This window comes from Ictidomys tridecemlineatus, chromosome 2, assembly GCF_052094955.1.
Source record: "Ictidomys tridecemlineatus isolate mIctTri1 chromosome 2, mIctTri1.hap1, whole genome shotgun sequence".
Classification (NCBI taxonomy): Eukaryota; Metazoa; Chordata; class Mammalia; order Rodentia; family Sciuridae; genus Ictidomys; species Ictidomys tridecemlineatus.
In genome coordinates, this window is record NC_135478.1 from 56944873 (window position 1) to 57012193 (window position 67321).

At 42.1% G+C, this 67321-nt stretch overlaps 1 non-coding gene and 1 pseudogene across 1 annotated transcript; one reads left to right on the forward strand and one right to left on the reverse strand.

The window, feature by feature from the left end:
• Nucleotides 1-39199: 39199 nt before the first annotated feature.
• On the forward strand, nucleotides 39200-39303 carry LOC120892081 (U6 spliceosomal RNA). The gene has a single exon (XR_005736747.2). It is a non-coding gene; the product is annotated as a U6 spliceosomal RNA (small nuclear RNA).
• Nucleotides 39304-42973: 3670 nt separating this feature from the next.
• Nucleotides 42974-43750, reverse strand: LOC101970322 (casein kinase II subunit alpha' pseudogene; annotated as a pseudogene).
• Nucleotides 43751-67321: the final 23571 nt, after the last annotated feature.

A 67321-nucleotide genomic window follows, 5' to 3' on the forward strand; every position in this document is an offset into this window, starting at 1 on the left:
AGCTTAAACCTGCTTCCTGAAAGTCCCTCAGGTGTCCAGCCTCATCTGTCCTACATCATTATCATCTCATTTAATCCCCACAATCACCCTGGAAGTTTTTCTCACTGTTATCTCCATTTTACAGTTGGGAAAACAAAGTCATAAAGGTTAAAATTTGCCCTGGGCTGCAGAACTAGCAAGGAGTCAGCGCAAGATTTGAACCAGTCAACCCTGCCCACTAGGAATAAGATCCTCCTTAAAGGCTGTAGTTTGGCAGGAATTTTTCATATTGGTTCTTAAGGGCAGAATAAGGGACAATGATACTTTCTAGAAAGATCCATAGCTTGCAAGGCCTGCATGAATATATCAAATCTGTGTCATGTTTGAGGGTAATTGCTAAAGTGTCCTGAAAGTGATACATACATGAACTGGTCTGAGGTCTGTGGCTGGAGCAGTACTCAGCTGGGGTGTCTAGTCTGGTGAACCAGTGGCAGAATCACCTACGTTTTGGTTTGGTTACTTCATTAGTTTTTAGGGGGGCATGGAAATATTTCCAAACCTCATTTTCAGGGGGAGGTTGTGGCCTCACATATAATGAGGTAAAATTGATCACGTTCTCCATTTTGAAATATATAATTCAGGGACATGAGGTACATTTGTTGCCATATTTTTCATTTTTATGTTTTGTGGTGTTGGGAATTAGAACCCAGGACCTTGCATGTGTTAGACAAGTGCTTTCCCTACCACTAAGTTACACCTCCAGTCCTGTTGTTACTATTTTTTTTGTTTTTTGTTCTTTTTAGCTATACATGACAGTAGAGTTATTTTGACCTATCATACATACATGGAGTGTAACGTCCCACTCTTATAGTTGGACATGATGTGCAGTTTCACTGGTCGGGTGTTCATCCTTGAACATAGGAAAGTGATGTCCCGTTCATTCTTCTATCTTTCCTATTCCCACCCCCTCTCCTTTCCCTTCATTTCCCTTTGTCTAATTCAATAAACTTGTATTCTTCCTTCCTCTCCTTATTGTGAGTTAGCATCTGCATATCAGAGAGAACATTTGGCCTTTGGTGTCGGGATTAGCTTCTTTCGATTACCATGATAGCCTCCAGTTCCATCTATTTATCGGCAAATGCCATGATCTCATTTGTGGCTGAGTAATATTCCATTGTGTATATGTACCACATTTTTTAAAATCCGTTCATCTGCTGAAGGGCATGTAGCCTGGTTCCATAGCTTAGCTATTGTGAATTGAGCTGCTGTGAACATGTATGTGGCCGTGTCACTGTAGTATGCTGATTTTAAGTCCTTTGCTGTTGCCTTACTATTCATGTTAGTATTTGATCCCGGAGAGACAGTTACATGGGGATTAACATGTATGCTTTCTGCAGTCAGGTTGGCACTTGATTTCCACTTCTGCCTCTTAATTGGTGTATGATCTTGGGCAATTAATACTCCATTCTTCAGTTTCTTCATCTATAAAGTGGTAACAATAAAGTCCAACCAGGCAGTACTTTTTTATTAATATTTTTTTTTTGGCACTGGGAATTGAACCCAGGGGGTGCTTAACCACTGAGCCCCATCCCCAGCCCTTTTTATATTTTATTTAGAGACAGAGTCTCACTGAGTTGCTTAGGGCCTCTCTAAGTTGCTGAGACTGGCTTTGAATTTGCAATCCTCCTGCTTCAGCCTCTCAAGCCACTGGGATTACAGGTGTGTGCCACCATGCCAGGCCAGGCAGTACTATTGAGAGGATTAATTGATATAAGGTCAGCAGATTGCTCAGCATAATTTCTGGCGTGGAGTAAAAGCTTTCAATGTGTTATAAGGAACATCACTATTATGAGTTTATCTAGTGTTTCTGCAAGTAGGGGATTCTTAACCTGGCAAATGTGAACTCTGGGTGCTTCTTTTTTCAAAAATATTTTTAGTTGTAGATTGACCCATTATTTGTTTATTTATTTATTTATTATGTGGTGCTGAGGATGGAACCCAGTGCCTCACACATGCTGGGAAAGAGTTCTGCCACTGAGCCACAACCCCAGCCCCTTCTGGGTGATTCATTTTTTCCATTTTTAAAATTTGTTCTAATTAGCTATACATGACAGTAGAATGCATTTTGACACATCATACATAAATGGAGTATAACGTCTCATCCTTCTGGTTGTACATGATGTAGAGTTACTCGTGTGATCATGTATGTACATAGGGTAATAATGTCCGATTCATTCCAAAGTCCTTTCCAGCCCGATATACCCTCCTCTCTCTTCTCTCCCCTCTGTCTCATCCAAAGCGCCTCAATTTCTCCCCCTCCCTTATTGTGAATAAGCATCCTCATGTTAGAGAAAACTTTCGGCTTTTGGTTTTGGGGGATTGACTTATTTCACTTAGCATGATAGTTTCCAGTTCCATCCATTTACTGGTAAATGCTGAAATTTTATTGTTTTTATGACTGAGTAATATTCCATGTATATGAACCACATTTTCTTTATCCATTCATCTGTCGAAGGCTATTGAAGGGCACCTAGGTTGATTCTATAGCCTAGCTATTGTGAATTGAGCTGCTATAAACCTTCATGTGGCTGTGTCACTATAGTATGCTGATTTTAAATCCTTTGGGTATATGCCGAGGAGTGGGCTAACTGGGTCAAATGATGGTTCCATTCCCAGTTTTCTGAAGAATCTCCATACTGCTTTCCAGAGTGGTTGCACCAACTTACAGTTCCCCTGGGTGGTTCTTGATTCAGCCTGAGGGCGTCAGTACTCTCCTAAATAATATGCAAATTTATGCAGCCTCCCTCTGTGTTTGGAAACAGGGACACCAGCTGCTTTTTTCATTAGATTCTGAAAGAAGTGTTAAAAGTGCAAAGGCAAAAACAGAAAAGTCATCAGAGAAGTGCCTCTGCTGTCCAGAGCCCTTGGATCACTGCCCTGTTTCTGCCTTCCCTATGCAAAGGCTGTGGGTGAGCAGTCTAACGATGCTTGCTCTTTGCTCAGGGCCACCAAAGGCTCTGCACTGAAGGGGCTGTGGCCTGTGGTCTGCAGAGCTCCACCTACTTTGTCCCAAGTCCTTGTCACAGTGCAAGTGCAGGCTGAGTGTCCTGGTCACACAGTGCTCCCTGGGCTGCTGGGGGTGGGGAAACCAAGGAAAGAGACTCAGAGTTCAGAAGGCCTGGTTGCCCTGTGCCCTCAAGTGCCCATCTAGACGCTTGCTGCACACAGGGCCCTGAATATACCTTTAACAGTACTTTAATGTACCTGCACATTACCTGGGAATCCTGTGGAAAACGTGGAAGCTGAGTGTGATTCTGTAATCCCAGCTACTCAGGAGGCTGAGGCAGGAGGATCACAAATCCATGGGCAACAGAGTGAGACTCCACCTCGGAAAAAATAAATAAACAAAAAGTAGCCTCTCACTGGGTGTAGTGGTGCATGCCTGTTATCACAGCGGCTTGGGAGGCTAAGGCAGGGGGATTGCAGGTTTGAGGAACAGGCTCAGCAAATTAGCAAAGCTCTGAGCAACTCAGTGAGACCCTGTCTCTCAATAAAATATAAAAAGGGCTGGGGATGGGGCTCGTGGTAAGGTGCCCCTGGGTTCGATCTCTGGTACTGAAAAGAAAGAGAGAAAGGTGGTGGGGGAGGGGGAGGGAAGAAGAAAGGAAGGAAGGAAGGAGGGAGATTCTTTGATTCTAAGAGAATAAGGGTATCCACTGTGTAGTGAAATTCATTGGGCAGAAAATAACCCAAGTCTAACAATCTACAGGATGTACGCAGACACTCTCAGGGCCATTGTGTACACTTGCTTTAGGGGCAGGCCATTTTAATTGCTTCTAGCCTTTATCGCTAATGCCTGACAAGTGAAAACGCGTGAAAGCAGGAGTGAAGGCTCTGCGTCTTCCCAGAGGCAGACACAGAAAGGAGTGGAGAATCCCCGTCCCTCCCTTCCACTGACTTCATGCCAGGTGGGTACAGCTGTAACTCTGGCCACTCAGAGTCTCCACTGCATTTATGTGCAAACCGATTGCTTCACAGAGACAGCACAGCAGTGCCACTGGTCAGCGTGCTGTGTCTGGATGTCACAGTCGGTAATGAATCGCATCATCTCCACTTTCCCATGACCTCTGGGCAACTGTGGAAAGCTGAAGAACAATTCTGGGCACTTGATTTCCCTAACAAAGCCACGGAAGGCCCAGATTCAACTGGCCTCTTTGAAACTTGAAAGGAATCACCATTTGTCACCTTTTAATGGGGCAAACTGATTGCAGGGGGGGGGAGGGGGGCGGGCAGTGAATAACCACAGTGTGTTTCACTGGTTAAATGGGTAGCCTCTGTGAATGCAGATTCAAGAGTTGAAAAAGAAAGAAATGCAAACCCTTCTCGAGTTGCTTGAATTTGCTGGTAAATTTCCTATTTACAAAGAAAGTAAAATTCGCAAAGGCGGGATTTTGGAGGAAGAGCTTCGGAGACACAGAGAAAAGCAAACACTTTTCACAAGTTCTGAATGCAGTTAGCTTATTAAACATGACCCTGATGTTATAGCCTATGTTATGCTCTTATCCTGAAAGGGGCCCCAAAGCCGGAAAACGTACCCCATCTCCACCAAAATGTCAATGCTGTCTGAAAGTTGCCACGGAGATGAAGTAGCAAGTTATGATCACATGGGTGTCTGAAGCATTCTTAAATTATTTACTCCTCAAAAGAATACAATTGTTCTCTTTTGCTGGATGTGGTGGTACATGCCTGTAACCCAGAGACTCAGGAGGCTCTGAGGTAGGAGGATCACAAGTTCAAGGCCAGCCTCCGCAACTTAGTGAGACGCAGTCTGAAAATAAAAAATAAGAGACTCAGGAGGCTGAGGTAGGAGGACCACAAGTTCAAGGCCGGCCTCAGCAACTTATTGAGACCCTGTCTGGAAAAAAAAAAAACAAAAAAAAACAAGGGCTGGAGATGTAGATCAGTAGTAAAAAGTCCTTTCATTCAATCCTCAGTACCCAAAACAATCAAATAATTGTTCTCTTTTATCCTTAGGGATTATTTTCCAATAGACCCCAGTGAATTCCTGAAGCCACAAATATCACTGTACCTTATATATACTCTATTTCCCCCATGCATACACACTGAGGATAAACTTTCACTTAAAAGGAGCACTTTATAGCTTCAATTTGGCACATTCAAATTGCGATCCTTGCTACTCCTGTTCTCTGAGGCCATTTTTAAGTAAAGTAGGGTTACTTGAACACCAGCACTGTGCTGCTGCAGCAGTCAATCCAAATAATGTAGATAGCTACTGAGTGACAAGTGGGCAGGTAGTATGTACAGAGTGGTTCCACTGGCCAGAGGGACGATGCACATCCAGGCAGGACAGAGCGGGGACAACGGGGGATTCGTGACCTTACTTGGAATGGTGTGTAATTGAAAATGGACAAGTTGTTTCATCTTGAAATCTTGTTTAATATTTTTAGACTGTAGTTGGCTATGGTTAGATGACACCGTGTGAAAACAGACGGTTATTGGCTCCAGTGTTACAGTGAGGAATCGGAGGCATGAAGATTTTCAATAACTTGCTTAAAGTTACCCAGGTGGGTAGTGGCCTAACTTAAATTTGAGTAACTTGGCTCTAGCACATGCACTTCTGTTGATGCTGATGGATATTGATGATACTAACATATTAACAATGTGCTTCCAGTCTTGTAGATTCCACAGTATCAATTCCAGCCCCCCCATGATGTGGATCTCCTGGCTCTAATGTTCCAGGAGACATGCTTCAAGAGGCAAACAGTTGAAGTGGGTCCGTCCCAGTCCATCAAATAATAAGTGCCCGTTCCTTACTGTGACACAAAGGAGGAGAGATGGTGGTGACAGGAGAGTTACAGGAGAGTTTGAAATAAACAAAGGACAGGAGAGTTTGAAGTAAACATGTTGTGATGAAGAAAGGTGCCTAAGCTAGAAAATGTGTGAAATAAATAAGGATACAAGGTAAACATGTTTTGAGGTATTTTAGCACAAAACAAGTGTGATTGTCTAAGATAAGCAAAGATGTAAGCAAGGTGTGATGTAATAGAGACGATCTGTTAAGATAGGATAAGAAATAGAAGTTATGGAATAAACATGTTTTTGGTTTGAAGTGTTGTAAACAACTATAGTATTTAAAGGCCAGGAAGGCTAAGCTCTTTGGCCAGTTCAGACCCACTATGTGTGGGTCAACATCGAGTGAACTGCGTCCCGCCAGCCTCTGTTCCTGTGCCTCGTGTGATGTGATGCCCTTGGAGTGAATAAACCGAGCATTCGAAAAGGCATCTCGCGTGTGGCGGCTTCTTCCTTCAAGACACGGATCGTCGGCCGGGAGAGGTTACCTGGGGCAGGGGCGACCGTGACTTCAGGACCACCCGGAAGCGGTCGGGGGACCTCGCCGCCGTCCTTTGCTCGTGTCAGGTGGTGACCGAGGACTCGAGCAACATGCAGAATGTGGCCCCTTTCTTAATGTCATCTCCTCTGAAAGACACATTTGAGCTGGGCCTGGTGGCACATGCCTGTCATCTCAGTGGCTTGGCGGGCTGAGGCAGAAGGATCACAAATGAGAGGTCAGCTTCAGCCACTTTGTAAGGCCCTGTCTCTAAATGGAAAATAAAAAGGGCTGGGGATGTGCCTCGGTGGTTAAGGGCCCCTGGGTTTAATTCTTGGTACAAAAAAAAAAAAAAAGACACATTGAACTGAGGACCCTGGATCCCTGACAGTCTGCAAGACACTATAAAGGGAAGGTAGTCGTGCTGGTGGGGATTTTCCTGCCCCGCCCGTCTGCTACCTGCAGGCTGAACTTCTTTCAAAGCATCTAATCTTCTGTTCTCTCAAAACACACCTTGTTCTGAGGTCCTGAGGTAGGCAAGTAGCCAGTTATGCCACTAGGAGTCATCCTCTTGGGAATTCAGATCTTGAGCTGAATCCTACCAAGATAAACCCCCCTCATATAAACCAAAGCTGCACTGTGAGTTGGGGAAGCTACCGATTTGACCCTGCGGTGTGGATCTCCAGGTTCAAGAGCTACCCTTGCTTTGGGATCTCTGAGTCTTGCTTTCCAAGTGTTGCTTTGATTCCATGAAATCTGTCTTAACCCTTGATAAATTCTTTTCGGTCTTGATTTTCTGTTCCTTGTAACCATATCACCCTAATTTTGTACGCTCACATGATGCATCCAGTTATTTATTAGACCACTTAATACCGAGCTGCCTTTATTTCCAATCACTTTACAGAAGCATTCTGATGTGGTCACAAGGAAAGTGATTGGGTAAGATTCAAATAAACCTGTTGATGAAGATCAGTGTGGCCATCTTTTAAAAGAAATGCCATTAAGAATATATCCCAAATTTTCTCTGTGCTCATTTCATTAACTGAACTTAGCGCTGAAGTAGGATTCAGAAGACCTCACTGCTGCACCTAGTGATTACAAAGAGACGGTGTGACCTTAGGCAAGGTACTTACCCTCTCTGATCTTGTTTCATAGCTGTAAGATGAAGGGATGGGGGAGGTTCTTTTGAGTATTCTGCTCCTAAGCTAGTTTCTAATGTTCTAAGTGGAAAAGATATGCTTTAGAAACCACTGAGGAAAATGAGGAGATGTAACTCAAGAACTCCTTTTCAATTTTTATGAAAATAGAGTCATTTTTCTCATATGGATTGGTAAATAGAGTTAAATCCCAAGCTCACCCAAAGGTGAGCATGTTATGAAGGATCCAGTATCCTTTGTGCCTGTAATGATTGTACATTTAAGAGGAGAGTTCTAAAAAGGTCAGGATTATCAAATAGGTCTCCCATCTTTTAACTGAAACCTAGTTATAGACCAATCCCAAGGTCAGCAATACATGTAATTTAATTTTAAGTTAGTAATAAATGAATTTTCGAGTAATGTGGACCTTCCAAGGAAATTTATGTTGAAGCAAAATTTATCTTACAGTGTATTGGACTATTTTTTGGACAACTCTTCAAAATTCTATATTGCAAGATTCAGATCTAGCACCGACCGAAGAGAACAAAGAAAAACACATCTATCACTTAAAAGAGTCTGAATCTCAAAATGCATTTATCTTTTCACCTTATTTCCACATTGGATACTCCTCTGACCTCCAAAAGCCCACCTAAACCACAAGTTTTCCACAGTTGTTCCGGAGGATCTCCTACTGCTGCTGGTGCTTGATGTCAACTCTTTGGCAACATCATGAAATCATTTTCCTTGAGCTGAGCAAAATGGCCAATCCATATGGCAGAAGGCCAAATATCCAAAGGATTCCAATCAGTTCTATCTAGAGCTGAATTCATCCAACAGGATGGAAGAACACAATTGATGAAAAAAGTTTACTTTCCCAAGTATCATGGAAACTCACACATGTGAACTTACAAGGCATAAGAAATACCAAGACATTATTTTATTTTATTTTGTACTTATTAGTTATACTATAGTATTTTGACATATTATACATATATAGAGTATAACTTCTCATTCTTCTGGTTGCGCATGACGCAGAATTGGTCATGTCATCATATATGCACATAGGAAAGTAATATCTGATTCATTCCACTATCTTACATTAATGTTGCATTTGTTGCAAAAACAATTTCAGACCACAACTTTTTTTTTTCTTTTTCTTTCTGGTATCGGGGATTGAACCCAGGGGTGCTTAACCACTTGGCCATATCCCCAGCCCATTTTTATGTTTTACGTAGAGATAGGGTCTTGATGAGTTGCTGAGGGCCTTACTACGGCTGGCCTTGAACTTGCGATCTTCCTGACTCAGCCTCCTGTGCTGCAGGGGTTACAGGCGTGAGCTACTGCACCCAACAGAGCACATGCTTTCACAATCATAAATTCTTCTAATTTCATCATCAGGATTAAGATGAAATGAGTCAAGCATGGTGGCACATGCCTATAATCTCAGCGGCTCCAGAGGCTGAGGCAGGAGGATGACAGGTTCAAAGCCAGCCTCAGCAATTTAGAGAGGCCCTACGCAACTCTGCAAGACCATGTCTCTAGATAAAATATTAAAAAGAGCTGGGGATGTGGCTCAGTGGTTAAGTGACCCTGGGTTCAATCCTTGATACCAAAAAAAAAAAAATGAACTAAGATAACATGGTCAACCATTAGCACAATTTCAATGCTTTACAGATAGATGTCAGCTCTGGTCTCTGACATTAAATCAGGCACTGTTATAATTTTTACTTAAAGCACATCCTTTAGTCCTCACTGCCTTTGAAAACAGATGTGATTATTACTGCTATTTTCCTGATAAGGAAATTGAAGCTCAGAGTGGTAGGAATGCGATGCCCAAGGTCATATAGCTTGTAGTGATGGGCAGAGCTGCAGGTCACATCTAGGCTCAGTGCATTTTTTTTTCTTATACCAGAGACTGAACTCAGGGACACTTATCCACTGAGCCACACCCCAGCCCTATTTTGTATTTTACTTAGAGACAGGGTCTCACTGAGTTGCTTAGCTCCTCACTTTTGCTGAGGCTCTTTGAACTTGTGATCCTCCCGTCTCAGCATCCAGAGCCACTAGGGCATTAAAAAAATAAATAAATCTGTCATATTAACAAGTACAAGGTGAATATGAAAGATCAAGAAAGTGGATCGGGTTTTTTGAAAACATTGAATTATCAACTAAACATTATGCCAAAGGAAAAGGCATTTGCCCCCTTTCCGATGGCACTGTTAGGGATGACTAATCTGCTATGTGTGCTTGCATGACATCTGATGAGTTGACCATGAGCCACCAGCACAGCTCACAGTTGTGCATTTGACCTGAGGGTCTGAGGTCTCCCTGGTATGCTTTACCCGGGGACGGGTGGAGGTGTCATTATTCAGCCTGGCTGCTCATCATGGAGAGGAAGATGCTGGAGTTTCTGTGACCTAAGCAAAGACCTCCTTGGACAGCAGCCGCCATTGGCTTTGACCAGAGACAACACCCATAATAGGATCCATCTGTGCAGGCGCCTCAGGAGGGATCCCACATCCATCTCCAGAGAACATGACACAAGCCATTTGTCAGGCACGGTCACATGTGTTTGCTGTGACCACACTTTATCCTTTTAGTCCAAGCCATAATTCCTTGTTTTGAGAGCGCAACTGTGTGGTGCCAGGTGTTGATACTTTAGAAAGAAACAGCAATAGGAACAGCTGCGGTGGTAGATTGCAGTTTGTTTTCAGCCTCACTGGTGATAAGTCACTGTGCCAGATGAAATTAGAGTGTCAGACAGTCTTTGCATTTCTACAATAGTGTAGGGTTTGTAAAATGACCTTTCTCCAGGGGACTTCCTCTGGAATGGACCTTCATTCAGAGACAGACAGCTCCACAGAATGCTAGCTGAGGCCCTTACACCTCCTGAATGCCATCCAAGATCCTCTAGTTATTCCTGAACTTTCCACACTATCCCAGTCACTCCTCCATTGTGACTGGGACAGGTTGTTATTTATCAATTGTTCATCTTCCTGTCAATTCATATTCAGTGGGACATTCGCTTTTACTTTCCTTTGGGGGTGAACGTCATTCTGAGCCCCATAAGTGCTGGTATGATTGTTAATACCTTGCACAATGAGACTTTGTATGTTGTGACTTAACAAAGGCAAAAATAGTTTAATGAGAGTTCTGCAGATTTTTTGGCTTCTCAGGTAAAAGCAATGCACCACTAACAAAAATCAGGTCCCCACATTCTTTGATAGGTAGTAAAATCAGGACCTTACAACAAAGTAAAATTTCTATTGAGTACAGGATTAGTGAGGTGTTACTTTGCTATTTTAGAAAATGTGGTGTGAGGGTATTATGAGAGCTAGGCATCTCTTCCAGAAAAGAGAATGCAAATATGCTCAGGTTTTTCATGGGTCTGGTGAAAGCCTGCCCATGTATGTTCTGGACCAGTGTTGAGAAGACCTTCCTTGATCGAATGCTCATGTCTGCCTTATCCAACGTGGTGGCCACTGGCCATATGTGAGCTATCAAGTGTTTGAACTATGGCAGGTGCCAATGAGGAACGGAATTTTTAATTTAAAAAATTAAATTTTTAAAATTAATTTAACTTAAAGAACCACGTGCAGCTAAAAGCTACTGTGAACTTCAAGACAAGCTGAATCTCCAGGAAGGGTCCCAAGATTCAGAATGCAGACTGATAGACATTTGCTGATTGTGGGGTCATACACAAATTCTGTCCCTGCAAGGACCACAAACTGAACTTTGGGTACTTTGCCAGGTATGTTCCTGTTAATTGCCAAGGTAAAGTCCCCTGAGGGCTCAGTTTGCTATCTGGACCAATGAACTATGGCCTACAGTCATCTGTAAATAGCAACAAATCAGGAATGGGCATGGTTACATCCCTCATTTAGATCAAATCCACCAATCAGGATTGGGCAAGCTTGCTTCACTCATTTGCCTAAGTGGAACTGCATGGGTATCTGGGCAGGAAATTCCTTTATATAAGCCAGGGTCTCTCCTTATTCTAAGGTATTCAATTCATTTTGTACCAAAGGCTTTGTTTCTACAGTTTACAAACTGTTCATTTTGATAAAACCTTTCTTTTCTTTCTCTCCTCCTCCTCCTCCTCCTCCTCCCCTCCTCCTCCTCCTCCTCCCCTCCTCCTCCTCCTCTCCTCCTCCTCCTCCTCCTCTCCTCCTCCTCCTCCTCCTCCTCCTCCTCCCCCCCCTCCTCCTCCTCCTCCTCCTCCTCCTCCTCCTCCTTCTTCTTCTCCTCCTTCTCCTTCTCCTTGGTACAGGGGATTGAAATCAGGGGTACTTAACCACTGAGCCACATCCCCAGCCCTATTTTGTATTTTATTTAGAGACAGGGTCTCACTGGGTTGCTTAGGGCCTCACCATTGCTGAGGCTGGCTTTGAACTTGTGATCCTCTTGCCTCAGCCTCCTGAGCTGCTGAGATTATAGGTGTGCACCTATAACTATTTTGATTGCTTTATAGTGAGTCTAAAAATGGAGAAATGTGAGTTCTACAGCTGTATTATTCTTTTTCAAGATTGTTTCCACTATTCTGGATCCCTTTTGTCTCCATATAAATTTAGAACCAGTTCACTAATTTTCGTTTTAGAAAAGATTCAACTGAGAATTTTTTCTTTGGCACTGGAATTTTAGCCCAGGGGCACCCTACCACTGAGCTATATCCTCAGCCCTTTTGATTTTTTTTTTTTTAAATTTTGAGACAGGTCTCCTAAGTTGTTAAGGTTGATCTCAAATTTGCAATCCTCCTGCTTCAGCTTCCTGAGTCTCTAGGATTACAGGTGTGTGCCACCATATAAGGATTTTATGGTATTGAAAGATCAATTTGTGATCATAATTATCTTAGCCATAATAAGTCTACTGATCCATGTACATGGTTTTTCATCCTGGAATATACTCATTGGAACCTTCTCCAGCAATCCTATTCTATGTTTTTTTCTTTCCTATTCTCAATTTCTTCAGATTGTTAATTGAAATTTTCAAATTTTAACATTATAAGAGTAACTAATATAATAATACTATTTTCAAATTTTAACATTATAAGAGTAACTAATATAATAATACTATTTTTCACGACAGCTCAACTTATTTCTTCTTCGTTTATTCAACACACTTATTTTGTAAATTGAGGACCTCCTATATTCCCTGCATTTTGTTGATCATTCTGATTTTAGTAATTTGAGTTTTCCTTTTTTTTCCCTGGACTGTCTACCTAAAACTTTGTCAAGTTTTTTTTTGACCCTTAAACAACAGCAACAACAACAACAACAAAACTTCCCAACTTTTAGTTTCATTGATTTTGGGGGGGGGTGTTGTTTTCTATTTTCCATTTCATTAATATCTGCTTTAATCTTTATTACCATTTCCTTCCTTCTTCTTGCCCTAGGTTTAATTACTTCTTTTTCCAGGTCCCTAATATGGAAGTTCTTTCTTCTCTTTTTATATAGGCATTTACAGCTGTAATTTTCTTCTAAAGACAGTGGAATGAATGGGACATAACTTTCTTATGCTCATATATGAATACGTGACCAGTGAAACTCCACATCATGAACAATCACAAGAATGGGATCCTAATTAGAATAAGGTAGACTCCATGAATGTATAATATGGCAAAATACACTTTACTACTGTGTATATATAAGAAAGAACTTTTTTAAAAAAAAGAATATTAAAATATAAAAAAGAAAACTGCTCCAACTGCATTCTATCTGTGTGATATTTTTCATTTAATTTCTTTTCTTTAAAAATATTTTTGTGTTGCTTCATTTTTCATTCACTTTATTTCCCAGTTTTTTTTCCTTGTAATTTCTTCAAATCACTGGTTATTTAGTCATAAAGATCTTTTTAAAGTGTCATTTGTTTCAATAATTCAATTATGGAAGGGGAAAATACCAATTTCTCATCTTCTGTGTTTTGAGTTTTTAAAATAAATCATTTAGATTCCGCGAATAAATACACTTTCTGTATTTATCGTGTTAATTTTCACATTTGCCTCCTTGTTTCTGTTTCTAAGCTTTATTATGCACTCAAGACACCTGGGGACTTTGCTCTACGGCAGATTCTGTAGTCTGGTGTGGACCAGGAGATTCTGCATTGTTTACAGTTTCCCAGGTGATGTCCGATTTTACTGAGCAGGAAGGCTCTAGGCAGCTACTTGGAACATCCTTCTCAAATGGCCCTTTGCTCCAAACCCCAGTCCCTTGTCCCTCTAGTCAGGGGTATATCTGTTTATGTATATCTTTTTCTTACTTTTTATTTGTATCTGATTTTTATCCATTCTTCATACCCTCCCCCCCCCCCTTTTTTTTTTTTACTTTTTTGTAATTAACTATTTTGGTAGGGGGTACTGGGGATTGAACTCAGGAGAACTAAACCACTGAGTCCCAACCCCAACTCTTTTTTATTTTATTTTTTTTTTACTCTGAGACAGGGGCTTGCTAAGTTGCTGAGGCTGGCTTTGAACTCGCGATCCTCCTGTCTCAGTCTCCCAAACTCTCTGGGATTCCAGGTGTGTGCCACCACGCCCAGCAGAATTAACTATTTTTTAAAAAATTTTAAAATTTATTTCATTTCTATATGCATTATAGTTACACAAAATAGTGGGGGCTCATTTTGGCATATGTGTAAATGCAAATAGCATCATTTGCTCCATTTAGATCCCCAGTACTTCCTCTTTCCCTCCCTGCCTCCCTCCCCCCATCCCCTCCCTCTACTAATCTGCCTTCCATCTACTGAATGCAGGGAAGCATTGGAAGTCTCATTCGATTAAACGTTTCTTCAGATATTGTTTTCTCCCAAGGAACTCTTAAGGCAGAGGAGGGCAGTTTCTGTTCCCTTCAGGACTATATTCCCATTGTTGGACTTGCTATCTGAGAGCTGGGACTAGATAGATGCTTATTAGCTATCCACTGAATAAAAAAACAACCACTAACTTTTATTCTCATGTGTCCACTTACACCGCGTCAAGTGCTTGACAGCCACCATCTCATTTAACCGTGACACCAGCCCTAGGGAGAAGACCTCGTTCTGCATCTGGGAACTGAAATCTTCTCTGCGTTCACGATTAACTGGGTTTTGTTCCTGGTTCCTTTAGAAAATCGACTCGGGCTGACTTAGCTACACTGACTCAATCGCTAGGGAATCCAACACACACTGCCTTTTTATTTGTGTATATTACGGCAGCCCATCCAGAAAAAAAGAGAAACAGCGGAACCCATTTCCTCCCGCGCCTTCAGGAGGCAGTCAGACAGGGGAGTAGCCATACTGACCCCGTGACTCCAGCTCTTCCCTCCCTCCCTCCTCTTGGGTGGCCAGGGCCTTGGCTTCTGTCTCCGTCTTGTTACTCCAGCCCCATCTTCCACCAATCCTCTAAAATGTGGGTTAGATGATGTCACTGACCACAGCTTTTTTTTTTTCTTTCTTTTTTATGATTCACAGCTGTTTTCCAAGGTAATGACCAAAAACTCTCCAAGGGAGCTTGAAATCTTCAAAACAAATTGTCTAGCATCTCCAGCTTCCAACTCCTTCATACACACTGTACTTCTGGACTCCAGAACAGCTACTTATTCTCCCAATACGGCAAGCTTTGATTCCTTTGTGTCTTCCCTCGCTCTCTTCCACCGCCCTCAATGTCTCCTCTCCTGGGCCCACACACCCGGCTCCTCTGCACTCCACTAAGGAGTGGCTCTCGACTCCACCTAGTGCTCCAAGCTGCTTCTTCCAAGCTTCTGGAGAATAATCTGCCCTTCTCTGATAACAGAATTGCTGCATTTTACCACAGGGATCCATTTATGCATTTTCCTGGGTAGGGTATGACGTCCTCTAGGCCAAGAAATGTCCCACCTTATGATGTTTCAGTCTCAAGCACCAAACTTATGACTGCATCAATGAATGCAGAGGACTAAACACATTTAGTCAAAATAGAAGTAGGTTTGTGTCTAAAACACCGGCTATGAACCTTCCTTACAACCAGACTTCTTTCACATTCATTTCCCCAAGCTCTCCCTGTGTCTAATTTTTAACAGCAAATTCCACATCTGCTTTGAATTAGAGTTGTCTTTGTGCGTGGAATTGGGAGTTCCTCAGAAGGGCTGAAGTTACAGCACATTCATCTCTGTATCTCTCAGCTCACAGGAAAACCATTCCGTAAAAAGTTTGCAGACCTGAAATGAGCTTAACTAGATCCACAGGTTTCAGCCAAGTGATTATATAGCCTCCCATCACTCTGGGGGAGAAATTCTCTCCAGCACAGGAGTAGGAAGGAGATCTATTGCAGCGCTATTTGATGTTTCACACTCTCACATTCCTGTGGCAAGAAACATCTTTGACACAGATGGGTGTCCTGTCTACTCCGATTATATCAGTCAACACCAAATGCTGCCGTGCTATTAATGTGAAAAGAGGAGGTGTCATTTCAGAGTGCAGGAGTCCACAGAAGAAGTCTGTAAGGAGTCACGGAAGGACATATATTTTAACTCAAATCAGTGTTCATAGTCCCATCCTTTTTCTATTATTCTATCATAAATAAACTTGTGGATAAATAACAGAGTGTAGCTCTCTTAATGACTTTTACACATAGCAGCCTCAAACCCATTCTTTATCTTACCATTCTGTGTTGACTGCACACCATCTGGGTATGAAGAACTGCGGCACCAATGGGGTAGACTATTTAAGTCCAAACTCTCCAAGGGAACTTGAAATCTTACCTCAAGCAAATTATCAAGAGCAGATACAGATTGAAGTCAAGCAGATGCAGAAGGCAAAAACATTCTTGGGTACTTTAAAATAATATTTGCAATAATAAAATAATGCAAGAAAAAAAATCACCTGTAAGCAGCAAGTATTATACCTGTAACTGCTTTAGGCCACTTGAGTTTTGTTTTTTTTAATCTAACTTATTGTTGGATATTGCAAAATCAAAATGGCTTAGTTTTTTTTTTTTTTTTAACCCAGGGCGCTTAACCACTGAGCCACATCCCCAGCCCTTTTTATGTTTTATTTAGAGACAGGGTCTCACTGAGTTGCTTAGGGCCTCCCTGAGTTGTTGAGGCTGACTTTGAACTCGTGATCCTCCTACCTTAGCCTCCATACCCAGCTTCGATAATGATTTTAAAGGGTTACATATTATCAACATTTGTGGCTCTAAGATGGTGATTGAAATTAATACAACGATTCCTAGAATAAAGACAAATATGAATATGGCCACTGATTTCTTTACTCAGTTTACCATATTTATGCCTTTCTCTGTGGGCCTTCTTCCACTGGCCTGGTTCAGAGTTTTCTTTTTCTTTTGGTACCAGGGATTGAACCCAGGGGCTCTTAACCCCTGAGCCCCATCCTCATCCCTATTTTGTATTTTATTTAGAGACAGGGTCTCACTGAGTTGCTTAGGGCCTCTAACTTGCTGAGGCTGGCTTTGAACTCGCCATCCTCCTGCCTCAGCCTCTGGAGACCCTCCACCACACCCAGCTTGTTCAGTTTTCAACACTTGCTGCTCCTACGACAGAATGTGCACCTGCTATTCCTTCAGCCTGTAACCTTCTTGGTTCTCTTTCCCCACTCACATGAGTGGCCCTTATTTATTGTTCCATTGCAGTGTCACTTAGAAAAGCCTTCCCTGACCAGGTCATGTCCTATATCCTCACCCCCAGCACCACCTCTCCTTCAGACCCGGTATGCAGTTCCGATTTTGCTTTTTCCAGTTCTTCTGCTAGACTATGTTACATGACGGAAGAAATATATTCTCTTTTTGCTCACCACTGGCTCAGTAAAGTGCAGGGAACAAAATAGGCACCCACAAAAAAAACATTATTGAATGAACTAGTGGAAAATAAGTTGAGGCATCATAAAATAATATTTCTACAGCAATTTACTGTTTTAATGTTAGAGGCTGGAAATGATTCCATGGTTATGTAGGGTGTTTTTTAAATATTCTTTTTTTTTTTCTTTTTCAGTACTGGGGATTGAATCCAGGGGAATTCTACCACTGAGCCACATCCCCAACTCTTTTTATTTTGAAACTGGGTCTCACTAAGCTGCCCAGGCTGGCTTTGAACTTGGGATTGTCCTGCCTCAGCCTCCCAGCTTGCTGGGATTACAGATGTACACCATCAGTTCCTAGAAGAACATGATTCTATGTTTGCAGACAAATATGAAAAAGTTTTAGGAATAAAGAAGACTGTCATATAACTAAAACATTCAGTATCCATGTAGATTCTTGATAGACAAGATAGTGTATATTCAAAAGTAATTAATGGATAAATTATAAGAACTTTCCCTGAAAACTCTGATGATAAGAAAAAAAATAAACAACCGTAGACCTTTCAACTATAATGAAAAAGAGGAAATGAAAACAACTGTAATGAAAAAGAGGAATTGACACAAGGCAATTATCTTCATATTTATGGTAGAAATATAAAATATTCTTGGACTGAGTCTGAAAGACATAGACATAGGAGACTATGATCACTTGAGAAAACTGTCAATCAAAACTCTAACCGAATCCACCCTGGAGAGATTCCCTAATGTGAACTATGAACTAAGCACATCAGTTATGTACGCAGGAGTAAAGAGAGGATGTGGGTGTGTAATTGTGAAATATCATGATTTATGCGCCTGTCAGAAATTAGGATGCCATGCCTTAAGCTTCTCTCCCAGAGAGTTCACATTGCAAAAGATGCCACTTGTTCAACTTGACACCTCCACCATTTGTTTTTGGCAGACCACCTAGAATTGAGTCTTGGGCTCAGTTCTGCACTGAAATAACTAAGAAAACAGCTGTGTTCTTAGCCTCAAAAAAAATCTACAGTCTGCCTTATGATATGTGTGGTCAGATGGAACACTTTTACATCAACCACAACACTCCTTTATGAAAGCTTGTGGAAAACCCTTGGCTAGGTGGATGGGTGTTTTCTAAATGTGACTTCCAAAGTCACCTACAGTGATCTGGGATAAAGAAACCTGGTTCCCTCAGCAACGAGAGTTCCTTCAAATAATAAGCCTCAGGAAGTCAGCTTGTACTCTAATAATTTAAATGCTTAGACAAGAAGCAACGTCGAGTATTGCCATCCTTTCCTGGTTCCTGGTTCCTGGTACCGTGCACCTTCCCTGCTGGGTCAGGTGATGGGTTCCTCTGCAATGGGATTCTTGAAAGAGCCTGTGATTCGTTAAAGAAGAGACAGAGGCTTAGATGATCAGCTCTGCAGTTTATCGGTTCATAAGCAATTTCACACTGGTTCTCACCCTCTCCACGGAACACAGCCAATTTTTAGAAGGTTTGGAGGGAATCTACACATGTAGAGCTTGTAGAAAATCCTCTGGGAATGACCTTAATGGTAACTGAGAGTGGCTCTGCTACACAATAGTTACGGAATGTGTTTCATCTTAAAGGATAAAACAGAAACTCTTTTGGAAGGAAGTTAGGCAATATTCATCCAGCATCAGGAAATGTTCATAACCTTTGAACACAGCATTAACGCTCTGTGCTTAAAACCTATTTTAAGGAAATAATCCACACACCAAGAAAAACCGTGTGCACAAAGACACCCATTATGGCTAAATTAAGGGTACTCTTGAGGATTGTTTTTAATACTGGTAAAGAAACTGAAGGAAAAGAAAAGCTTAGGACTAATATAAAATGAAAAGAAAATAAGAGAAAAAGTTAAATGTGTACACTGCTCATAAATAATAAAATATCCTCAGATGTCTGTCAGATTTTTTTGTCAGTATTTGTTTACTAATTATAAAAATATCCCATAGAGGGCTGGGGCTGTAGCTCAGTGGTAGAGTGCTTGCCTCATACGTGTGAGGCACTGGGTTTGATCCTCAGAACCACATAAAAATAAATAAAGTAAATAAAGGTATTGTGTCCATCTGCAACTTAAGAAAACAATTAAAAAATATGCCATAGAAATAATGTAAGATATTGTTAATAAGGGGAAGTAGATGTGAGATACAGGGGAACTCGATTCAATCCAAAGTGAATTGCATGCTAAGTAAGTGTGTAATTGGCTAAATAGAGTCAGTGACACTTTCATTATGATGTACAAGTAACAGTCAGCATGGTCTAAATGAGATTATCTTTCTTTTATTTGTTCCAATTAGTTATACACGGCAGAATACACAAGTGAAGTACAATTCCTCCTTCTTCTGGTTGTACACGAGGTAGAGTCACACTGATCATGTAATCATATATGTACATATGTCCCGTTGATTTCACTCTCCTTCTTACCCCCGCCATCCCTGCCCCTCCCTCCGTCCCCTCTGCCTAATCCAAAGTACCTCTATTTATTTGACAGCTTTTTTATCACTAGGATCAAAATACCCAACAACGACAACAAAAAATCACTTAAAAGAAGAAAAGTTTGTTTGGGCTCATGGTTTCAGAGGTTCAGTTCATGATTGGTGACTCTGTTTTTCTGGGCCCAAGGTGAAACAGAACTTCATGGTGGAAGGGCCTGGCAGAGGAAAGCAATTCGCCTTATGATGGCTAGGAACCAAAGAGCCGGAGGAGGAGCCAGGGACAATATGTCATCCCCAAGTCAGCCAGGCCCCCAGTGACCCACTTCCACCAGCCACTCCTCACCTGCCTATGGTTACCACCCAGTAATCCATTCAGATTTTTAATTTATCAAATGGATGAATCCACGATCAGGTTATGGCTCTTGTAATCTAATCGTTTTACCTCCTGCCTTAACACAGCTTTGGGGGGACTCCTTATTTCCAAACCATAACAACACATATAATAAAATACAAGAAAGAAACACATTGAATTGTCCCCAGGAGGGTTTTTAAATGGTGAGCTCATTGATCATTTTTAGCCTCATCTTCAGGTCCCACATGTTTCTAAAAAACAGCTTTCTGGAGGCGTAATTCACCTGCTTCCTAGGGGTGCAATCCGCTCTTTTAAAGTGCACAATTGGTAGGTTTTTGCATATTCACAGAGGCATCCAACATCACCGATATGTGATTTCAGAACACTTGCATGATCCCGGAAAGCAGCTTGGTACTCTTTAGCAGTCACTCCCTGTTTTGTTCTGTCTTTATCCCACAGTGAGAACCAAACTACTGTGAGTCTGTATGCATGTGCTCATTCTGCAGATGCCACCCAAAAGGAAACACACCATGTGGCCTTCTGTGTTTAGCACAAGGCTCTCAAAGGTCACCCATGTTGCGGCTCGTATCAGTACTTAATGCTCTCTATAGTCCAATGATATTCAGTGGTTCGCGTGAACTATGTTGTGTTTACCCATTTATCAGCCAGTGGACATTTGGGTTGTTTCCACTGTTGTTTATCATGGTAACGCTGCTATAGACACTCAGCTACGAGTGACTGCCTCCTTCATCACAGGTCCAGACCTAGTCTTGCTCTCATGAGAAAACTATGATGAACTTAAATTTTCTAAAACACTTTTTAGGATTAATTTTTTTTAATGGATACATAAAATTGTACCTATTTATGGGTTCTGAGATACTGTGGTTGTAAGGTGTCTTCCCAAAGCTCCCGAGTTAATGAATATTCAGAGATGCAATGATTAGATTAGGAGAGGTGTAACCTAACCAGTCCATCTAGTTCGAATTGACTGACCAGTGGTAACCATAAGTAACTGGGGTGTGGCTGGATGAGGTGGGTCACTGGAAGTGTGCCACAGAAGGGCTCATCGTCCCTGCTTTCTGACCCTGCCATGAGCTGAGCAGCTTCCCTCTGCTGGGCCACGATCATATCCACCCTCACCTTGGGCCCAGAGCAATGCAATTGGCCATCTATGGGATGAGACCTCTGAAATCGTAAGCCCCCAATTAAACTTCTCTTCCTCTAAGTTTATCTTGTCAGGCATTTTGGTTACAAAATCTGATTCAAATAGATTCTATGGGATGATTAGATACATGTATAGATTGTATAATATTTAAATTAAGGTAAATATATTTATCTCCTCAATTATCAGTTATTTATGGTGAAAGCATTCAAAATCATATGATAGAAGAAAGAATATATATGACATAACTGTTATCTAAAGTCACCCTACTGTGCAGTAGAATAGCAGCACTTTTTTCTCTCATCTTACCATCTGTTAATTAACCTTTCTCCATCCTTCCTTCTCCCCTCCCTTTCCCAGCCACTGGTAACTAACATTCTACTTTCAACTTCTATGAGATCAACTATGTTAGATTCCATATAAAAAGTGGTATGCAATGCTTGTCTTCCTGGGCCGGCCTTATTTCACATAGCACAATGACTTCCAGCTCCATCCATGTTATCACAAGTGACTGGATTTCATTCTTTTTTAATGGCCGACTAGTATTTCATTGCATATGTCAACTACATCTTCTTTATCCATTCTTCAGCTGATGGACACCAAAATTGTTTGTTCAACTTTTTAATACACTGCCACACTCTTTTCAAAGTGATAGCACCATGTTATGTTGCTGCCAGAAGTTTCTAATTTCTCCACATCTTCATCAACATTCGTCATTGTCTTTTTTATTTTAGCTATCCTTGTGAGTATGAAGATGATCTCATTGTGATTTTTTTTTTTTTGTGTGTGTGTGTGTGTGTGTATGGGGAGGCTATTGGGGATTGAACCAGAGATCCAAAAACCTGATAAGATGGGGAAGAGAATGAAAACTTTGCATGAAGCTGAGATCTCACATAAAAGCACAGCTTTTGAGGTGTAAAAACAACAGAGAATCTCCCCTCACCATCCATGGAAGTGAAAAGGGAGCTTATTTGTGTGCATTGGCTTTGGGTTATTGTGTGTAAAAAGTTAAATTACAATTTCCTTGGCTAAATTAAAGCTCTAAACCTGGAACATTTGCAGATTTACAGTCAAATGGTACACTACTCAAGTGGAAGAGGCCTTCTACCTCCTGCCCCAGCTGAGAAAGGAACAGAAATGGGTATGGCACAGCAGTACGTCTAGATTGCCTGGGAGGGAACACAGATCCCACCAAGAGGAGTGCTTCAGTGTCAGTCTTTTCACTGCTGTGACCAAAAGACCCGAGGGACCAATTTTAGAGGAGGCTATGTTTATTTGGGGGCTCACAGTTCATTCCTTGAGGCTCGAGGGGAGGCAGGACATCATGGAGGAAGAGTGTGGTGGAGGGAAGCAGCTCACATGGTGATCAGGAAGCAGAGAGAGACTCCACTCTCCAGAGACAAATAGAGACCCCAAAGCCACACCCACCTGCCTCCAGCCACCACCCAGTTAATCCCATCAGGGGTCCATTCACTTGTTGGGTTAAGGCTCTCACCACCCAGTCATGTCTCCTCTGGACCTTCCTGCACCGTCTCACACGTGAGCCTCTGGGGGGCACCTCACATCCACATCATAACATCCAGTTACCCAGTTAATGGGATTTACCAGCTTGATTTAAAAGGAAAACATGACCACATATAACAGAATACAAGGGTACATGTTCTGCCTTGAGTAAGATCTGCAAACAGGCAGCAGCAACAACAAAAACAGAAGGATTGGGACTGTGAGGACTTCTCATAAAATTGTAATGTGACGGAGAGTAAATCGAACATACTTAAGTTTATTCAAGGGGAAAAAGGAGTAGAAACCGAAAGGAAAGCACACAATGAACAAATAAACAGCCAAGGCCATTTGAAAAATAACCCAGTAGGAAGACAAGGGGGTGGTGGGGTCCTAGTAGCCTGGAGAGAGTGGGGGGTGGGGCAGGGAGGGGAAAGCCATCCAGGCTTATAGTAGTGGCTCTGTGTCTTCATGTTTGTGTGTTAGTTTCAAGGTATCAAGACACGCATTGCCCCTGAATACAGGTGCTCCTGTTCTGCAGAACTCCAACCGCTGCATTTCTTCAGCCTTCAGTGATGAGCCCTGTAGGTAGAGGGCAGTAGTAAATCCTGGATCAGAAGTCAGGAAAGGGTAACCAGGGCTTCTTGCCACTTGGTCCTTCATGCTTGCACACCACACACCTCTGGTGGTGCCCATCACCTCTCTTTGAGCACCACTGAGTGAATCCGATCTATTCCTTCCTTGCTGTTTTTTTTTTTTTTCAAAGAAGGCATCAGTGGCACTATATTTTCAGTGTTTTCCTGTGTTAGAAGCTGGTGCAAATCTTCTCAACTGGCCCGTGTTAATGATTGCACAAACGTTCCCAATTTGGAAACATATTATTCAGGTTCCTATATCAGAAATTTTCATATTTTTGCAGTCAATGAACATTATCCATGTGCAGTGATGTATACTGCTTTCTGGATATTCAGGTATTTGTCATATATTCTAGTCAATCTAATTTATTTTTCTTTTTTGTATTGTGAATGCTACCTCTTTTTTTCTTTCTGTTATTTTTTATTGGTTCTTTTTTTAAAAAATTATTTATTCTATTTGTTATATACGACATCAGAATGCATTTCAATTCATATACACAGATAGAGCACAATTTTTCATGTCTCTGGTTGTACACAATGTAGAGTCGTAACATTCATACGTGTACTTGGGGTAATGATGTCCATCTCATTCCACTGTCTTTCTTATCCCCCTGCCTCTCCCTTCTGCTCCCTCTCCTTTGCCCTATCTAAAGTTCCTCCATTCCTCCCAAGCCTCCATCCCCATCCCCATTATGGATCAGCATCCTCATATCAGAGAAAACATTCGGCATTTGTTTTTTGGGGGATTGACTAACTTCACTTAGCATGATATCCTCTAACTCCAGCCATTTACCTGCAAATGCCCTGATTTTATTCTCCCTCAATGCTGAGTAATATTCCACTGTGTGTGTGTGTGTGTGTGTGTGTGTGTGTATGTATGTATATATGTATATATCACAGCTTCTTTATTCATTCATCTACCGAAGGACATCTAGGTTGGTTTTACAATTTACCTATTGTGAATTGTGTTGCTATAAACATTGATGTGGCTGTGTCCCTGTAGTGTGCTGTTTTTAAGTCCTTTGGGTATACACCAAAGAGTGGGATAGCTGGGTCAAATGGTGGTTCCATTCCAAGTTTTTCAAGGAATCTCCATATTGCTTTCCATATTGGCTTCACCAATTTGCAGTCCCATCAGCAATGTATAAGTGTGCGTTTTCCCTCCACATCCTCTCCAACACTTATTGTTGTTTGTATTCTTAAGAGCTGCCATTCTGACTAGTAGTTTTAATTTGCATTTCCCTAATTGCTAGAGATGTTGAATATTTTTTCATATATTTGTTGACTGATTGTATATCATCTTCTGAGAAGTGTCTGTTCAGTTCCTTGGCTCATTTATTGATCGGGTTATTTGTTTTATTGGTGTTAATATTTTTGAGTTTTTTATATATCCTAGAGATTAGTTCTCTATTTGATGTGCATGTGGTAAAAATTTGTTCCCATTCTGTAGACTCTCTATTCACCTCATTGATTGTTTCTTTTGCTGAGAAGAAGCTTTTGAGTTTGAATCCATCCCATTTATTGATTCTTGATATTAATTCTTACACTATAGGAGTATATTAAGGAAGTTGGGGCCTAATCTGATATGATGGAGATTTGGGCCTACTTTTTCTTCTAATAGACAGTGTCTTCTAATAGATAATATCTAATTCTAATAGACAGTGTCTCTAGTTTAATTCCTAGGTCCTTGGTCCACTTTGAGTTTTGTGCATGGTGAGAGATAGGGGCTTAATTTCATTTTGCTGCATATGGATTTCCAGTTTCCCTAGCACCAATAGTTGAAGAGGCTATCCCATTTCCTCTCCTTCATTCTTCTTTCTTTCCTTCATTCCCCTTTCTTTCATTCCTGTCTAATACAATGAACTTCTCTGAACTTCTATTCTCCCCTCCCCCATTGTGTGTTAGCATCTGCATGTCAGAGACAACATGTGGCCTTTGGGGTTTTTTTTGTTTATTTTTTTTGAGATTGGTTTATTTCACTCAGCATAATTTTATTCCTTCTTTCCCCTCAAAGTTGTTCTAGTTTGGTTTCTACCTCATTAAAAAAATGCTAGCTATTCATTTTTTTTAGCTTTTCTTTTTTTAATTTAAAAAGTTATGAATAGTTGTACATATATGTGTCCTTTCTTTATTTTTTGCATAACAATTATTAATACACCATTATACAATAATTTATCATATCTCTGATTATATATAAGGTATGTTGACACCAAATTCACATCTTCATACATGTATTTTGTATAATGATGAGGGTCTCCTTTCACCATCCATGCTATTCCCCTTCTTCATCCCTTTCCTTCCCACCCTTATTCCCTATCTAGAGGTAATCTTCCTCCTTTGCTCTCTCTCCTAACTCCATTTTGAGTCATTCCCCTTATATCAGAGAAGACATTTGGCATTTGTTTATTTGGGGATTGTCTAACTTCACTTAGCATAATCTGCTCTAATGCCATCCATTTCCCTGAAAATGCCATGATCTTATTCTTTTTTATTGCTGAGTAATATTACATTGTGTATGAATGCCACTTTTTTAATCCATTCATCCACTGAAGGGCATCTAGGTTGGCTCCACAGTTTACCTATTGTGAATTGTGCTGCTATAAACATTGATGTAGCTGTGTCCCTGTAGTACGCTGTTTTTAGGTCCTTTGGGTATAGTCTGAGAAGAGGAATAGCTGGGTCAAATGGTGATTCCATTCCCAGCTTTCCAAGGAATCTCCATACTGCTTTCCAAATTGGCTGCACCAATTTGCAGTCCCACCAACAATGTATGAGTGCGCCTTTTCCCCCCGAATCCTCGCCAGCACTTGTTTGTCTTCATAATGGCTTCTTGTGAATGCATAAAACACATTCTTACCTTACAGAAAAACTAAACCCTTCAAATGCAAATGATTTGACATACTTTAAAATAGATCCATAAACAAGATTCTCAGTATTTGTATTTTTACTTTATGTTCTTTTAGAAATGTCTCCAGAATAATTTAATAGCTCCTCAGAATCATTGTTTTTATATTTTAGTTTATGACAAAATATATTTCTCTCTTTGAAAGATGCTAAAGCCCCTAAGAGTAACAATTCATACATTTTTTTCCAGATACTTGTTGCTTTTATTAGAAACACAGTCACAGAAACTAATCATTTGCCAACTTTTGAACACTTAGGGTGTTCAAAATCTTGCTATCTGTGGTTTCGTCTGCTGAAAAACAGATGCCCATGGGGCCAGTTGGGTTGGCATGTGGAACTCTTTGGCAAATTCCCCTGCTATAAAATCATTAGAAATCGATTAGTTTCTAGTCAATCATTACTGTGAGCTAGCTTGCTTGCTTACTTGCTTCCCACCCACCTCTCTCTCCCTCTCCCTGTCTCTCTCTTACTTTCAACCAGGGACTGAACCCAGGGGTGCTTAACCACTGAGCCACATCCCCAGCCCTTTATATTTTATTTTGACACAGGGTCTTGCCCACTTGCTTAAGGCCTTGCTGAGTTGCTGAGGCTGCTTTGGACTTCAGCCTGCTTCAGCCTCCTGAGCTGCTGGGATGACAGGTGTGCGTCCCTTCACCAGACCAGTTGGTAAGCCTTCTACTCACAATGGATTCCTTTCTGAATCCAATATGAAGAGGTCCTGCTCTGTCAGAGAAAGATCTGATATTTGTGAATCACATCCCTTTTTGAGCATGTAAATGCATGTGGTTGGCCAACTCACTGGCTTGGAACTAAAATAGGGACATCTGCGTAACTATGTTAAAATAAAATGTTATTTTGGGCCTTCATTTTTAAATAACCTGTGTGTGAAGAAATTCCACATCCTGGAGAGTAAGTGACGTAGTATAATTCTACTTTAGCCTATTCTTAATTTATCTCTGAGGGCAGGATGCCTGAATCCTAGAAGCTCCTCTTCAGGTGGGCCAGCCAAAATAAGTTGGACCTAAGGTGGTTTTAAGAGTGGCCTCCAGAAAACCTCTACTTTCATACCTACCAGTCCCCATGACAAGCACTCTCCATGGAAGCACCAGACAGACCCTAAGAAGAGTGAAAAGGGGTAGTGCCCAAGTTCTGGGAAATCTCCTATTCCAGGAATATTCCTTTCCTTTATTACCCTCTTCCTCTCCCTCATTTGTTTTACTTTGTATGTGTGATTTCCCCAATTCCAACAGATTGAGAAGCTCATTTGTGAGCTTAGACTCCCAATCCTCTATTCTCTGGCCAATTAATAAACCATCAATACATCCCAACTCTCTCTCTCTCTCTCTCTCTCTCTCTCTCTCTCTCTCTCTCTCTCTCCCCCTTTCTCTCTCTTTTGTTTAAGACTTGGTCTCACTAAGTTGCCCAGGTTGGCTTTGAACTTGAGATCCAAGTTCAAAGACATGTCAGGCCAAATGTACTGATGTATCCATGGTGTCCAATTCACTTCACTTTCCTCCTAGTTCTATCACACTAAGAGACGTGGGAGTCGTTGATGTTTTGTTTAGAATGATTGTTTAGAACTATTTTTTTTAAAGAGAGAGAGAGAAGTTTTTAATATTTATTTTTTAGTTTTCAGCGGACACAACATCTTTGTTTGTATGTGGTGCTGAGGATCGAACCCGGGCCGCACACATGCCAGGCGAGTGCGCTAGCGCTTGAGCCACATCCCCGGCCCCAAGAACTATTTTTAATAGAAGATAATCTCTGAGGCCAGAGTAATCAGCCATTGCAGAAATGGGTGTTTCTATACCATTTTCAGGTGTGATCAGTTCTGGTTTGGTAGGTGTTCATCAGGGACCTGATGATTTTAAGGATATTTAGGACACCTGTAAGAGCTCTTATTTTGCAATGTTTTCAATGTGCACTAAAAAGCACATTTAATGAAAGGCCAGGATTGTTGCAAGTAGACCAGAGATCAAAGTTTTTTTTTTTTCACCTTCTTGATTTAAAATCAAGAAGCATATTCAAGCATCTTCCCTATTCCTGTATGTGGGCCACATCTTGGTCTTTGTATGTTCGGCAAATGGGGAACCCTAAATTACAGATTGGTTACTTTCAAACCACTGGACTGACAAGCTTCCAAGGATAAGTAGTGAAATAAATTTTTTCATGGAGAGTTGCTGGCCAAAATCTCTAACAATAATTCCAGACTCCATTTCCCTTCTTTCTTCCTTTATGATTTTTTTTTTCTTTTGCTGTCCTGAGAATTGAACCTAGGGTCTTGCATATGCTAGGAAAGTGCTCCGCCACTGAGCTGCATCCTTGGCCCTCTGAAAATTTTATTTTGAGAAAGATTCTTGTCACTTGTGGTTCTCCTGCCTCAGCCTCCTGGTAGCCTTTTTGACTTTTCAGATTTAATAGGCATAGACCAAGAAAAAAAAAAAAAGAAAAAGAAAAAGAAAAAGCCCAAGTCTATTTGAAGAAACCAATTATTATACATTAAAAGATGATTTTTAAGTAGTCACATGTTTTGGAAAGAGTTAAGGGGAAAAAATGTTAAAGGAAAAGAGTTTTGCATATGAAAGTTCCTGGCAGAAATAAACCAATAATCAAAAGCTGGCTATTTTAGCTCTTATTACAAAAGAGGGTATCAGCCTTGAGATAATCCAGTCTCTCATGAACAACTGGCATGGGGATCAGTCTTCTCACAGAGGTCACCTCTTAAGACATAAAATTATTGGCCGTGTGCAGCCATTTGTATCAGCTGAGGTGAGACTCTGGTACACGCTACCAGGAATGGGGACCAAGAAGCAATGGCAAGACTGCTTTGGGTAGGACTGATGGAATACATACAAATAAATGAAAGTATTTAAAAGCATGACTCAGAAGATTGTGAGCTAAGGATGAAGGGAGTTTTGTGGAGAATTTATATGGACCCATTCATGAAACCGAAAAATGATTTCACTGCCATTCACTGAATACTTCTTTTTTAATTTATTCTTTTTAGATGGATTATAGCTTCTTTTTTAATTTATTCTTTTTAGATGGATTATAGCTTCTTATTCTTGTGGTTGTACGTGATGTGGAGTTTCCCTGGTCATGTATTCATATATGGACATAGGAAAATTCTGTCCCATTCTTTCCACTGTCTTTCCCATTCTTATCCCCTCCCTTCCCTTCATTCCCTTGGTCTAATCCAGTGAACTTCTATTCTTCCCTCTTGCACCCTTATTGTAAGTTAGAGTCTGCATATCAGAGAGAACACTCAGCCTTTGGTGTTTTAGAATTGGCTTTTTTCACTTAGCATGATAGACTCTAGTTCCATCCATTTACTGGCAAATGCCATAATTTCATCCTTCTTTATGGTTGAATAATCTTCCATTGTGCATATACACCACATTTTCTTTATCCACCATCTGTTGAAGGGCACCTAGGTTGGTTCCATAGCTTGGCTGCTATAAACATTGATGTGGCTGTGTCACTGCAGTATGCTGACTTTAAGTCCTTTCTGTATATACCATGGTGTGGGATAACTGGATCAAATGATGGTTCCATTCCTAGTTTTCTGAGGAATCTCCATGAACCTTTTCCCTCACATCCTCGTCAACATTTATCGATACTTGTGTTCTTGATAATTGCCATTCTGACTGGAGTGACAGGGAATCTCAGGGTGGTTTTAATTTGCACTTCTCTAACTGATAGAAATGTTGAACATTTTTCTATATATTTGTTAACCATTCATATTTCTTCTGTAAAGAGCCTCTTTAGTTCCTTTGTCCATTTAATGATTGGATTACTTGGGAGTTTTTTTGGTTAGGTTTTTTGAATTCTTTATATATCAGGGTGATCAATGCTCTATCTGAGGTACATGTGGCAAAGATTTTCTCCCATTCTATAGGACAACTCTTCATGTTCTTGATAGTTTCTGTTGCTGTGAAGAAACTTTTTAGTCCTAATTCATCACATTTATTGATTCTTTTTAAATTTTTTTTATTGTACATGGACACAATATCTTCATTTTGTTTATTTTTATTTTTATGTGGTGCTGAGGATTGAACCCAGGGTCTCACACATGCGAGGCGAGCAATCTACCTCTGAGCCACAACCCCAGCCCCAATTCTTGATTTTATTTCTTGCTCTTATTGAGTAATTGTTAAGCACTTGTCTTGTTGAGTAATTTGTTTCCTAAGCTGACATGATGAAGAGATGGGCTTACATTTTCTTCTAGTAGGTACAAGGGTCTCTGGTCTAATGCCTAGGTCCTTGATCCATTTTGAGTTGAGCTTTGTGCTAAAAACTTCTGATGTCTAAATTGTTCAAATATATTATGTGGTGGATGCCATTATCCTTAAAGAGGGAGAAACTGAAGTTCAGTGAGATTTATTAACTCACACAGGTTTATCTGAGATTTGCACAAGCTGTGAGCTGCAATTGACCATTATCTTGTATAACCTCCCCCAAGAAACATGGATCTGGTCTAGTGAAGACCTTTCTGAGATGGACAAAGGTAGAACATTCTTTGCTTGCCTTTCCTGATCAAGTTATATATAATTTCTGTCATTCCTCAAGCATGTGTTGAATGCCACTGATGTACTTGAAACAGTCTTTAAGACAGTAATGGAAAAATGACTCAAGTGAGTGAAGCCAGGGAGAACTGTATTACATCATTTTAATTATTCCAAGTAAACAAATTATCTGAACTTCATGCTCAGGTTTTTTTTTTTTTAACAAATTTATCTGGTATCAGACAAATTGTCTAAATAAGAGGGCAAATAATCATATTTCAGTACTATTTGTGACTATAATAATTCACAAATAAATGCTCTTAGATTCACTTAGAATGTAATGTAATATGAAAATCATTTTTTGGGGGGATAATGCTTCATAGGCAGCTATTTGTTTTCTGATAGAATTTTAAAGGAAATTAATATGTTTATAATGTATTAATTATATAACATATAAAAAGAAAATTTTAAAGGAATTAATATGTCTATAACCTTTACCTCTGAGACAACCCTGGGAAGGCAGATTAGATGTTAGTAGATGTGTATGTCACCAATTTGCTCTTCTCTATCTCAATCCTTAATACAGATGAGATGGAAACTATTAGCCCAAACCCAGGCCTGGAAAGATGGAAAGTAGTGTGTTCTGAAGTGTGGAACAAAAATACATTTGTCCTCCTGAAAGCCTTCTGCAGCTTGAGACTCCTCCCCAGTGTGCCCAGCTGTAGAATGCAGCTTTTACCTACCAGTCTGATTTCACAAGTCTGACCTAGTCTACCTTGCTGGAATTTAACTCTTCCTGCAGTCACGGTTCACCATATTTTCTTTTTATGCAAATTTCTTCATCATAACTACAAACAGACATTTGATCACAGGTTAGCACCACTTTGTAGTCTTCTTTTTAAAATTTTTAAAATTTTTTTCTTTTTAGTTATACATGACAGTTGAATGTATTTTGGCAAATTATACATTCATAGAGTATAACTTATTCTATTTTGGATCCCACTCTCATGATTGTACATAATGCAGAGTTACCCTGGTCATGTATTCAAATACAAGGATAGGAAAGTTATGTCCAGTTAATTCTACTGTCTTTCCTATTCCCTTCCCCCAACTCTTCCCTTCATTTTCCTTTGTCTAATCCAATGAATTTCTATTATTCCCTTCCCCAACCTTCCTTGTTTTGGGTTAGTATCCACAAATCAGAACATTGGGCCTTTGTTTTTTTGGATCTGGCTTATTTCACTTAGCATGATAGTCTCCAGTTCCATTCATTTACCTGCAAATGCCATTATTTTATTCTTCTTTATGTCTGAGTAATATTTCATATTGTGTATATATTTATATTGTGTGTGTGTGTGTGTGTGTATATATATATATATATATATACATTTTTTTCTTTATCTATTAATCTGTTAAAGGGCCTTAATTTGGTTACTGTGAGTTGAACTACTGTAAATATTGATGTGGCTGTTTCACTAAAGTATGTTGTTTTTAAATCCTCTGGGAATATGCTGAGGAGTGGGATAACTGGGTCAAATGGTGGTTCCCTTCCAAATTGTCTGTGGAATCTCCATACTGTTTTCCAGAGTGGTTGCACCAATTTGCAGTCCCACCAGCAATGTATGATACTATTTTCCCCACATTCTCACCCACATTTATTGTTTCTTGTGTTTTAATTTACATTTCTCTAGTTCCTAGAGATGCTGAACACTTTTTCATGTTTTTTTTTGTTTTTGTTTTTTAAGCCATCCCTTTGTATTCCTGTTGGATAAAGAGATTTCTATTTCATCTTTGGCTCTCAGGGCAGTTTGGGCAAGAGTTGCCTGACAGAAATGATTGATACATTCCTTGTGCTTTCTAAGGTCTTTCCACCTCCTTCCTTTTTCTTATTTTAAATCTTATGTCTGTGTTCATTTGAGTATTTTTTTTTTTAATGGAAGCTTAAGTCTGTTGTGGAAGGAACCCAACTTTGCCTGTGTGTTACCGGAAGACAACCTACTCATAGGCACTAGCTTAGCAATTCATGCTATAAGCATCAACCTTTGTCATCAGGAGTTTTATCTCCTGAACTATTTTGGATCCCACTCTCATGAGGGCCTAAGAAGGAAAATAGTTACTAAGGGCCAAATACACCACTGTATTCCTTTCCAGAAGCTTGTTTGTCTTTCTTTCTGGGAAGTACCAACGAAGGAGGAACAAAGACATTTTCAAAATAGTTTGTGTGACTATCCTATAATTCTGCAGTCAGTGGACTCATCCTGCAAACCCAAGTGAGTGGACAAAGTAATTTACTGGCGGAGTGTATCTTCAAGTAGAAAAGAGGAGGATGACTATGAGATGTGGTGAGGTGGGCAAAGCTCCCCTGGAATTTCCACCAGGGTGACAGATGGTGTGGAGCATTGAGAGGTTCAGGCCACTGCTGAAGCCTAGCTATTAAAAAATCAGGATTGCAAAAGCAGCCCTGGAACAATTGCTTTTATTTAAAGAGACAATGCTCCTGATGATAACACAAAACTTGCATCAGACAAAGGAGATACCATCAACGAGAAGTTTGGAGAACTAACTCACACTGTGTCAGGTAAACGCTTTTGCTGCTTCATAAAAGGGACCACTGGAAGAAAGAGACTTTGAAAGCGGACAGCATGGGTTTGAACCCTATCCCTGCCACTTCCTAGGTATTTGGCCTTGGGTGAGTTTTCTGAGATCCAGCTTGTGTATCTATAAAATGAGGATAACTGTGGTTTTTACACAGAAGCACTCAGTAGCTGTTACTGTACACTATATATAATAAACATTTATGAATAGCAAATACATTCCCTATTATGTATAAATAATATGTAAAAACATATGATAAAAGAATATAGTGGTAATTCTATGGTAGAGGCCTATAAAATTTTCCTTTTCTCTCCATTGTTAGCTCCCAGCTAAGAAGTGGGTCAAGGATTTGTGCTCAGACCATCTCTCTCCTCAAGTTATGAGCTCTTTTCTCCATTTTCTTAGTAGGAAATGGATCGGAAGGACTTTACAATATATATTTTTTAAGTGTAGCCAGGCATAGTGTCTGCATGCCTGTAATCCCAGCAGCTCAGGAGGCTGAGGCAGGAGGATCTCAAGTTCAAAGCCAGCCTCAGTATAAGTGAGGCCCTAAGCAACTCAGTGAGACCCTGTCTCTAAATAAAATATAAAATAGGGCTGGGATGGGGCTCAGTGGTTGAGTGCCTTTGAGTTCAATCCCCGGTACCCACCCACACAAATTTTAAGTTTATATAATTTCTTTATGATTTCTGTTGGTACATTATAATTATATATAATAGTGGGATTTTTGTGACATAATTATACATGCTTATAATTTGATCAGTCTCATTCCTCAGTACCTTTCTTCTCCTTCCTCTCCTCTCCCAACTCCTTTTCTCTATAAGTTTCCCCTCTATTATATTTAAATTAGTGTATTATATATAAAAGTGGGATTCACTTTGGTATATTCATATATGGACACAGTGTAATTTAGAGGATTTCACTCTCCACTATCTCCTCATGCCTTTTCCTCTCCCTTCTTCTTCATTCCAAGAAGGAATTTTAGAATTTCTATGTCATGAGAAATCTGAAGCTTTTCTCCAACACAATAATTTCTTTCACATATTCTACTACCGTCCTAAAAACTCCATCGATTTCAGTGAGAACCTTATAAAGCAAGCAGTTACTATCCCTGCCCAACCTTCCTTATCCAGAAAGTCAGGTTCCTCTTCAACCACAAGAAAGTAGGTTTCTGTTTAGGCAGAATGGGATGTCTCTATGGGGCACTCTTTGCTTAACTGAATGCTCGAATTTCATTTCCAGGATCCTGAAACACTCTGCCTGTAGTCTGTGTTAGTCGGCTTCTCATCCCTGGGACCCAAATTCATGACTTCAAAAACTCAAAGAGGAGGAAAAGTTTATTTGGGGCTCAAGGTCGCAGAGACTCCGTCCATGGTGAGCTGACTGCGTTCCTTTGGGCCTTGAGTGAGGCAGAACATCCCAGCAGAAGAGCCTGGTGGAGGAAAGCAGCTCTGCTCCTGGCAGGAAGTGGAAGTGGGGGGCAGGGGGCAGAGAGAGAGAGAGAGAGAGAGAGAGAGAGAGAGAGCGAGAGCGAGCGAGCGCAGGGGGATAAGGTACTGAGAGGAGGAGCCAAAAATATGATAGGCAGACAGGGCAGAGATCTCCATAGCAGATTTCCATATCAGCAATCGTGTGTGCAAAGTCTCTGAGCCAGCCAGCCATGGAGCACTTGAACAGCGCACCATCAACATCAGAGGTGGGTGCACGCTCACCAAGTATCTCACTCTGGGTGTAGCAATTCCCCTCCCTAAAAGTCCTTAGCCAGTAGATTTAAAAGTTACCTCCAGCAACACCATATAAACCCCTGGACAGCCACACCTCGGTGACCACTCTCTTGGGACCCCTTCCTTGTGGTAGCTGTTTCCTGTCTGTTTCAGAAATAAATTCTGTTACTCTGCTAGACCCTCCATTGTCCATTGGTCTCATTCTGCAGATCCCTGATACATCTCACTGCATCTCAGGTACAATCCCCAAGGCCACACACCGGCAGTGACCCACCTCTCCTAGTCATACCCCCACCACCTGCTCATAGTTCCCACCCAACATTATAGTCCATCCATTTGCTTTTTCAAATCCATCTCAGGGTCCTCTGAGTGAACACTTCCAGGGAGAATCTAAAGGTATGTATTTGCCTGGCCCAGGACACGGTCAGTCTCATTCAGACACAGCAGATGCAAAATGGTGTGCAGTTTAAATCCTTTGATTGAATCCTTCAAAGCCCAGGGATGGGAGGGGTGCCTTCCCCTTCTTTCTCACTTTGTCCCCCCCTCTGGTATCCCGCAGTTCTCTCTCCGGGCTCCCCTCTGCCTCTGGCTCTGTCCCTTTATCATGTAGATTTACCAGGCTTTCTTCCCTATTTTAAAGAGGCTTTCTCCAGTGCATAGGAAGGGAGGAAAACAATCCCTATGATTCTGGGATCCTCCTTGTCCAGAAAGTTAGGTCCCTTCCCACATAGATGGACAGGAGCCCCCCCTCTGTGCCCTCCGAAGGCATCAGATCTAATGTGGGGTGGGGGAGGGGGGAGAGGGTGAAAAGGAAAACTGTTAGGGACAGGTTTGTATAGGACAGAGAGGGCGGTGCAATCATTATGCGATCAGATCATAGGCAGGAAGTAGGAAATTCATTTAAGCTCTAATCCGAGGTTCAGGGAAAAATTAATCAAGACCAAGGAAGGAATAGGACCAGGGGAAGCAGATAGTTAATCGTCTGACCAAATTGGTTGTCTTTCTTCTGCTTCATGCTCCTCTCTCGCTGAGCTGGAGTTCATTTTGAGTCCCCCGTTTTTTTTTTTTTTGTTTGTTTTTTTTTTTCAAAGCCCAAAGCCATCCTCCCTTTTCAATAGGGGACATCCAGTGACAGGGTGTAAGGGGCACACTGTGACACTAAACCACCCTGCACTGCTTCTCCTCTTTGCTTTGTTTTGGGGGACTTACAACAAGGAGCTTCTATTGGGAGGCAGTGCTGTCATCAAAACCCCTGAGACATCTGGACACGGTCCCCTAATTAACAACATCACCTGAAACAAAACAACACACACACACACACACACACACACACACACACACACACACACGCAAAACCTCACCTGGTCCTACTTTCAGGGCCAGTGTGGTCCTGGCTCCACGCCGAGCTGCTGGCAGGCTAATGAATGGTCTCAGCATCTCTGTGCCTGATCAGCAATGGGCTGAAAGGAACACTCTTGCAATTTTAAAACACTGTCATCCTTCTACAATAACCAACCCCCTTGACCAATGGCAGTCACTTTCAATTTCCCTTGATTCCTTGAGCCCGAGGCACCCCCTAGTTTACTTTCCATTGTTATATGATTGGCTTTTTTTTTTTTTTAAACCGTGCATAGGTGGCTCCCACCTGGGGATAATGTTGTCCCTAGGAGACTTTTGACAGTGCCTGGAGATAATTTTGGTTTTCACAACTGGCCAAGTGGGGGCCCTGCAATTGGTATTTGGTGGGTGGAGGCCAGAGATGCTGCAAAGCATCCGACAATATCCTTACAACAAAGTACCCAGCTCAAAATGCCAAATGAGTTGAGGAACCTCATTTATGATACTTTCTTTCTTTCCTTCCTTCCTTTCCCTCTCCCATTTTTTTTTTTTTTTTTGGTACGAGAGATTAAACCCAGGTGCTTAACCACGGAGCCACATCCCCAGCCCTTTTCAATTTTGATTTTGAGACAGAGCCTTGCTAAGTTGCTCAAGGGCTCACTATGGCTAAGGCCTCCTGCTGAGATTAGAGGGGTGTGCCCCCACACCTGGCTCCCCATCTATGATTTTGGTCAGAAGTCCTAATGAACGAAATGTGTACATGCCAAACAGGTGGTTTTTAGTTAAAGTACGTTACAGCAGGATTAGCCTTTATTTTCTTAACTTTCAAGCAGGTTAAAATACTGGTGGGGGGAAATCAACACTTTCCTCAAGGAAGACTCCATGATTGACCTTTCAAAATAACTCCTCTATACTTGGTCACCCAGGAAAACCACAAGGTTAGAGCTCACAAAATTTATTTCAACAGAGTCTGTAGTGAGTTTTTATTCTAAGAATGCCAAAATAAGTAGGTGCTATCATGAGCGGCATCGCTGGAGGCCTGATACTCTTAGAGCTGTGCTGTGGCTCGTGATGTGGGTCAGTCTTTTTTTAAAGGTATTTCTTACAGCAATAAAAATGTAAATTTGTTGTTTTCATTTTTTTTGTGACAAAATAAGTATACAATAAATGTCTGAGGATAAAAGGAAGATATACTCTCTTCACCCCAATTGTTACCTACCCTATTGGAGATCAACCTCCACCTCTGCTACCTTCAAACACGTGGATACATTTTGGTGTGCCCTTTCCCGCTGCAATGCTCAAATCCGGCATTCCCTTTTTAATCTTGCTTTTTGGTTTTTCATGGATCATCGGTTCGTCTTTGTATGTGCAGCAACCTGATAAAATCCTGAGTACAGAGCAAGATTGCTCCTGTTTTGAGGTGAATTCACGTGAGCCGGATTGTAGAAAAGTCCAAACAAAACCCTCAAGGAAAGAGTATCAACAGGACAGCCACATGCCGTTGTATATACTTTCAGTGTTCCCTAGTTTGGCATTTTATTACTGGTTTGCAGGCAAAGTATTGATAAATGTTTACTTTGAGGTCAGACTGCTTAAATTTCAGCCTGCCCTGGACTGTGGGACCATCAGCAATCACATTTGTGTTTCTTCACTTTCTCTGCTCTACATATAATCTCATTTCCTACATTCTAGAGCTATGAAGGTCATAGCTAATGATGAAATATGCTAATCAGAGGGATTTTTGGTCATAATGTTATTTCTGCAGAAATGTTATGGTTTGGGTATGAGATATCCCCCAAAAGCTCATTTGCGAGACAACGCAAGAACATTCAGAGGTGAAATGATTGGGTTATGAGAGTCTTAACCCACTCAGTGAATAGTCCCCTGATAAGAATTAACTGAGCAGTAGCTGTTGTTGATAGACCTTTATTTTATTTATTTATATGTGGTGCCGAGAATCGAACCCAGTGCCTCACACATGCCAGGCAAGTGTGCTATCGCTGAGCCCCAGCCCCAGCCCTAAAACAGATATCTTTCAATGTCCATCACTAATAAAGCATTATCACTTTTGGCTAGAAAAATGGTACCAAGCTCAATGCATTTGGGAGAATTATTATTATTATTATTACTATTTTAGAGAGAGAGAAAGAGAGATAGAGAATTTTTTTTAATATTATTTTTTAGTTATTGTCAGATACAACATCTTTGTATGTGGTGCTGAGGATCGAACCTGGGCCGCACGCATGCCAGGCGAGCGCACTACCGCTTGAGCCACATCCTCAGCCCTGAGAATTATTTTTTTAAATCATAGCAAAAGAAAAATCTGCATAAGTACCACTAACTCTTTTAATGGTTCTGACATAATTAGTGTTCTTCTATATAGCAACAAACCTCAGTAAGGGGTATGAAACTCCCTTAATGTAAATCTAGGAGCTTTTCTAATCATAATGACTTCACCTTTTATTCTCCATGTATTTCAACAATCATTGCCTTTATGTTTTCATAGTTTAAATTATTTCATGAATATTCTATTTTTATCTGAATAATGAACTCATGACTGGGTAGGAAAGGTTGCAAGAGCCGCACAAGGGGGCAATGTGGAGTGCAGGAAGGGAGCTCAGATACCTTGCAAACTGATCTAATTCACACCCCAGCTCTTCTTCCACTGGTCTTCTGGTCTTGAACTTGTGATCTAATTTGAGCCTCAGTTTCCTCAGGTGTAAAACAGAGAGAGTATCTGTTTTGGGGTCATTATGTGATCAGAACTGGTAGTAGTGTTCACATTGGCAGCGTATATCCAAACTTTGGAATGATACAGAGATTAGCCTGGCCCTTGTGCAAAGATGACATGCATATCTATGAAGCACTCCACATTGAAAAATAATAATAAGCGACAGCGAACATATGTGTGCAAGCACGTAATTTACTCTCAATTACCAAAGTAAAACTGTGAAGGTAGTAATGTTACTATCCCCACTTTACAGTGGAGGAAACTAAAACCCAGATAATTTTTTTTTTAAATTTGTTCTTTTTAGATATCCGTAATAGTAAAGAATGATTTTAGATATATTAAATATACGTGGAATATAACTTATTCTTATTCCCAGTGTTGCAGCTACTGAACAGTCTTCCACCAAAGGGACAACTAAAGGTTATTAAAGAAGAACAACCACAACGGTTTTCCAGGTGGTCAATTGGAATGCAACAAAATCTAGTTTCATTCAACAATAATTTAATAAATGAGTTCTATGGGCTGGGGGCATGGGCTTTGTAATGTCTCAAGGGAAAGAGGAGGGAGACTGAAATGTCCGGGGGAGATTATCCAGTGTTCACTGACAAGAAGATCCCAGGTAGCACATTAAGTACCAGTGAATCAAGGTGCTTTTAATAGAACCCTGAGATGTGATTATAATCTAAGCTGTGAATTTCTTGTCCAACAGACCCATTGCACCATTACAGAAAACATACAGATTCCGGAAGTCACTCATCCCTGCTTTGCTTGGCCTCCTGATATTCCTCCCATAGGAAACTCTTTGTATCTGGAGACATCCAGAGGAGTCTCTTAATTGCCTTCAGGAGTGAAGCTACCCATGGGTGCTATGAGAACTTCTGTTAGCACGAGCCGATGGCTGTCTTTACAATGATTAATTGTGGCAAATGGGATATGCTCCCTGAGCTGATCAAAGTACATAAATGTATTCCTTTGGGGTTAAATGTATTGACTTTGATCTATGTAACTGGCAAGCAAATGATAGATAATTTAATTCTCTGAGACCAGAGAAAAGTGCAGTTTTTGAACACGAGTCACCAGGACCAGAGATCTTTTGCAGCACTTGAACTACTTTAGAGTGAACCAGGGATGTCACAACAAGCACAAGGAAACACTGCGGGGCGGCCGGAGAGCATTTGGTGGCACCTTCTTATGAAGATAAAACCTAGATAAACAATTTGAAGACTTAACAAATGAATGGAACTTTGTATAAAATAACATTTAACATTAGGCCCGTACAAGAGCAAAGAAAATCTAACATCGACAGTGTTAATTAGCACAATCAACAGGGATGGTAAAATCAGCAATTGCCATCAATAAAGCCGTAAGTAATCATGTATTATATCTGGCATTACATCAAGTACCAGGTGTCATACATGGCTGCCACAACAGTGATAACTGCACCAGCATTATTGGTGGGGGCAGGCGTTATGTAAAACAATTAGTGCCAAGAGTAGAATGAATTAAGAGGAAAGAAGATTAGAGTGTACAATTTCAAAAGGAGAAAAGGGAAAATGCAGAAGAGATGTAGGATTGGAGGAGGAGGAAAAAATAGAAGTAAAAAAAATTAAAGAAAAAGTGGAGAAAAAAATACAAATTGGCTATTAGCAAAAGAAATAGAAACAAGGGAAACAGACAAGTGAAAAACAATACAAAACAAAAGCCAAACATAATAAGAAAAACTCTAACCCTCAATAAACAAGGCAAAGAAAAATAACAACCTTCAAAAAAATGCTACAAATGAGGGCTATGGATATAGCTCAATTGGTAGAGTGCTTGCCTTGCATGAAAGAAGACCGGGGTTCAATCCCCTGCACCACACATACACACACACACACACACACACACACACACACACACACTATAAATGAGAAAAAAGAAACAAATATGTATATGTATAAATACCCATAAACCTTTCAGCACAAGAGAGAGAGAGAAAAGAAATAAAAAGGAGATATTTTTTAAGAGATAGATAGGAACTGCTACCAATATTAATATGATTTTCTTGAATATGGAATATAAACAAATGTTTCAAATAATCTAACCTTATAAAAATGTATGGCATTAATAAAAAGTAAAGAAGTCCTAAGTGGGATGTGGTGGTAGATACCTCCTGCTCTATTCTAGACATGCTAGGTCCCCAGAGCTGTGGCGTGACTCTGCAGATGCGGGGCAGGGGAACACCAGGAAACCTTGTTGGTGACAAGTCCCCAAAATGAAATTAGCCCTATTCTTTAAAAAAAAAATGTAGCTTTTGTTGTTGTCATGGCCAGTGAATCAAAAACTCTGGGAACCAACCCCCGCTGCACATTCCTCTCCTCTCAGTTACAGGATGGCCTCGCTCACACAATGTCACTACCTGCATTGGAGACTTATCTTTGCCATCACATTCACATATCACTGATTACACTTCGTGTTGTCATGGGGATAAAGAGGGAAAAAAGATGGGGATACATTTTTTTTTCAATAAGTCTTTCCTGAATAAATCCTTATAGAACATTTTCTGCCTTCTCAACCTGCCTGAAAACTGACTTTCCAGCTTAAGTTATGGTTGTTAAAAAAAAAAAGTCCTTGTTTCAGAGAGGTGCATTAAAAATAGATGCAGACACAGGGATGTGCTGGGAAATGGTGAAGTTTTTCTTATAGGGCTGCAAAAGGCTGTGGGGGGTGGGTGGGGGTAGTGGTAAACAAAATCAGCAGTGAGACTCTGTGGTTAGGCAAATCAACAAAGGTTTCCCGCAGTTCCAAGTTAGCCACTTAGCATGGAACTTCTGATGAAACCAATGGACCAGCTGATGGCATCTCATTTAAAGTGACATCTGCTGACATCAGAGGACTCTAAAATTGACTGCAATCTGTATACGGGGTAAAAATGGGAGTTCATAACCCACTTGAATCAAATGTATGAAATATGGTATGTCAAGAGCTTTGTAATGTTTTGAACAACTAATAATAAAAAATAAATAAATAAAATTGACTGCAGTTTGCTCCCAAATGAATACTTAGAGGAAAACTGCAAAGATGAGAGACATTTCCTGGAGAGCTCATGTCATAAAACAAACAAACAAACAAAAAAAAAACCTCATAAAACATGAATTTTTAAAAGAGCTTAAAAAATACTGTCATTGTTTTAATATCGTTTTTTCATAATGAGGGTGGTTTGTCAGTGTAGACTGCAATGTATGTTTTTTTTTCTAAAACTTGAGCCTGAATTCCGATGAAAGGAAACCAGACCACAATGGAATAGATACGAAGTCAGATATTCAGAGCTTGTTGACCCAACAGGTTAATTCAATAGTGGTGTCCTGTAAAGTGAAGGTGAATGTGTAACAACTCTGAGTTTCTCATCTCCCATGCATTCTGAAGGGAGAGTCCCTCAGATCCTGACCTGTGTGCATCCTTACCCTACCATGGAGGCTCCCTGTAGTCTCATACTAGGGAGTGTCTTTCTTTTTGACCGACTTTTAAGTCTTGACTCTTTGCTTTTAGAAGGAATGTTTATTTATATATTTATTTATTTAAATTAGGTGTATATGACAGCAAATTGCATTTTGATTCATTGTACACAGTTGTAGCACATGATTGCACATGATGCAGCATCACACCCTACGTGCAGTCTTACATGTACCTAGGGTAATGATGTCCATCTCATTCCACCGTCTTTCCTGCCCCCCTGCACCCACCCTTCTCTCCCTCTCCTTTGCCCAGTCAAAACACTGTAGTTTCCTTTAAGGTTTGTGTTTGGTGGCTGGTTTTATTGGCAAGCATCAAGGCTGCATTACCTGTCACTCTCCAGTTTTCCTCGGGCTGCTGTGAGACCACTGGAAAGCACAGCATTCTCTGCCCAAGGCTGGGACTGCTCCTTCACCGTCGGGTAGAAGTACGGGAGCTTCATGACTCCTTTGGCAGTCAGTGTCTGTTGATGGTCACACTGTGGGAGTTTATCCCAAAGATCTCTGGCTTCAGGGCTAACAAGGTGCCTGTTCTCAGTACGCATAAAGTTTTCCCAGCGTTTCTGTAAATGATGTCCCAGGATATCTTTGAGACGTGGATCTGAGTCAATATGATACTTCTTCAGATACCTACACAGCTCATCTGTACCCAGAACCTTGGCGATGCGAACAAGCTGGCCACAGCTGCCCTGTCTGTGGAAGAAGGGTTCCTTTTGAAATATCACGCTTGCCAACATACAGCTCAAAGTCCACATGTCCCAGCTGTCATCATGTATCTGACAGTCCACAAGAAGCTCTGGTCCCTTGAAGTACCTTGACGCTACAGGAACATTGTACTCCTGAGCAGGGTGAGGGAACTTCACCAGGACCCAGTCCACCAGCGGCAGCTGTTTTTAGTTGGTGTTTGTCACTGTGAGGTGATCTGAAACATGGTGAGATTTCATATCCCTGGGCACGATTCCCTTGCTGTGGCAGTAATCCAGATCTTTAAGTAGTTTCTACATTAAAAAAAGTGTATCAAAGTCTGTCCAGATCTGGTAGAGTTTCTTAAAATCCATATTATTGATATATTCAAATAATAAAGCTGGTGATTTTGACACAGGTTCCTTTTTGCTTATTTATTGATTTATTTAAATTAGGTGTATATGACAGCAAAATGCATTTTGATTCATTGTACACAATTACAGCACAACTTTTCTTTTCTCTGGTTGTACACGATGCAGCATCACACCGTATGTGCAGTCTTGCATGTACCTAGGGTAATGATGTCCATCTCATTCCACCATCTTTCCTGCCCACCTGCACCCACCCTTCTCTCCCTCCCCTTTGCCCAATGAAAATTCCTCCATTTTTCCTATGCTGGCCCTCTCCCCATTTTGGATCAGCATACACTTATAAGAGAGCACATTCGGCCTTTGGTTTTTGGGGATTGGCTTTCTTCACTTAGCATGACATTCTCCAACACCATCCATTCACCTGCAAATGCCATGATTTTATTCTCTTTTAATTCTGAGCAACATTCTTGTTTATATATACCACTGTTTCTTTATCCATTTATCTATGAAGGGCATCTAGGTTGCTTCCACAGTTTAGCTATTGTGAATTGACATGCTACGAAATAGACGTGACGGCATTACTACAGTATGCTGATTTTGAGTCCTTTTGGTATAGCTGGGTCAAATGGTGGTTCCATTCCAATCTGCTTTCCACATTTGTTGCACCAATTAGCAGTTCCACCAGCAATGTAGGAGTGTGCCTTTTCTCCCACATCGTCACCAACATTTATTGTTGCCTGTATTCTTGATAACTGCCATTCTGACTGGCATGAGATGAAATCTTAGAGTAGTTCTGATGTGTAATCCTCTAATTACTAGAGTTGAATATTTTTTCATATATTTGTTGATCAAATGTATATCTTCTTAGAAGCATCTGTTCAGTCCTTAGCCCATTTATTGCTTGAGTTTTTTTTTTTTTTTTGGTGTTGAGTTTTTTGAGTTCAATATTTATATCTTCTTATTGAACTTCTCATTCATAACTTGTACTGACTTCCTTAATTCATTCAGTTTTTTTTTTTGCTGTGTATCCTGGGAACTCATTGATCATTCTTGTAATGATTCTTTTGAAAATTTATCTGGTATTTCACCCACTACAATATCTTAGAGCGACATTACTGGCAAATTATGAATTTTAGGAGGTGTCATGTTACTTTAGTTATTCATATTTCTTGTATTCCTGTGTTGGGTTTTTGTCGCGACCCCCCTTGCCCGCAAGGAAGACGCGACTCAGGAATCTTCTTTTCAGCAGTTTATTCAGGCCCTTGATATTCTTCTAATGATTCTTCTACTACCCGGAATAATAATTGGATGTCCCTCCCAGCCTTAATAAAGCACCTCGAACCCCAATGCAAAGCTGCCACGTGTACCCTTCTCACAGGGTGCTAGAAAATGACACGCCAACTTTCTCTGATAAGGAGCTGGGAACACGCCAACTCTCTTTGATATGGAGTTGTCCTTCACAGACCACAACGGAGCCAGCGCCATCATGTAATGGCGACCACAGTCCGCAGGAACGGCTCACCACAGGTTTTTATGCATCTTCTGGGAGAAATTTCTCTTCCACTCTCTGGTGTGTGAACAAGTAGGAATGTAGACTTCCTCTCATCTGTCACCTTGAGTCTGCACATAAGATCCTTTTTAAAAACATTTTTCCTTTCTAGCTTCCACAGGTGAGAGAAAACATATGTCCTTATACTTTCTGTGTCTGACTTATTTCATTCAACAGGATGTTATATACTTCCATCCATTTGCCAGCCAATGACATAATTTCATTCTTTATAACTGAATAAAATTCCATCATTTAAATATAATACATTTTATTTATCCATTCATCTGTTGACACACCCCTAGGCTGGTTCCACATTGGGATATTGTGAATTATGATGCTATAGACATTAGGTATGCATGTGTCGCTATGGTATGCTAACTTAAATTCTTTGAGAAAAATAACAATGGGTAGCACAGGTGGGTCATAACACAATTTCATTGCTGGACCTTTGAAGAACCTTCATACTAATTGTACTAATTTAAAATCCTACCAACAGTGTATAAGTGTCTCCTTCCCCCATTAGCTTCACCAGCATTTATGATTACTTGTATTCTTGACAGTTGCTATTCTAACTGGAGTGATGAGAAATTTCAGTGTAGTTTTAATTTGCTTTTTCCTGATTGCTAAAAGTGTTAAACATTTTTTTTCATATACTTGTTGACCATATGAATTTCTTCTTTTGAGAAATGTCTACTCAATTCATTTGCACATTTATTGATTGGGTTGTTTGGGCTTTTTTAGCATAAAGTTTTTTGAGGTCTTTTAATATTCTAGATATTAGTCCTCATAAGAGTAGCTGGCAAAGATTTTTTTTTTTTTTGGTACTGGTGATTGAACCTAGAGGCACCTTACTACTGAGCCACATGCCCAGCCCCTTTTATTTTTTACTTTGAGACAGAGTCTCACTAAGTTGTTGAGGGCCTCATTAACTTGCTGAGACTGGTCTTGAACTTGCCATCCTCCTGCTTCAGTCTCCTGGGTTGCTGGGATTCCAGGTGAACTCCACTGCCCTGGTTATTTCCAAGCATTCTGTAGGCTTTCTCTTCATACTCATCTCCTTTGCTCTTCAGAAGTTTTTTATTTGATACCATCTGCTTGATAATTATTGGTATTATTTCCTGAGCTGTAAAAGTCCTGTTGAGAAAGTATTTGTCTGTGGTTTTAATCTACAATTTTATGATGATGAGTGATGTTTACTTTTTTTTTTCATGCACTTGTTGGCCTGCTGAATATCCTTCTTTGAGACATGTCAACTGATAATATCCTTTGGCCATTTAAAACCAAGTTACAAGTGTTCTCACTATTGATTAGTACAAGTTCCTCTATACTTTTGATATGACACCCTAGCAGATGTATGGTTTTTCTCCAGTTCTATATTTTGTCTCTCATTCTAATAATTGGCTTTTAGTACATAAGGTTTTCACTCCATGAATATGATTTATCCACTTTTGCTTTAACCATGTCTCAGATCAGTTTTGTGGTGCTTTCTCCTATATTTTCTTTAAACTTTTATATATATATATATATAATATATATATTACAATGGTGAAGATCACAGGTAAGAGTGGGCATTGTTCTCTTGTCTTAAAAAGATTTCAGCTTTTTCCCTGAGAATATGATGTCAGTGATGTGCTTCTGTTATCTGGCCTTTATTGTGCTGACTTACAGTTCTTGTATACCAAGATTTTTAGAGTACTTACCATGAATGGATGTGAATTTAATCATCTGCTCTGACCACATCTATTCAGAAAATAATTTTTAGTCCATTAACATTTCTGTTAATGTGTTATATAACATCAATTGATTAGCATATATTTAAACATCTTTAAATGTTTGCATCATAGAGATAAACTCTACATGGTCACTTGAAGATCCTGTTAATTTTCACTTGAATTTTGTATGTTAGCAATTTTTAGAATTTTATATGTGTTTTTCAAAGTTATTCTCCAGAAAATGATTGATTTTACCAGGCTTTGGCTTTCAGGGTACTGTATAACTCATAAAATAAATTTGTAAGTATTTTCTTCTCTTTGGTTTTGAAGACTTTGAGGAATTTTTAGAATTAGTTTGCACAATAATATTTTATGCATTTACTCAGTTAATATCCTGTGGGATTAGGAATTTGGGCTTTATTTCTTGAGGACTTAACTAATTGATGGGGACGGATCATTATCATATGGAAATACTGCAAAGGAAGGGGAGTATATATTAATATACACACATACTGATAGAGATGATGATATATAATATACCTGTATCACCAGAGAGCAAAAAGTAAATTCAAACTCATACATCACAGTGCAGGAAAGAGAGTAACATAGACATAGCATTTGATTCACTAAATCTCCCTTATGTGATATCTTCAGGGATTAGCTCTACAAAAGAGAAATGCAATCCATGTAATTGGCTTCAGCACAGAAGAATTGGTAAAACTCTCACACCAGAAAGATATTTCATGACTAGAATAAATCATGGCTAGACACAATCTCATATTTATTTACAAGAAAGTAATCAACGTACATTAACAGAAATGACTTCCAAAAATGATCCATCATGAATAAAAGAGAACAAAATACAATGTATAACATACCTGTTAATATGAAGAAACATATTAAGAGAGAACAATCATATATAGTGAGTATCAACAAAGATAGGAAAAACATAGCTGATTAGAAGGGCTCATTAAATTGATGATCACGGTGCCTCAAGTAACACTAGTAAGAAAAATCATACCAGTCACAAAGCTGGTCAGTGCTGGTGCTAGAAACTGAGTTCCAACTTTCTCATTCCACAGGCCACTTTTGGTCCTACCCTCACGGGGCCCTGAGGCAGTCTGCCTCTGCTGGTTTAGGCCATCAGCTGTCCCTGGGATTGACACTGAGCTTACTATGGCTGGCTGGGGTGGGAGCTAAGCAGAGAGACCAGTTAGTACTTGCAGGACAGCAGAGCCATCTGAGTCTGCCAAGATCACACATCACCCCCTTGCCATCCAGCACCTGCCCAGCACCTGGAGTCCTGGTTCCCCAGCAATCACCCCACCAAAGGGTGTGGGGCTAACCAGGGAGCGGTGGCCACAGGCTCTCATAGCTGCCGGCCAGGAAGACCTTCTGCCCCACCCTGGGCTTTCACACACCTCCAGGCTGGCCCTCACCCCATCTCACTGAGCCACTCAGTGGAATGGAAACAGACCTCAAATTCCTCCTCCCACTCCAAATCATCTCACTGGGAACAGCTGCCTCTCTTGAAGAGCTTTGACTTCCCAGGGTAAGGACAACAGGCAGCAAGCCCACAGGGCCTGCACTGAGAATGACGTGGGGACCCTGGGAGAGGAAAGAGGAAGGGGCTGGTGTCCTGGACTTCCTTCCTTAAGGGGAACCTCCTTCCCTCAGTCTCACCCCAGCCCCAAGCTCTTCTCAGAGTTGGGTTCAAAGAGTCCCTGCCACAGAGTTGTACTCATTTCTAGTCCCCTACACACACCTCCCACTGGGATGCTTTTATTCTTTTTGTGTGTACAAAACCTTCCTAATAAAGCCCCAGGGGACAGAGCATTCCTAGTCTCCTCCCTATTGTGGCACCCAATTTACTTTCTTCATTTTATTAAAGTTGATAAGGTTTCCATGGAGGGAACCCAACCAACCAAAGTCCATCATGAAGATTATACACCAATAACACCCCACACCCTGACCCTGTCATGAACTCACTCCAGTGCCCACCAGGGTCATGAGATGTCCATGATAAAGCCCTGCAGCAGCTCAGCCTTTGGCTCTGGAGGAAAGGAACATTGGAACTGAGCTCTGGGGCTCTAATTCCCAACTCTCTCTGAAGACAGGGAAACAGGCCATACACAGGACGGGGGTAGGGACCACATACGTATTTCCTACCCTCAGAGGGTCTCAACTTCACTCTATTCTCATGGTACCACCTGAAAGAGACTATTGTCAGCTCTGCTAAACTCCAGTGCGGCTCAGCTGTCGGCCAGCTTCACCACGTGGAGAACAGGGTCACTGGCTTCTGTGCAGCCTCCTTCACTCCTAGGTAAGATGGACGTGACGGCTCCAGCACACAGAGGCCTGTGTGAGACTCTCTGGAGAACAGGTTGTCCAAGTGCTGGCGTCTCTCGGCCAAGTGCAGGGCACTCTCCTCCAACCCTCGGGATGCTGGTTGCCAAGGACCAGAATCACTCACACCCACATGGTCCTTCATTGCAGTGTACACCATCACCAGATCAGTGAGGAAGGTGCCAAGAAAGGGAATGTCTCCGTGTGCCATCAGAGTCGTTCTGAAGGTGAGGACACAGTCCCAGGGCACATAGAAGGCCTGAAATTCCATTGACCTGATTCCTGGACCCTCTACTCAGGCATCCCAACTGGAGCTGCTGGGTGCCTCCCTCTCATTCTCTCTCTTTTCCTCTGGGCTGGCTTCAAGGGAGACCAAACACCGCTCTCTGCCTCTATGGTGACATTTCCACAAGTCAAAAATGTGTGTTCGGAGTCCTCACCTCTAGCCTAAACCCACCCTGAATGCAGCCTCTTCCAGGATCTTGCCCTGGGCTCTCTGCTGCAGGTATCTCAAACAACAAGGTAAACAAGTGCTTTACTAGGACATCCCTGGCTCTCTGGATTTGGAGATCTCCAGCTGGAAAGGAGGATCCTGGTCTCCTGATTCTCTGGAAAGTCCCTCCCTACCACAGGCAATCACCTTCTGCTGTGGCCACTAACTCCTCCGGGCTCTCAGGAATGGCCATTTGGACATCACCTTGAGCACGTGCAGCTTCCTCATGTGGGAAGTGTCATGTGACTTACACCCACCTCATGGGTCTCCAGAGGAGGCAGTTGACACAATTATCACTACTTTGGTCATCATCCCTCTGAGGAAGGCCTGAGCAAGGCACCCACAGTTATCTTTCCTCCCATGAACCTCATAGCCACACTGTTGATGCCTGCATGAAGGGTTCATCTTTCCTGTTTTGAGATGAGGAATCAGGGACAAAGAATGTCAATCAATATCGCACAGCGACACAAGAGAAGCCAAGTCCTCCTGCAAGCAATCAAGCTATAGAGCCAGTTTCAGCCGCCTTCATCCCATATCCCAGCACCACCAGGGACCAGTGTCCCTTCCTCTGAGCTCTTGATGTGTATCCAGGTACCAGCCACACCCAGCCATAGTGGAAGAGGGGCAGGGTGTCTCTGGCAGCAGGTCTGAGAACCTCCTTGCAGAAGCAAGAACTCATTCCCATGAGTTCTTAGAGGCAATTCCTCAGAGGTCACTTTTGCCAATTGATCCACAAGAGAATTTCTTAGAGGTAATTCTCTGCTCACTGATTCAGAAAAGGTCTCCCAAGGTGCCAACTCCGACTGACAGAGTAAAGACTTCTGTGCGTATTATGTGGCAATGCTCTTTTTTTGTTTTATGTAGGAATTTAGGAGATCTGATCAGGAATCAACTGATTAGGAATTCATGAGTCACTTAGATCCTTCTGAAAAATCTATCTGGAAGTTTTTGGACTTGCCAGGTGGGCACTAGAGTAATGATCCTAAGACCAGGTAGTGGTGTGAGCAATGGGTAGAGTGGGAGTTAGAGCAAACACGAAAATCATTCTCAAGTATAACCATTAGGATCTGAGCTGAGCTGACCTGGACCCACTGTCACAGAGATTTCTCTGATGTCCCCACTCTATGATAGGTAAGAGATCTTCTGTTGTCAGTGGTATAGTAAAGACTGAAGAGGAACAGCGGGTGACTGCCTAAAGAATTTTGTCTCTAGTTTGTTAAAACCGGAGGCCTTCACTTGCCACATACACAGCAGCTTGTTGGAAAACACGTCAGCCAGATGGACCAGCGGTGAAGTCAGGGAACTGCTAACTCATCACCACTTCCTGAACAGCTGACATCACTGTACCCATTCTCAGGGATTCCAGCTCTTACAACCCAACCTGAATTTTCCAAACACTTTCAATCAATACCACAGCCTCTTGGTTTCCTTGATGCACATTATATCTTTGCATATATGACTGTTGGAATTTCTGGGAGCATATTCTGATAGGAGGGTGGAAAGGACAAGTTTCAGAAAAAGAGAAACGTTGAGTCCAAATTCCTTTTGAGAACCCAAATTAACAGCCTGGGTGAGAGATTCTCATTGCTTTCCTCTGAATCCTAAAAGATCCAGAGAACTGGCCAAGGGAGATATCATTTATATCACTCCCCCATTTCAACTCCACAGCTGTTTTGACAGTTTAGATTTCAGTTGCACAGAGTTCTATTGCTCTGCATCCTTGAAAGTCAATTTTGACAAATGACTTATGCGTGACAGTTGAAATAAACTTACTGCTCAGAAATCCTTGTTAAGGCCTCGAGTTAAGGCTATTCCTGTCCTCTGTCTCCCTGACTTCCCAGACACCCCCAAGGCTCATGAAAGGGGCAGCAATAGGGACTTCATCCACTTCCCACTGTGACAAAGAAAACATCTCCGCCTGGATACTTCTCCCCACATTTTTCTTCAGAAGATCTATTGAACTGTCCTGCAAAGTAGAGAGAGAATGGCTTGTGGTTAAGAGAAGTCCCCGGGTTTTAAGTGCTCCTAGAGAAAGAAGAAATAAACTGTTTGGGTAAGGCAGGGTGAGCTGGCGCTCTGCCTGTTCAAGACTTATCTGCCTCAGCTGATAAGTCCCTTCCTGGATGAGACGGCTGAGAGTAGTTGACCAAGAAGCCATACCAGGGCACAACTTGGACCCAGTGAACAATGCAGGAAGGAAGATTTCATTTGAATCCAAAAGAGCCCAAATCAAATGAGAGAATGTGACACACAACATATCTTTTGAGTCTATGTGTGACCCCATGAAAAGGGACTATATTTTATGCAGGTCTGTTTTTAGACACAGTCTGGATTCCTAAAAGCTGACTTGGGAAACGATGCAGCCCACAGACCCACAGAGAAAATTTCCTGAGCCCTTTGTGGCTTACCCCAGCCACCTTGATTCAATGCTCCACCACCAGGTCCTATCCCAGGTTTCATGCTGGGGTCCCAAAGGCAGGTAGTGATGACACAGGAGGCCACACTGTTGGTGGCACAGATAGTCAGTGCCAGCTGCTCTTTGTCCTTCCTGTGTCACTGAGACGACATGGAGACTTGTAGTCACTGGGCAATACCTTCTTGAAGAGTTTTTAGGAGGGAGAGAGCGTCGCATGGGCACAAATCCACCCTATCTAGAGCCTGCAGGTGCACACACTCCCAGAGAATGAGATCAGCAAGTCTTAGATGTGGAAGGAGACTTCTACAGATAGACGGGATTTCTTCTCTACACACTGAGAGTGCCCAATTCACGATGACCTAGCACTCTTGTGAAAAAGGAGAAGTGCATTTTCTTCTCGGCTATCCTCACTTATTTCCAGATCCAGAACCCTCAGTCTTGATAATTCTGATGAGATGGTATTTTCTGCCCAACCTCACCAGGCATCTGGTCCTTCTACCTATTCAGATGCACATTCCCTGGGATGTTATAAATAGTGGTGCTACTTGGGAGTCTGCTGTAGAATTCTAAGAGATAAGAATGGCCAGGTCATGGGGTAGGGTGGCTAGGTGACACATGGCTCCATCTGCACCTGGGTGAATACCTTTCACTATCATATGGGCCAGTTCCACCCTGTTTCCTAACTATTCCATCTCAGATGGAGCTGGTACTCTTAGGGTCCCAGCTCTACTATGAACAGGGAAAGCTTGGGGTAAAGAAACTCGTCCAGGTTACACAGGAGGAGTTGGGGTTTGTTCCATACCATTGTAATACTTTCAGGAAATGTTGGGTCTAAGATTATGGCTGCCAAGGAAATGGCCTGCTACTGCCTTCTCTGCAGAGCTCCTCCATTTACCACATTCATCAGAGTTATCGGCTCTGACAGAAGCTTTGGAGAAAATGCCACGTTACTCATCTTCTTCATGCACTGGATCTTTTCATTCACAGAACAGAGGCAGAAGAATCTAGAGCTCTATTAAGCTCTATTATAGGGGTTCCCTATAATAGGATCATGAGAGGTGGCTCTTTCTCTGCTGCTGGCATAGATTCCAGATCTGACGCGGGAGCTCTTTCTACCTGGGGTGGTACACCATGTGCTGAAGGGGATCTGGCTGCAGAGCAGAACCTAGCTTTGCCTGTGGTTCTGGAACTGGCTTTAGACCAACACTGCAAAGGCCCGTTGCTCATGGAGCAGAACCCAAAACAGCAGACATGTTGTTCACCAATGTCACTTACTTTCCAAAGGCCATTTAATCACAGAAAACATATCCCTGCATGGATGAGAATTCCATCAACAAACAAAACATACAGAGTATGGTGTACCTGCCATCTTTTTTGTCTCAGCTGACTTGTATGGTACTTTTGAGCCAGAAGAATGTGGAACAGAAGCTGCTCCAGTCGGGGTGAACTGACACAGGCCAACTTAAGTTTTAACAAAGCAATTTATGATGAAAAACAGTGATTTGCAGTGCACCACTGTGGCAAGGTGCCAAAATGAAAGACAGACTCCTGGGGAGAGATGAGTGAACAGCAGAGACAGAGGCCTGGTCTTGCTTTCCAAACTCTCTTTGCAAGAATCCATTGTGTGAATCCAAGGCCCGGGTCCTCACACTCCATGGCTATAGGCCAAGCCTTCTGTGTTTGTCTGGCCATGGCAGACCTGGTCAGCAAGATTGATTCAGACCACCATGGGCCTCAGCTTCCTATCAACTTTCTGATTCCAACAAAGAAGGCGTACAGTTATATGCACCTGAGCACTATGTGCTCGTCTCCAGAGAGATCTGAGAATAAGTCGTTCATCATTACTCCAGTTTGGGGTCCCCTGGTGCTGTGGTTGAGATGAATGGTGTGGATGAAGGAGGACAGGTAGAGCTGGGGACTTATTTTGCTGAAGGTGAGAATTTCAGGTGCTAGCTCTGAGCCCCATACTCCCCTCTCCTTTGCAAGAAATCTGAGACCCAATGCACAGGACTATTTGATTTTTCATCTTTTAGGGCCAAACCCCAAGAGTTCAGCTCCTTCATAGCCATCATAATATGTAGGAGATTCTGGGTTCTCTCAGTGTCTTCTCAGCCAGAGTCCACAAAATCTTTGTCATTTTGGATTCTTCCTCTGAACCCAAGGTCCACATGCTGTTTAGCCAGTCCTGGGATCCATCAATCTGGTTGAGGCCTTTACACTGCTGGGAAATCAGGAAGGCTTCAGAACTAACATTGTGTAGACTTGACCTGCTTATGAGGTCTGTGAATGTCTGGCCCACAAACAGAATTAAATCCCACACATACTATTTTCTGCTTTGTTCAGTGAATTATATACCAAATCCAAAAAATTATGAGGAAATTAGTAGTGTGTATGTGTGTGTGTGTGTGTGTGTGTGTGTGTGTGTGTGTGCGTGTGCACATGCATGTTGCATAAATGATCTACATAAACACCTTCCATATATCTGAGTGGACCTGGGTGACTTGTTTTTAAGGTCTACTGTGAATGTCTGACTCCTCAAATAGAATTGAACCTCAGGCACTGTTTTCTGCTTTGTTCACTAAATTATGCTAAGTGTCTAGAAAAATGACTAGGCAAAGGTATTGAACAAAATATATAGGTATGTGCGCATGCCTGTGCTGAATGAGTGACCCACACACAGGAAAACCATTCCATAAGTGTACTCGGGCACTCCCTTCCATGACCCAGGGACTTCGGGTTCAGTCTCTATCTAGGAATATGCAAGGATTCCGGGTATACCATTTCCTTCCTAACAACTGGGCAATTGTGACTGCTTTCTCTGTTTTTTTCCCAAACATAGATGGACGTGAGTTAGAAGCATCAAGCGGAGTACTTCTACAGTGAGGGTGCAGAGAAAAATAAACATAAATATAAATATAAATAATATATACAGCAGGAGCCCTTTCTAAAGAGCCAGGTCCTCAGTACCAAATTCCCACTTATTATTACCCTTTTATTACTTCAAAGTCCCCATGAACTTGTCCTTTAGCACCACCCTTTTCAGAGGAGCACACTGAGACTCAGAAAGCTGCAATGGCACTTCCAAGTCATAGTATGTGGCAGAGGCACTTATGTGTCTCGGAGATGGCAGACACTCACCCAGTGAAGGGCTGGGTCAGGAAATGTGGGATGGTGGTTGATATCCCAGGAAGCTGGTGAAACAGGAGCTGATTCAATCCTGGAAGGATGGTTCTAGGGACTCCCTCCACTTCTCTTTTGTGCTTGCTAGAGGCTCCATACCAAGTGGACCTCCTCTTGCTTCAGAGTCGACTCACCGTCACAGTAGACAGGACAGGTGGGGACATACAGTCAGTTGTAGTGCCATGAACCATCAGAGGGTTGCAGCTGGAAGACTGCAAGGAAGACTGAGCCCTTCCTATTTGTGCATGTGGAGGACGTTGAGTGTCCATGAGAAAAGTGTTCCAAGGTTCTGAAATTACATTTGATGAAGGGGATAGAAAAGGAGCAAACAGTGCCTTCAAGAAAGATTTCGGCTTGTTTTTTTCAGCTCCAGAGCCTTAGCATCAATGTATGTTAACAGTCTGTAAGACAGTATTGTCCCACTATGTCCTCAAAGTCCTCCCCATCATAGAAATGGGAAAACCTGGGCTTCAGGTGGACAAGTGGCTGCTTAACACACATGTCAGACCTGAGGACCACCCACAGCTAGACCTGGTGACATTCCTACTCAGCTACCTGAGACTTGGTCTGCTCCTGAACCTACATCAGAAAGATCAGGGTCGAAACCTTTCCTCCTCAATCTGACATCATTGTACAGGACAAGACACCCTTGGGGGACCCTTTTTTACTTAAGCAGCACAAATGTTTTGTTAGCTCATGTTAAGGGGAGTTTGGAGAAACAAGCTCTAGCAACCACCAAGCCCTCAAAGCTACAAATGTCAGAAGATCTCAGGGAGACTTTAGAATAACCAATCTAGAAAACATCTTGACAAATATACCTTCTGCAGTTGTGACAATGAGAATGTAGTTATGTGACAGAGCACTTGCCTAGTGTGTGCTGGCCCCTGGCCTCAATTCCAGTACAGAGAGAAAGGAAGAATGGGAAGACCGTGAGAGACACGAGAAATCACCAAAGCCACATTTTAGAGGAAACCAGAAAAATTTAGCTCACAGTCCAATCTACACAGATTTTAAAAACAAAGAAAACAACTAGCATCTAAGAAATCATATCATGATTTTTTTGGAATATTTTTTACCTCATAATCTTCTCAATATTATAACAGATCATCAGTCATATTGATTTGTTTGCAAAAATTACTTTAACGAATTCACATAAGTGCAGGTAAACAGTTACTGATCCTATAGTAATCACCGAAATTTTCAATTTTTAAGGTTCCAGTGGCTAGACAGTTACACCAAGGCAGAAATTAGGCTTTTCCCTTAGCATCTATAAACTAGTTAAATATGACATCACACGGAAACCTTGGAAAGGTAGCCAGTATTTCAATTGCATCATGCTCTAAGGAGAAACAGATACTTATTGCACTTACGTAAATAAACAACAACAAAAAAAAATAGAAAAATATGGATAATTATGAAGAACAGTTTTCAAATTATAGAGGGATCCTGTAGGGAGAAACACTAAATGTTTCTACTTTTGTTCACAAAATTGACATCACTCTATTAGACTGTCTTTCATTACTATAATGAATGCACAAGGCAAGCAAACTAGAGAAAGAAGAAGGTCTTTACCTATCGTTTTTTACCTATCGGTTTTGAAGGCTCAAAGCATCTGCATCAGGTCAGCCCTATTCAGGTCTCTTTTGGATACAACTAATGGGAAGGAAAGGTAAATTGTCTTGGAATGTGTCTGCAGCCAGGGATTCTATTCTTGTGATGTGAAAATGACAAGACTTCTAGGGAAAGAGTACAGCATGTGCTCAACCTCCTGTAGAAGTAGCTCACTTTTCTGGAATCATCTATACCTTTCCTGTCATCTAAAACAAATTCTCCCATCACGTGCAAGACAGCGAGGCTGCCCACATCACCTTGTAGGAGATGCACATTTGCAGATGACCCCCCCCCCCCCGATTCTGGTCATGACACAACTGTCACACAGTGGGTTTCCTAATAGCATGGAGATTTCCTGAAAGGGCCATGTGGATTTTTGAAAGTATCCATTCTATTCCCAGGGTAACTGACATCCATAGCCTCCCTCATAATCCACACAATCCTTATGTTAATATCCTAACATCCCCGGGGTCAATCACATCTATTTAATCCTTCATTGCAGTGTCTTGCATGGGTAGGTCAGTTAGAATGTGTCAAGAAAAGGAGTGATACTCTGGGTCTTCATGGTGGGAATGATGAATACTCAGTCCCAGTTGCCCATTCAAAGACGTTAAGGCTCCCTCTCCCCTGAAATCCCATAAATCTGTTTCTTGGACCTTCCCTGCCTATGCATCCCACACGGACACTTATGGGGTGCCTCCCTCTAGTTCTGTTACTCTTTCCCCCAAGGTTGGTTTGCAAGGATCCATGGTTATATTTGAGACATGATATTTCCACATGTCTCAAATATTATGTGGCCCATGTCCCCACCTCTACCCCAATCCACTCTGAATGCAGATTTTTCAGGCTCTTGCACTTGCATCTCAAGTGGAGACACATTGAACTACAGGGTGAAAAAGAGGAAAGGGCTGTAGTAGGACAGAACCTTGCTCCCTGGATATGGGGAGGCTCCCACTGTCCACCAATTCCCTGGAGTCCCTCCCTACCACGGACACAGGTGCCTTCTGCTGCTGCCACTGCCTCCTTGAGCTCTCTGAAGGTTCACCTCAGGAAGGGCCACCCTGGATATCTCCACTTTCAGGGTCAACAGAATGGTTAGCGAGATCTTTCTCCCCTCATCCAGTTACAATAAGGTCCCTCCGGCCTCAGCCCCTGTATAAATGTCTCGGGAAAGCCGATACAATGTTCCTGCCACCTTCAGTGGGTACGGATTAAAGATTCAATCGCAGGTCCAACAGACAACTGGTAGGTCACCTTGAGCGTGTGTATTTTCAAAAGGGATAAGTTTGATGTGAAGAACACCCCCCCATGGGTTCTCTGGGGTACTGTTTCACATAGTTATGATTATTCTTGTCATCACCCTTCTGAGGAAGATCTAAAGATCCTTCCAAAATACCTTTTCTACTCTGAATCTCATTGTTCTCTATGATGACTCCATGGGGATTTGTCTTTCCTATTTCCAGAGGAGGAATTAGAGGGCAAAGTAGTGCAGTCATGGAGTCACAACACCACCACAAGAGAAGACAGCGTCTCCTTCAAATTGCAGGAGGCAATTTCAGCTGCCTTCACCACACATCCCAGCACCGTCACTGACCAGTGTTCCTTCCTCTGTGCTCATGATTTGTGTCCAGGTACCCAGCAAGACCTCGCCAGAGTGGAAGAGGGGCAGGGTGCCTCCAGCAGCAGGTCTGAGAACCTCCTGACCACCCAGCCCCGTTGAAATCTTGGCCCACTGAGCTAGACTGGAGGCCTTGCCCGAGACCCCACTTCTGCCAGCGACTCCTTCGAGGAAAAATGCTTGCACACAGCTCTCTGCTCATTTACTTAGAAATGATCTCCAAGATGCCAACTCTGGACTTCCCTGAGTAATAGGCAGGCAGCAATACTTACTTGCCTGTTTGACCTAGAAAGTCCTTGATCCAATAAGGAAGGATCCCCTAGGAATCCATGAAGTCCCCATCAGCCTTCTGAAAAATCATCTGCAGGTTAGGTCACTGCGAAGTGGGCCCCAGAATAATAATCCTGATTCCAATTAGCAGTGTGTGTCAAGGGGCAGAATGGGGACCTACAGCAAACAACAACAAAAATCTAGTCCAAGTATAACCATTAGGATGTGAGCTGAGCAGCTCTCTAGATCACCTGTCGCCCAGGATTTCTCTGAAGCACATGTTTCTGTTACAGGCAAGTTGTCCCTTATTGTCAGGGATGTGGCAAAGACTGAAGAGGAACAGGTTCTCACATCCTCAAGAACTGTGTTGCTAGTTTGCTAAAACCGGGAAGACTTACATGCCACATACCCAACATGAACGGCCAACATGGAAGCCAGACAACGGCTAGTTCTGCCAGCTCTTCAACCCTTCCTGCATAGCCCAGCTGACATCACTGCACCCCTTATCAGAAACTCCTGGTCTCCCAAATGCCCAATATAAACAAAAGGCAAATGGATGCATCTTCCTTCTATTCCAGAAAAGACACTAATAATTTCTCAACTTTCAGTGAGGAAAAAAAACAAACTCATGTCGCCAAGGAAGGCAAGCCAACTCTCTCCTTGCTCTGTCTTCCAGACATATTTGCCCGATAATGAAAACTGAAATTTACCCTGAGCAAAGGTCTGCTCAGCTCATTGTCTTTGGCACATTGACTCTTGGATATCTGGAGAGCACTTTGTTGACATGAGGCAAGGAAGGAGAAGAGTGTGAGCTCCAATTTCCTTTCATGTGAGTAGCCAAAGGACACCCACGAATGGCTGGATGACAGTTTCCATTGGTTTCCTCTGAATCCTGCAGGATCTAAGGGACTGGGGAAGGAACTCCTATTTGAATCAGCTGAGCTCCATCCCCATTTCAGCTCCACAGCTGTTTTGACAGTTTAGATTTCAGTTGGGCTAAGAGTTCTGTTGCTCTGCAGGGCACACCTGAAAGCCAATCTGGCCAACCATGTGTGCCTGACAGTTAACTGATTCCCAAGTGAGAATCCAGACCAGAGATGTCTCCTACAAGGTGAATCCTACTCTGAGGGTCCATGACTTCTCATGCCTTCAAGAGGGTCTTTAATGAGGCAATGGCTTGACCCACTGTGGTTACTTTGTCTGACCTGGATACATCTTCCTGTGTCTTCCTCAGACAATGTGTTGATGTGATCTGCAGAGCAGGGAGGATGGCCTTCCGTGAGAGGTTCCTAGGTATTAAGCACTCTGAGCCTAGGAAGGAATGAACCAGGTCGGGTAGGCTGCTCAGCCCCTCAAGATTCATGTGCCTCAGCTGATTTGTCCTTCCTGAATGAGACAGGTGTCCAGGAAGGCACAGAAGGGCACAAGAGAGGGACCCAGTGAGCAATACTCACAAGAAGAGGGATGACAATTAAATCCAAGGAGCTGAAATCAAATGAGAGCATCCAACACACAACTTGACATTGGCCCTATCCTATGTCTGAGACCTGATGGAAGGGTTTGAGAATTGTGCAGGGTCTTAGACCACAGCCTACAAATGCTAAGAGCTGATCAAAGGAGTTGAAGAACACTGATCTCTAGAGAAAACTTCTGGGACTTTGTATAGCTAACACTGGCCACCTTGATGCAGTGCTCGACCACCCTGTCACTGTCCCCAGGTTTCATGCTAACATCCCCAAGGCGGGTAGTGATGACACAGTTGGCCACATTGTTGAAATGTCCAATGCTGGCATGGTCAGAAAGTCTTAGGTGGTACTTGCCCTGCTTGTGCTATGGCACCACACAGAGAACAGGCAGCCACAGGGCAATACCTTCTTGAAGAGCTCCTAGGGAGGAAGAGAGCATCGCATGGGCCCAGCCTGCCCCAGCTACAGCCTGCCCCAGCTACAGCCTGCAGATGCACACACTCCCAGGAAAGTGACTGTGCTCTGAACTGGAGATCAGGAAGCCTTAGATGTGGATGGAGACTTCTGCAGACAGCTGGGTTTTCTTCTCTACCCAGGGATGGTTCCCCCAATATGATGACCTGGGACCTAGCACTCTTGTGAAAAGAGACATCTCCCCCAGGCCAACCTCACTCACTTCCAGATCCAGAAGCCTTCTCGGTCTTGCTAATTCCCAAGTGACATCTTCTGCCCAACTTCATCAGTCCTCTGTTCCTTCTTCCACTGAGATGCACAATCCCTGTGGCAGCTCTAAGTAGGGGCTCGTATGATGGCTAGCAGATGTATGGATCTGCCTGCCCTTTAATACTCTCCCCACTGAATGAGCCAAGTAAACGTTCTATTTCCTATCCATGCTAGCTCAGATGAAGCTGGTACTCTTAGTGTTCTGTCTCTAACACCTGCATATGGGCAGGAAAAGAGTGGGATTAAGAATCTAGTCCAGGTCACAGGAGCAGCTGGGATTGGTGCATACCATTATAACCTGGTCAGGAAATGGCTGGTCTATGACTACAAATGCCGGGGGAATGGCCCGGCCCTTGCTTTCCCTGAAGAGCTCAGCTACTCACCACACTCATCAGAATGAAGTGCTCTGACAGCAGAGACTGGATATTTTCTACCACAGAAAAGGAGCAAATGTTCTGGAGCTGGTATATCCTATAGTAGGGTCATGAGAAATGATTCTCTGATAGTGGCACAAGTTCCAGATCGGACCCTGGTGCTGACTCTACCTGGGATGGTACTTCTTGTACTGCAGGTGATCTTGCTGCAGAGCAGACGCTGGCTTTGCCAGTCTTCCTGGAGCAGGCTCTAGACCAATACTGTAAAGGCCTCTTGCACTGGACAAGGAGTGGGAGCTGCAAGAATAGCAGGTGCCACTAAAATTAGTTTCCAATGACCTTTTCAAAAGTGGAATAAATCTCAGTGCATTCGACAGAATTCCAGCCCTAAAACAAAACCCACAGCCTTTCAAATTATGGTGCACCTTGGCATCTGTGTCTGTCTCAGTGTATGGTCCTTTTGAACCAGAAGAATGTTGAACGAGCTCCAGGGCTGCTCTAGTCAAGAAGACCTGTCAAAGGCCAACTTAAGTTGGAACAAAAGGACGTAATGAAGATGACAATGGCCAGCAGTGCACCATCATGTCAAGGTGCCAAAATGAAAGACAGACTGCTGGGGAGAGGTGAGCGAACAGCAGAGACACAGGCCTGGCCTTGCTTTCCAAACTCTCTTTGCAAGAACCCATTGTGTGAATCCAAGTCCCTGGTTCTGACACTCCATGGCTATAGGCCAAGACTTCTGTGTTTGTCTGGCCATGCCTGACCTGGTCAGCAAGGTTGATCCATTCAGTCTTGGGCCTCAGCTTCCTATTGACTTTCCAATGAAGAAGGCATACAATTGTATGCACCTGAGCACTATGTGCTCGTCTCCAGAGAGATCTGAGAACAAGTCGTTCATTACTCCAGTTTGGGGTCCCCTGATGCTGTGGTTGAGATGAATGGTATGGATGAAGGAGGACAGGTAGAGCTGGGGACTTATTTTGCTAAAAGTGAGAATTTCAGGTGCCAGCTCTGAGCCCCATGCTCCCCTCTCCTTTGCAAGAAATCTGAGCCCCAATGCACAGGACTATTTGAATTTTTCATCTTTTATGGCTAGCCTCCAAGAGTTCAGCTCCTTCTTAGGCATCATAATATATAGGAGATTCTGGTTTCTCTCAGTCTCCTCTTAGCTATAGTCCATATCTTTGTCACTTTGGACTCTTCCTCTGATCCCAAGATCCACACACTTTTTAGCTGGTCCTGTGATCTGTCAACCTGGTCTTGAGATGGGAAGTCAGGAAGGCTTCAGAGCTAACATTGTGTGGATCTGATCTGCTTATGTATGAGGTCTGTGACTATTTGACCCATGAACAGAATTAAATCCCAGGTACTGTTTTCTTTTTTTTTCCCAGTGAATTATGGTAAATATTCAGAAAATTAATGTAAATTAGTAAATGTGTGTGTGTGTGTGTGTGTGTGTGTGTATGTGCATGTTGAATAAACCACATATAATCCCTTCCCATACATTTAGTGGACGGTTCTGTTTTCCTGCCATAACTCAGAGACTCTTATACAGGCTATACTAAGGAATATATAAGTATTCTATCACATTTAGTGGAATTCCCCAAACTCCCTAACAGCAGGGCAATTGTGTGTGCTTTCTAAATATTTTCCCAAACATAGATGGGCATAAGCTAGAAGCATGAAGCAGAGAACTTCAGTGGGGACAAAGAGATAAATAATACATACATAATGAATATAGCATACGCAGTGGCCCTTTCTGAAGAGCCAGGTGCTAGGTACACAATTCCCAGTTCTTATACCCTTTCATTACTGCAAAATCCCCATGAGCTTTGTTCTTTAGCACCACACTTTTCAGAGGTGGTAGGGATGCTCAGAAAGGTGCATAGCATTTACAAGTTGTAGTATGTGGCAGAGGCAGTTATTGCCTTGGAGGTGACAGACACTCACCCAGTGAAGGGCTGGGCCAGGAAATGTGGGATGATGCTGAAATCCCAGGAAGGTGGTGAAACAGGAGCTGCTTCAACCCTTGAAGGATGGTTCCCAGGACCCTGCCAACTTTTCCCTTGTGCCTGCTGGAGGGTCCACCTCATGTAGATCTCTGCTTACTTCAGAGTTGACTCACTGTCACACTAGTGAGGACAAGCGGGAATATATAATCAATCAGTGGCACCACCATAAACCATCATAGGGTTGCAACTGGAATTGACCCAAAGAGGACTGAGCCCTTCCTATTTGTGCATGTGGAGGACGTGAGTGTCCATGAGAAAAGTGTTCCAAGGTTCTGAAATTACATTTGATGAAGGGGATAGAAAAGGAGCAAACAGTGACTTCAAGATAGCTTTCAGGGTGTTTTTTTTTTCCAGCTCCAGAGCCTTAGCATCTGTGTATGTTAACAGTCTGTAAGACAGTATTGTCCCACTATGTCCTCAAAGTCCTCCCCACCATAGAAATGGGAAAATCTGAGCTTCAGGAGGTCAAGTGGCTGCTTAACACACATGTCAGACCTGAGGACCACCCACAGCTAGACCTGGTGACATTCCTACTCAGCTACCTGAGACTTGGTCTGCTCCTGACCTAGGTCAGAAAGATCTGGGGAAATCTTTCCTCCCCAATCTGACATCATTGCAGAGGACCAGACACCCTTGGAGGAGCCTTTGGACTTAAGCAGCAGAAGTGTTTCCTGTGAGCTCATGTTAAGGAGAGCTTTGAGAAACAGGGACAGCAACCCCAGTTCCCTCCTCCCTAGGGGAAAATGTCAGGAATAAGCATTTTAGCAAACACCTTGACAAATTCAGCTTCTGCAATGGCGAGGATGTAGTTAAGTGGTAGAGCACTTACCTAGCATGTACTAGCCCTGGGTTCAATCTTAGCACAAAAGAAAAAAGAAGCGTAATGTACAATAGGGAGAAAGACCCAGGGAGACAGAAAATTTGCGGTAGACGTGGTCTAGTGAAAACTAAAAACTTTTAGCTCTGATCCATTCAAAAGAGACAACTGAAAACTTAAAAACAATGTACAATCCAATGAAAGTGTGTAAGGTTTTTATTTGGAATCACCTCAGAAATTTACTGAAGATCATCAAATACATATAATTTTTATTTTATTTTATTTTTTTTTGCTAAAAGATCAATTTGAGAAGAGAGCACTGAGGTGTCCTGCTTGTAAAGGGCTCCTTTGGCTTGACAGCTACCCTGTGGCACACATGAGGCTTTTCCTTTAGCACCTATAAACTAGTTCAATATGATGGACCACTGAATGCCTTGGTAAGGTAACCCGTGTTTTCAATTATATCCTGTTACAAGAAGGAACAAACACTTATTGAATCTATGTAAATAAATACATTGCCAAAAACAGAAAAACAGAGTACTCAGGAAGTTTTGGAGTTTTGGAAGGATCCAATAGAATGAAAGGGTAAATGTTTCCACTTTTGGTCACAATATTTACCTGACTCTACTAGACTGGCTTCCATTACTTTATTGACATGCCCAAGGCAAGAAGAGGGTCTTTACCTCATGTTATTGAGGCTCTATAGCCTAGTACATCAGGTTGGCTCAAGTTGTCTCTTGGATGCACTCAATGGGAAGGTTAAATTGCCTTGAGAAAGCATTGAAAGCCAGGAATCAGCCAGGAGTGGTGGCACATGCCTGTAATCTCAGTGGCTTGGGAGGCTGAGGCAGGAGATTCGTGAGTTCAAAGCCAGCCTCAGCAAAAGTGAGGCCCTAAGGAACTCAGTGAGACCCTGTCTCTAAATAAAATACAAAATAGGGCTGGGGATGTGGCTCCGTGTTCAACTGACCTTGGTGCTAGGAAAAAAAAAAAAAAAAGCTCAGAATTCCCCAGTTGTGAGGCGAAAATGATAGGCTTCCAGGGACAAAGTTCAGCATGTAGTCAACCTCATGTAGAACAGTATCTCTCATTTTTGGAATAATCCACACTTGCCCTGTCATTTAAAAAATTCTCCTGCAATATATAAGAAAATGAGGCTATCCACATGGCCTTGTAAGATATGCAGATTTGCAGATGAACCCAATTCTAGTCAAGACACAGCTATCACGTTTACATTTTGTTAGTGGCATGGAGCTTTTCTGCAAAGACCATAAAGATGCTCTCTTTACCATCTCTGCTTCCAGGTCTGGAAGGAACCATTCTCCTTTCATATGATCACATCCAAATAGTGCCACCCGTGTGTCCAGCCACAGGAAAACCCTCCTTGGCAGACCAGCTGATAATGTGATGGAGTGATGGAAACTGATGATCTTGGTCATTTAGCCTGCAACCTGAATAAGCTCTTATTCCATGTGAACGGAATAAGTGAAGGAAAACATGATTCTCAACTTAGTGAGATTTAGAGTTGTCCTTTTTTTTGGGAAAGGAACAAGAGAATTATCTACATGAGATACAAAAATACTGTTGCAAAAAGAGAAGATGTCTGCAGAGATTATCTAGTCATAGTGCATGATGAACATTTATGACCTGTTATCAAACCAAATTGCCTTAGGAAAGCAAATGTGACTCCCCAAACCAGGACATCAAAGGAAATGAGTAAGACTCCAGTGTCTTCCTCACTCTATTGCAGTGAGACCTGTGAAGGCAGGCACTTTGGTTGGAGCATCAGCATGTTTGCCTCTTCTCCCCGTGGCAGAGTCTCATACTCCAGCTATGGGTATTGCATATAAGCACCTAACAGAGAATAAGACTTGCTTTCTATATCACTTGATATTTTTCACTTGATTTATCACCACAGTAGTACCTAAGTTGTCCTGAAGAAGACAATTACTTACTCTCTGCCGCACATTTCTTCCAAGCCAATGCTGACTGTGTTGGGCAGAAGTGCCTGCTAGTGGCTGCTTGGGTCACATGGGGCTCCTGGAAAGAATCCCTGAGTTGGAGTTTTCCAAGAGTTCATTGGGACTGCTTCCAGATCTACATGCATGCATGCATGTGAGTAAGGCAGGATTGGTCAGGGGGAGTGGGAACACGATTTTTCAGGTCAAACACGGGGATCCTCAGAGCTGGGGTGGCACTCAGCATTGCCTAATGAAGACCCCAGTACCAGGTGTTTACATCCCCACATCTAACAGTCAGCAACTTCCGAATGCCCCAGGAAATGTCATATTATCCAGGGCAGGGCTGTTGTTCCTAATGTGGGCATCTCCTATATGGCACCACAAAGTAGTGCGGAGCTGGTGATCAACATTCCAGTCCCTTGGGAAGGATAAACTGATCCCAAACAGTAATCTAGGATGAGGTCTCAACATCCATTGACCTTTCTTCTCCCTGCTGTCCACTGTTCATAACCTCACAGCCCAGGACTTCCCGGGATCTGCCTCAAACCCTCATGAGAAACACATACTCAGCTTCCCCACAGTTCTGTCTGATGTACGAGTGGCCCTGCACGAGATCCGAGCATTTCTGCTTGATGCAAACCCACTTAGCTGTGGGGCCCAGCAGAGCTCCAGAGGCATGCAGAACTCAGCAGAAGATGCCGACATGGTTCCTGCAACCACAAGGGGTCACGTATACTGTGGCAGCTGTAATGGGGGAGAAACCTTAGTCTCCCAGGCAGCCAAGGCTGAGCTCCACAGGGTGGATGTTCCATGTGAAAGGCTTCTGGAGACATGGAAGCCCAAGGAGAGCCTGCAGAGTGGCTGAGAACCACTGCTGATCTCCATCTAAAGCACCTAAGCAGAGGGTGCAGCATTAGGGAGAAGGGTCACATCACGTCATTCAGGGTAACTGCTCAGCACGACACTGGTTAATAGTGAGGATTAGCCCAAATCAGAACAAGTTTTGGATTCCCCACTATCTACTGGGAAATATTTCCATAGTCCTCCTACCCATCATGTTCTTCCTTCTTC